This window comes from Tiliqua scincoides, chromosome 4 (genome assembly GCF_035046505.1).
Source record: "Tiliqua scincoides isolate rTilSci1 chromosome 4, rTilSci1.hap2, whole genome shotgun sequence".
Taxonomy (NCBI): Eukaryota; Metazoa; Chordata; class Lepidosauria; order Squamata; family Scincidae; genus Tiliqua; species Tiliqua scincoides.
In genome coordinates this window covers 139,407,936-139,480,024 of record NC_089824.1, presented here as the reverse complement: position 1 = coordinate 139,480,024, position 72,089 = coordinate 139,407,936, and the positions used below count along the sequence as shown (strand labels likewise).

Sequence of the window (72,089 nt, the reverse complement as noted above, 5' to 3'; positions counted from 1 at the left end):
TGCTATCTCCTCCTCAAACCGGCCAAAAAACTGATTAAGCTGCTCTGCCATGGAATCACTACTGCTGGGCAGACTATTTTTATCATTCTGCCCAGCAAGTTGGCGCAGGCCCTGCCATACCAGGCAGGGATCTGAATTTTCAAAATGCTGCTCAATCCTCTGCCTGTACATGGCCTTTGCATCCCTGATGCCTTTTTTTAAGTTCGCTCTGGCCTCACTCTACTGTAGTGTGTTTCCAGAACAGAAAGCAGCATTCTGGGCTCTTATCAAAAGGCGCACATCTCTGCTGACCCAGGGCGCATTATTAGGAAACACCCATATTTGTCTGGTGGTAGTGACAGTGTCCATGCAGCTTTTGATATAGAGCAGTACAATCAAGGTATAGATGTCGATATTGTCCTCCACAAATAATGTCCAATCAGTGCGCCTGAAGCAATCCTGAAGTTGCTCCAATGCATCTTCTGACCACTGTAGCAGCCCTTTTGGACTGTTTTCTTTGCACAAGGTGAAGTCAACCCAAGCAGAAATGTTCACTGTGTTTTGAACTAGCACTGCTCCAACAATGTAGTTCCTAAAAACGGATTTGATGACAGTGACTTTAACATGGATTTTTGCATCTAAAGAGTAACTGAACTTGAAAAGCAGTTTTTTAAAAAATTGCCTCAAGAGTATGTGCAGAGGACAGTTTCAGTACCATATTGGACAAGGATCTGCTTTCACCTGCTGTACAAAATTATGAATATGACTTCCAGATCAGCACAAGCCTAGCACCTTTCATTTCAGAGATTAAGCACTGATAAAGACAAGTTTTTGAAATGCTTGGAGTGCTTATCTTCCCAAACTAGCAAGAGATTAGGACTTTCACAAACAGCTGTGGTTTAAAACTAGATTTGCAAGGTTACTGAACTGGAATTGAAGGCACAGAATTCTGTTAGCACTTTGGGTGAAACTGTCCTATCCTCAGGGCAACCTCTTTGAAAGGATCAGAATCCTATGGTGCTTTTAACTTGGTGTATTTACTTACCAATATACAGGTTGGGCAGGAGGCACAGAACCAAGCACGCAGGGAGCCAGTGTTACGCTAAAACAAACTCAGTCCAATCCTAGCAAGCACTCTGCCAGCCAGCACCACTCTGAAGTAAACCCTGCTAGGAGAAAAGCAGCTGGGGAAGGTTTTCTCTAGGATGACAGGTTGCTGCTTCTCTACTTGAAAGTGGGACTATACCTTTTCAGCTTATCCTGCATTCTAACACCTGTATTATGCCACTGTCACAGCCTCTGAAATAAGCACTTCACACATACCACACAATTAGAGAGAGTTCTATTTAAATGTAAACTATTACAGACACTTGCATGAGAATTACACCAAATGTAATGGATGATGTTGATGAGTTCATTGGATGCATTTGTGGGCAGAGATCCATGTTCCTTAAAGTGTGTGGCCAGGCACCTACCTGCTGGGCTCAGATGATGACATCATCACCAAACAGCCAGAAACAGCAGCATCACAAGTCACAATACCACACAGCTGCCAGAAGAGTCTGTGCACCAGTTCAGACACCTTAGAGCAGGGGTGTCCAAAGCTTTTGGCAGGAGGCCCACATCCTCTCTCTAACACTGTGTTGGCGGCCAGGGAAAAAAGAATTCATTTACACTTAAAATTTGTATAAATTTACATACATGAATATATTAAAGATAAACATATATGAATGAATGGTCTTGCAATAGCTCAAGGCCTATAAAAGGCCTTGCACAAAGCAAGGCTGGCCTTTCCTTTGCTGCTGCTACTGCATCACAGACTTGAAACATCAAGCAGTGGAGGGAGCCCTCATCCCACAGCTCATGCAAGAAGTCAAACAGTCTCCCTCACACTGGGAGCAGTTGCATCAGGCCAGTGTGGTCTCCAACAAATCTCCGGAGGCTCATTGGAGACTGGGGGCTCCCTGAGGGCCGCATTGAGAGGCCTCAAGGGCCGGGGTTTGGGCACCCCTGCCTTAGAGTGAACTCTGGCAGAGATATAGGTGTTTAGAAGATGGGGGGCCTAGAAACAAGTATTAGAGGAATTCATGGAGGATAGGTCTGTCAGAAGCTCTTAGCTGTGATAGCTGAATGAAATGTCCAACGTCAGAAGCAGTATAACTCTAAGTACCAGACAATAGCCTTCCTCTATCACTTTCATGCTTTGCTTGCAATCCCTTCAGAGTCTCCTAAATGGTCACTTTTGGAAAGAGATTGCTGGAGTAGCAAGATGTTGGTCTTATACAGCATGCTGCACTTAAGGCCGCAATCCTAACCAACTTTCTAGCACTGACTTAAGGGCAATGCAACTCTGAGGTAAGGGAACAAACATTGCTTTACCTTGAGAAGGCCTCCATGACTGCCTCCCAACTGCAGGGTGTAGCACATGCCCCCTTGGCACATCTATGCCAGTGCTAGAAAGGAACTCAGGTGCAGGGCACATGATTTGCATTCAGATGATCTCCATTTCAATCCCAAGTTATCTCCCCATAGGGCTCAGAAAGGCTCTGGTCTCAAACTCTGAAGAGCTACCACCAGTCAGTACAGACAATGTTGAACAAGAGGGACCAGTGATCTGACTTACAATGTAGATTCATATCCTCCTTATTCATAGATAAGAGATACAAAAATTGGTTGTGAAAGCTAAATGGCTGGTGATGACCAGAAAAACAAGCTTGAACATTAAAGCACTTCTTTCATAACTGTCAGTGAGTCTTGGACATGTCAGGAATAGCACCTAACAGTTATGTTCTGCATTGCCTTTGGCTTCTCTTCATCCAAGCACCCTCTGCAGTCTTTCCCTTCTTTCTTTACCATTGTTCTACTTTTACCCCCCTTCAACAGTCATTTCCATTTTCTAACGTCTCTCTCTCTCTTATGGAAAAAATTGGGTCCCAAGGTAATTTGGTCCCATTATTGCAAGAGTGACTCAATAAATCACTCAAGGGAAATCAGTGGTCATTTTCTGCATGACTCTGAAGTGGTCACTTCGATGTCTCCTTCCATTATGGGTCAGCTCTCTGCAGCAGCTAATCAGATACCATACCATTTCTTGTCATGGAGAGAATTAAGGATTGATCAGCATACCAGGCATCATCTTGCCTTTCTGCCTTCAGCAGAAAGCGAGAAAGCTGACTGGCTTCTGGTAGCCGGGCACTCAATTTTCTTTTCATTTGAAGATGGATGCCAAAGTGCATCAAAGCGTTTTCAGTAAAGCCTCAATTCCCAGCTCTTGCACAATATGGTCTGAACATTAATCTCGCCAATAAGCAGCAAATAGAAACTTTGTCATCACATCTTTAAAAATTCCATTGCAAAGCACTGGAAGAAACGGTCAGAGAATCAGACATTTAGGCTGGTATATTCATGCTGACATTTGAAAACAGATATTTATGTAGAGCATCCATTGACAGGTGGCACTCTGTGTGCTCCAGCATGGAAAAGGGAGACTAGCAGGTATTTCACTCAGATGTAATCCCCATTGTGTGCATAGGTGTGGAGCCTCAGACATCTCTCAGACTGCAACATCATGGAAACGTACAAGCCACTGTGATAAGGCAGCAACTGCTGGAAAGACACAAGGCACAGGTTCTCAACCTGTAGAGCAGGTTCTCCTTGAGTGAAGCAGGACATGCCAGGCCAAAAAACAAAAACAAAAAAACCAAGAATGGTGGTCAGTGACTCCTGCTAGAAGTTCATCTTGGCTCTTCATTCCAGCATGGTATGCAGGATCTCTGCACTGTTCCCCACTGAACTGTTGGGCTGCCCTCCTCTCTCCAAAGTAGAACATAAGGTAGAAGGACCAAATTTGAAAATGCTGTGAGACTCACAGGCCTAAGTACTTACACATATTGCTGAAATCTGCTTAATTTCATTAAAGTGATGAATGAAAATCATCCTCTCTATGCACTGTGCCACAAAACATCATCTTTCCTGAACATGTATCTGTATCCTTGCTGCACTATCCTCTCTGATCTACAGCATGGAATACAATAATTAAAATTATTGCATCTGTTTTAGAAAGGACAATGTGTATTTCACGAGGGCAAGCTTTGTTACACATAATAGATTTCTGGGGGTGGAATTGTATATTTCACATCAATGCTCTTACCCTAAAGTTAAACAAAAAGCAAGCTCATGGATCTGCTCATTAAATTAAATTAAAGATTCAATACACTGAGCATGGGAAGAACATAATGACCCCAATTGTTCATCAGTCAAACTGTGAGGTTGGCCCACCTTCCTGTTATGGAAGAAGACAGATACAAAATAATTGAACAGCTCTGCCATCTGTTACCACTTTGCCACTTCCCCATCTTCCCCATGCAACAGAGCTACCACTTCCTTGACTACCTTCTTTCAGACAAAACCAAAAAACCCTCTGTTTTAGGCATTCCTCATTTCATTCTGTGCATTGGTCTCAACATCATCCCTGCACGCACATTCTACACTTGTGAATTGGTCCTTTGTTAATGGTCCCTCTTTCTACTTCTTATACATGTTCTTCTTGCTTCTCAACTTCTCAGCTCAGCTTCAGAAAATTAAATATTTATATCTAAATATTTCTAAATGCAAGAAAAAAGGCTCCACTCAGCACTGAAAAATCAAAACCTTTCTTTGAAAAGAGAGAACAGCAGCACGATTTATGAATTCATATAATTTGCCAGTGTTTATGTTCATGTAGAGTTTATATTCATATCTACAGGCTGAACAGGGGACAATGGACAAGCATGGGGTACTCAACATTTTGCCACTCCCCCAATCCACTGCTTGGAAGTGGCTACTTCAGCATTGTCCCCCTATATACCAAGGTCATTTCCACAACCCTTCAGCCCTACTCCCCTACAAGAGGCTGGAAGCAGAATTTGGATAGTGGCACATTCCCCAACACATAGTCTTTGATATATTGCTCAATTCAGGATAGAAATTTGCAAGATCCTACTATGGGCTTATTCAGTAGTTGCATCCAAAGCATCAATTTTTGGCTACAACTGGCTTGCGTAGTGAGTAGCTTTTTTCCTATAATACAGTTTCTCATGGCCACAGCCCCCTCCCTGCATCACCCTCATTTAGTTAGTCCCTGACCCTTTGCAGGGAAGAGCAGGTGTTCTAATTGCTAGCTTCCTCCTTGCAATGAGAACGGAACTCAGATCCAGAATAGGAATCAAGTAAGAGCTAACTGAGGTATACAGGGGATCTGTATTCATGGATGGGGTCCACGCATCCATCCCGTGCTTCCTCTAGAAGCGAGGGGAACTTCTGAGCCCAGCAGAGACTGCGTATGTCCATCTGTGTCCTGTGCCAGGCTCAAAATGACTCTTAGAGTCAAAAACACGTGACTTCTGGTTTAAAAAAAAAAACAAAAAACCAGAAGTGACTTTTTAATGCCATATAAGTAGGTGAAGTCTAAAATGGTAAAAACAAATAACACTGCTAAAATGCAAAATTTGGCTTATAAAATGATAAAACGTAATATCCTAGTCAATTAACAAAATAACACCGACATTTATCTATTAAAGTGGCTGCAGAGTGTCTGTAGATCATCTTGAGTACTTTTGTGTTTCTAAGCCCCTAACTCCCTCTGTGTGGCTTTAACTGACTGTAGAGTCTTCGAGCATGCTCAGAAGCTGCCAAGAAAAATGCAAGGAAGCTTATGGAAGTGAAACTGAGCCATAGTTTATTTACTCTGTTTACTGAGCTGCATTTCAGGCCACCTAATGGCTCATTAGGCCACCATGCCTTGATCCAGCAGTTTTCAAATTCTTGGAGAGTTTGAGCTGCTCTTAAGTTCTTGTGGGGGCTGGGGAAGGCAGCTGCCTGATCCCCAGGATTGCACTGCTCGGGGGGGGGCTGCAGGGGCTTGAGTCCACTTACCCGAGCCTCCTGCAGACTCCCCAGGAGTGCAGGGAGCCCTGCACGACCTTCTGCAGGGCTCCCCCAGCTTCAGAAGTGAAAGTGGAGCGATCATGCTCCACTTCTGCTTTAGCGGAGGCGGGGCGTGATCGCTCCACTTTCAAAGCTATGGGGAGCCCTGCAGAAGGTCATGCAGAGCTCCCTGCACTCCAGGGAGGCTGCAGGAGGCTCGAGTAAGTGGACTCAAGCCCCTGCAGCCCCCCTGAGCAGCACAATCCTGGGGATCGCGCCACTGCCTCCTCCCTGCCTCCAGGCTGCCCCCGCCCCTTAAGGGGAATCAGGCCAAGGCCCACAGGCTGGGGCGTCACAACACCCCAGTTTGAAAAGCCCTACCTTGAGCCATTGGAAAGGGTAGGCTGAGAGGAATGCAATGCCACCAGAATTGTCCCAATCTGATGAACGCAGCTCCAAGCTGATAAATGTATTGAATCCTATGGAAACATGTTCACTCACAAGTAAGCAAAATTTGGTGCGTTTTTTTCCTGCACTTTAAAAGCAGTTTGATTCCATACTGTTTTCAATTGTGTTGGATCAAATTGCTATCTTCTCAAAGTTTTAATTTGTTTGTGTCTGGAAGCATTAGGTTCACTATAGTTGTTCAAACAAGTAGCGTGCAAATCTTAAATGGCTCTTGTAAGTTTAATTCAACTAGTCGACTGTGTAGTTGTGCTGTGTATGTGTGTTTCCTGTGGCTATGTCCCCTGACAGCCACAGGCATAACACACAAATATAGTATCTATATGACAGTGATTACACTTGATAAAACTGCTTTAAAATTGAATATTTTAATTTGGAATAAAAACACATAACACCACATTCAGCCCCTCCCTTTTTTCAGACAACACTGCCATCATGAAAAAACAAAACGATTTGTAGAGTGCCTCTACTTATAAGGCATTGAGAAGCCCCAGAAAAACCCCAGAGGCTTTCCCAGGTCTCCTAATGCCTTATAAGGCATTACATAAGAACAGCCCTGCTGAATCAGGCCATAGGCCAATCTTATTCAACTTCCTGTATCTCACAGTGGCCCACCAAATGCCTCAGAGGGCACACAAGTGACCTGCATCTTGGTGCCCTTCTTTGCATCTGGCATTCTGATGTAGCCCATTTCTAAGATCAGGAGATTGTACATACACATCATGACTTGTGACCTGTGATGGACTTTTCCTCCAGAAGTTTGTCCAATCCCCTTTTAAAGGCATCTAAGCCTTTAACATATCACTTCCAGTTAAAAATACTGGAAGTCACGTGTTTTTGACTCTCACAGTCAGTCCGAGCCTGGCAGAGGCCATGGATGTGCACAACTTCTGCTGAGCTCTGAAGATCTTCCAGAGGCAAGGGATCATTCACCTGTATCTGCGGTTTCACTTAACAGCAGGGGTTGTGTGTGTGTGTGCAGAATGGAACCCCTGCACTTACAGGGGCATACCTGTACTAGGATGAGAAACAAGCAACTAAAGGGGCAGAAGCTGCTTTAAAATAAAGGGAAGAGGAAATGAAAAGGCTAGCCGAGGGATAAAGCCTCAGTTACACTTTACTGGTCCACACTGGACAAACAGGTACTGCAGTTGTATTTTTCAACTCAGAAGACTGGCATACACTTTTAAGACCTAAAAAAAAGATGGACAGACAACATGGAAGACATTAGTTTGGTAATGATGTCATCTATAAAAATCAGAGTGAACAAATGATGTATGTTCCAGAAAAGTCAGCTAGTGTGGAAACCCAAATCACTAGACCTAGTAGAACATTATTAGCTTCCATAGATTTTACAAATATAGAGGATAATTTATGATGAATAATGAATCATTTGAATTAAAAAAATTCCTCTAAAGGTTTAGGTACTGAACTTTTGTTCAATGGCTTATCTCTGCAGATAGCCTAATGGCAAAAGAAAAGCTATCCCAGATCATTTATCATTTCCATTCTGCAGTCAGTTCAGTAAAAGGCTTCCAGTGAAAATGGAAAAAACAGAAGTCAACAGCAAAAGAAATATGCGATATGAAAATATGAGACAAGCATAAAAGTTTACTTAAGAATCTATAGCTGCACCCCAAATTTTCTGGCAGTTATTAATGTACAATCTGAAGGCACAGCTGGCTTTAATTACAGAACAGTGATAACATCAGAACATCATTCTAGGCTACTCTATGAATTTATACAAATAACTAGACCAAATACATTCATTCTGATCCACAAAAGGGGGAGTTGCACAGAAGCAAGCTCCCTTGCTGGAAAGAAAACACATAACTGAATTGGATCCAGGTCCTTAAAACTTGCCAGATGCATCTGCTGATAGGAACAAGCCTCCTTACAGCTGGGGACACTAGTTGCACATAACGAGAGCTGGAACAGAGCCAAAGATGCATCTCAAGAGTATCTTCAAAAACCATGTGACTGTTATCAACATCCCCTGGAACTGAATGTCAGCATAAGTTAGCTTTCCGTACATAGAAAGTACAAGGGTTGAGGTTTATCACATGCATATTGGTGTACACGGCAGTGAATGCCATCAACTGTGCATTCTCAGACCTTCACAGGGACACATGCCAAGAAAGCACAATTACTTTTTTAGTCATAGTTTTACAAGGCAATTATCAAATTGCTCTTTGAGGAAGGCAGCCCTTATGGGCCTTACTGGAACTCTCCAGAGTAAGCTTTTAAATGAACTGCAGCCTCCTTCCAACAGAACAAGACCCCCATGTGCTGTGCCAGTTTTAATCATTCTCCCACACAGCAAGACACAGTTGTAGACTATGTAGACACAGTTCACACAGCTGTTCGCATGCATCCGAATGTGGATGAGACAAAGGATTATTCAGCTTGGCTATTTGCCAAGTTAGTCATACAACTGTCACTTGCCAGGCCTGTCACTTGCCCACCTTGCATAGTGAAGGAGAGCCAGAAATTTTCAATGACAATCTTTGCTCAAGTGGTATACCACAATCAACTATGTATCTTTACAGGCAGATGGCTGCATAAACCATCCTTTCAAAAATTGTTTATCAACATGAGATTAAAAACTCTATTCCAGGGGTGCCCAAACCCCGGCACTGGGGCCACATGCGGCCCTCAAGGCCTCTCAATGTGGCCCTCAGGGAGCCCCCAGTCTCCAATGAGCCTCTGGCCCTCCAGAGATTTGTTGGAGCCCGCACTGGCCCAACGCAACTGCTCTCAGCATGAGGGCCACTGTTTGACCTCTTGTGTGAGCTGTGGGATGAGGGCTTTCTCCACTGCTTGCTGTTTCACGTCTGTGATGCAGTAGTGGCAACAAAGGAAAGGCCAGCCTTGTTTTGTGCAAGACTTTTTATAGGCCTTGAGCTATTGCAAGACCTTCATTCATTCATATAACTTCATCTTTAATATATTCATTTATGTAAACTTATTCAAATTTTAAATGTAAATTCTTTTTTTCCCCGGCCCCCCAACACAGTGTCAGAGAGATGATGTGACCCTCCTACCAAAAACTTTGGACACCCCTGCTCTATTCAAAGATTTGCTTCGGGGTCTGAAAATTAAAGTGGTAGAACCTAATGCGGATCTTTTAGTCTTGAAATCTCATCTTTAGGTGTTTTTGGCTTTTTAAGGCAAGATTCTGACCTTCAGAAACATAGTGTTTTAAGTCCTAATCTGTCTAAAGGCCGCTTACTAATGCAACATTTACATTCTCCTTGTATCCAGCAGAGCTAGTGTGCAAAAAGCACTTCCTTATGAAATATCAGATCTTCCCCCAGAGATCCTCATTCTGATGGTAACCCCTTACTTTTCTGTTTACACAAACATTTTTAAAACAAGTCTATATTGACACACCATCTTTGGCTTTTTCTTTTAAATCTTGGCCTGTTCCCATACATATTTAGTACATTAGTTTCCATTATAAAAAATATGTCATGAATTACTTGGTACTTCCTAAAATGTTACTGGTCACTTAATCAAATTCAGTGATATTAGAGTAGTGCAACTTTAAAATCTTTCACCTATTCACCAGGAGATTAGGACATCCTCATTGTCTGTAATGGCCTCAGGCTATAGTCCTATGCACACTTACTCAAGTTACATTGAACTCAAACACTTATTGCCACATAAAAAAGCATAGGATTACGTGGCCAGATTATTGTGCCTGTTCTCAGGGCACAGCTATCAAATTTGCTTGGGTGCTCTATAACAGAATAAACTTCCACCCTAAAGAATAGAGACTACCCTATCAAGGTAGGTGTTTAAACCCTATCCCTTGCTTGGTTCAGATCAGGTCCCTCTGTATGTGCTGTTTGCCCTAGAAAAAAAGCTCCAGTTGGGGTCAAAGGAAGTATTTGGGTAAAATAACCACAAAAACCTATTCATTTCCCAGCTATAGCAACAGAAATGTTTTTGCTTCAGCTCTTCTGTTAGAAATGGTAACCAACACCAGGCATACCTATTCACAACTTTACACAGGTGTAAACACCATTTTAAAATGGTCATAAAACCCTGAATAGTGCAGTTCTGAAAGTGTATTATGGCCAAGTGTTTGTCAGCAGTCCCTAGTCCCTTTAACAGATTTATAGTTCCATAGTTGAAAATCACGGTAATCAAACAATTTTGAAACTGGTTTTAAGTTTGCAGGTGCCTTAAGAGTTAACATGCACAAGCCGTTCAGCACAAACCCAGGGACATCTCTTTATTTCTAGAGTTTTAAAACTTGCTGTCCTATCAAATCATGACTAGTAACATCAGGAATGACAGGCTTTCCAACACAAACCATAGTTTCAAAACCTCTCTCCCAACCAATGCCACTTCTTATGGAAGACAAGGTTCAAGAACCAACAAAATCTGGTGTTGGTGCATGAAAATTGTCACCAGCAGTGTTCCCGCTAAGCTCTGTGGCTGCCCAACTCTCAACCACGCTCCATGCAGCTCTGAGTTCAGCTCAACTGGAAGTTGGAAGTGACAAAATGATATCATCACTGAATGCCAGGAAGATGTCACTGCACTACTTTGTAGACATGGGAGGGCTCCGCAGTGGTGCCAATTTTTAAGGGGAACTCTAGTCATCAGCCTAAAAGTTCTCTCTCCTACACTGAAACAAAGTCTGTTTTCAGTTGATTATGCTGAAAAGGAACCCTGTAGTCCCCAAAATTCATGCTTAGTTTCTAAAACTACAACATTAAGACTATAGCCAATATCGCTGTATAGTAATATCCCTATGTGTGTAAATTCTAAATCCAAACAGGTGCGTAAAAATTGAGAAATAAAAATTGAGAAATAAAAATTTATTCTCAAATATAAAAAGGTAAGGTGCTAGCCTATGCATGTGAATTGCAACTATAAATTCTCATGGTGTACAAACAATTTACTCCTAGGCAAAGCTGCAGCCTTAGTGTAATATGTGCTCCTGTCTCTCAGGCACCCTTGGAAAGATGATAGTGTAAATGTTAACATATACCCCTAGGCAAATTTCATATTTTGCCCTCCTACTGAGCCTGATGCTTCTCAGTTCCTTTGAAAAAAGTTTCAAAGGCTGCACCTTTGATAGAGCTCCTATTGATGACATCACTGCTCTTGCTATAGGAGAAATTCCAGAGCTCCAGACTACCCACCCTAGAGTCCCCCTCTGATGGTTTCTAGCAAGGTACTGTGAGTGGACTGCTTTTTGGAATATTGCACTAACCTAGAATTTGAGCTGCTGATCCTCAAGCTTCCCTCTGTTTCAAAAGCAGTTTGTCACACAACATTAAAGGGATGCAGTTAGTCTTCTCAAAAGGCTCACAAATTCGTTTAATTGGTCTTATAATTGCCTTTATCATCTAAGCTTAAAACACAAAGTAGAATTCAAAAGTACTGAATTTACAAGAATGCACATTAAGAAACCTCTGTCAATGATCATTGGTTCAGGGATACTACGTAATGAGCGCTAATAGTACCTTGTGGTATGACAAGTGGTACAGGGCCCCCACTGCTTTGGTAACAATGTGGCACAAATCCACCTATCCCACTGGATATGGAGGGGGCTGGGGCTGTGCTGCAGCCCAACCTTTCAAAAGAAGCATGGCTTCAAGAAGAAGAGTAAGAGTTAAGCACCAACTGTGAGACAGGCCACCTGCTCCCATGTCCAGCTCTCATTTCTAGTGGCAGCACCCGCAGAAACTATAAACCAGTACTGTTGAAGAGCCCCATTTCCTTTCTATACCATTTATATAACTGTGGTGTCAACTTTCAAGAAAGGTTTCTTTAGTATTACACCTGCCACGTTCCCATCATCTGATGAGTAAGCCAGAAAGCTTATCTTTTCCAAGACCGTTTTACCAGATGATCTTATTTGTAAATAGCTATATTGATGCTTGCCGATCATTGTATTTGATGGAAGACATAAAAACCCCACAATGACATTACAAAAAAGTGCACACAGTCAAGTGGTCTTTAAATGACCAAATAACTTTAAATCAACTTAATTAACCAAAACACAGAATTGCTTATTTCGTTATGCACAGCACTGAACTCTGCACACATTTAGCAAAATAATGTTTAAATACAAATTTTAAATGAACAAAAAATCTATTAAACCAAGAGTTGCAATATTTTGTGTGCTTAAAGTAGTGACTATAAATATTTTAATATAAAAATACCTCTAACACAGGTTAAAGATTGAAGAGCAAGAGATACCTAACACCTGGGAGTTCTCCCAGACAATGCCTCTCAAGATCAGTTATTGAAACAAAGGTTGAAATGATCATTAGCTGGCCATCTTATGAGTCTAGCCAATATACAGTTCTTGAGCTTCTCACTGTGGTCTGCAAGAAGATATTGCCATTTCTTAGCTTCTCACTCTTTCTGATCAAAGTTAAGCTCTTTACTTTGCAGAGAAATATACCCGCGTGGGGTGCCATACTGCAACTGGAGGGTAAACTTTTTCACAGAAGTTTGTTCCTTGCACGCCACCATTATACTAGCACCATCTGTCTTCAGTTAATAAGTATCAGGTTATCATCACTTTTCTGTCTGTAAAACAGAGAAAAAGAAGCACATATCATATTAGTGATGCTATAACAAAATATCAATGCAATGCTCTGGACAGTATTATGAAAAGGTTTGCTGAAGGCTTACAATTGTCACCATAAGTTCTCATCTCCCCAGTGTTCATTCACATACAGTTTAGAGCAGAGCTCTTAACCATTGTTCCCAGGCTTATATCTCTGGCTCTTTTCCTAAACCTCAAAAAATAACTTCAGGAAGGGAAAAGCATGAAGTGTCTCCAGTCTTCTTTCAGCAAATACTATGGATAAAAGGCATGCTTAAGAAAGTTCCAGTATTAAACTGAGGTTGCAGATATGCAACCTATGAACCACTATCTCTCTTGTTCCATTCTCAAGTACTTATTCAGCAAGAAGGAGCTTCAGGATTCACCACTACTGGGTAAGATGTGTTCCGTGACTGAGACTGGGATTCACAAGCTGGGGATGAGTTCCAGACTATCTCTAGACAGCAAACATTAAGCTTGTTCACACCAGGGCTGTTAAGATGCCTGAAACGGATGAATATGGCTTTTAAAAGTGCATAGCAACATTAAATTTAAAAACCCAGCTCAAATTCTCATTAAAAATTGATATCCTGCATTTTCCATTCAGGAAAGTCACTTCCACTTTTTCAAATGCAGTTTTTCACAGCTGTTGCACCAACAGAGACAAGAAGCCTCTAGCTATTGACTGGTTAGTTCAATCAATTAAAAATGTGAAACATAGCACCTACTCTCAACCCCCAATTCTCCTACTTGTGGGGTGGGAGGAGAAGAAGACTACAAGGGCCATCAGTAGAAGTGTTTGTTTCCAGTGAGTAAGATAGGTTTATACCATAACTCTTATTGAACACAATGGCCTTACTTGTGAGTAAGACAGATATCACCATTTCAAACCACCTCTAGCCATCAGGCCACAATTCTGCAGTAACAATAGAAGCTAAACTGGCAAAATCTCTTGCTGTACTAGTCTTGAATGAATAGGAGTCATAGCTGGATGTAGACTGCAGAGCCCTATGCCCCCTTGGCTTCCTGACCTACAGTACCAACTCTCTCCTTTTCTCAGACCCCATGAGTTTCTCTTCATCTTATGCCTTAAGTGCCACCAGCCTATCCATAAGGGCAACAGAAGTGGTCACCTGCAACAGAAGTGGTCACCTCTGGCAGCAGATTGGAAGGAGGCACCCAACTCTGTCCACCAAGTTGCCTCTACTGCTCCTCCTCCTGTTCCCTGGAAAGCGAGAGGAGGAATGGAATAGAAGAAATGTAGAGAGGAGGAGAGAGAGGTTGACACATCCCTGGGTGGCAGCATTTGGTATTCCACCTCAAGTGCTGAGAGTTTAGTCCTGCTCTACTTCCAGGTCCTTTAGCCAACCTATCCTTTGGCCCAACTCACCAAAACTGCTGTCTGCCTCTCTTCCCAGCAAACCCCTCCTGGCCAAGTACAGTGAAATTTCTTCAGAACCTTTCTTGCCCTTGTCTCCCAAAGTCTCTGTTTATATTCAAACATCATTAGCACAAGCCAGTCACTTGTCTGACCAAGTAGAACAACTGCTGGCGGGACTGCATCCATCATTTTCATTTCCACTGGTCTGAGTGTGCCGAATGTATTGGGGGGGGGGGTAGGGCCAGCAAATACAGTGCAATCCCCTACCTTATGCATGTTCTAACCAATATCTGAGCAGCCCTAGAATTGTGCTGGATAATGTGGAATTCCTGCAAGTTAACACTGTTCGCACCAACTCAGCCAGCATCTTTCATTTCTACAAGCACGACACATAACCAGGCTTTTAACATTGGAGTCTTGCAATTTATTTCACATGGGGCAACAAGAATGGGGCTGAGGTTCTCAAACTGAGGCTTTGCAACACCCCAGTCTGGGAAGCCCTGCCTCTGGCCTCTTAAGGAGCAGAGGAAGGATGTAACACTATCTCTAGGATCACCCTGCAGCCTGGGCAGATCAAGGATTTCTTATCTTCCAAACTGCCATACCGGCCGGGGGGGGGGGGCATGCAGGGAGCCCTGCAGAACCCTCTGCAGAACTCCCCAAGCCTCTGTAACAGTAAAAAAAAAATGATCAGAAACAACCAAAATGGTTTCCAATTGCTTTGTTTACTATTACCGACTCTTGGGGAGCCCTGCAGAGGACTCCAGTGGGCTCTCCGCACACACACCCCAGAGGCCGGTGCAGCAATTTGGAAGGTAAGAAGCCCCCAATCAGCCCTGGCAGCAGCATGATCCTGGAGATGGAGTTGCTGCCTTTGCCCCTTCCCCTGCAACAAAGTATAATAATAATACCCCAGTTCCTGAGGAGTTTGGGAACAACTGATCTAAGGAGATATGTGGTCTCCTTTGACTACTTGACATAGGTACCATTCTCCCTCATGATGGTGTGATCACACCCTTTGGAGTTTAAATTTAAAGACAGAACACATCACATTATTTTTGGCTTATACTGTCTGCCAACAGGACATTTTATTTAAAGATTTGCTTTTTTATTTTAAAAAACCCAAAGCATCATCAGGAAAAGGAATTTGCATCATCACAGTTAAAGCACTTGGTCTCCCTAGCAGTTACACCATAAAAAAAATGTTTTTTAATTATTAATGATCCTGTCCTTCTCCATCATTAAAAGACAATTAGCATCGTTAATGCCAATTACAACTGTGGCTGGGGGAGAGGAAGTGGAAGTAAATATACTTAAGAGGCTGGAAATTTCAGAGTTGTGGAATCCATTTCTGTTCCCCCATCATAAACCTCATACAATCCAATAAAAAGTGCTGCTCTCAAGGGTATTCAGGAGAGCTACAAAGCTGATGGAATTAAACAGCGGAACAATGTACTGACCTCCTGCAGCAACAGAAACTCACTGATGTCTGTGCCCTTATGCTGTATTCTTCATTGCCACATTCTTTTAGAAATTCTTGAAGATCCGTCACAGGAAAGCCACTTTGTTGGTACTTCTGAAACGGGAGGTATGGGAGTTTGATCTGTTCAGGAAGCTGCTTTGCTTAAGAAGAGCTACTCTGTATTTAACACTGATTTCCCAACTGCTAGAGCACACAGTAGAAAATATACTTGAAAACGGATGGAGCCAGTAGGCTACAAAGCTACTGGATAGTGAAAGGCTGGAATTAAGGGTTACACAGCACACTGGTGGGGATATGCAATGCTTTCTCCTCTACTCTTTCTAGATGGAGTGTCTAAGGATTGAGATGCAAATATCCTTATGCGCACTATGGTTCTGTCTGTACTTTAAGGATTTGTGTTGCTAGGCTACTTTAGTTATACAGAGGACTTTTCAATAGCTCTAGCAAAATGGGGAGGGGTCAGGGAAGGGACCAGCATCTTCTGGCTTTGGACAAGTTTGTGATGCAAGTAATCGTGTTCAAAATAGAACTAATATTTTTCTACTTCTTTCCTTCCTTGGAGGGTTTCCATGAATTGCTGTAAATACAGAAATTCAGAAGCTGAAATGCAAAAATTTTATGGGGAACAGATGTTCACCTGTTGAATTTCTTGCCTGTCAAGTAGCTCATTAAAGGTGCATGAGCCCTGCCACAAAAAAAAATTAAAGGGTGGCACAAACATAGCTAGACACAAACATATACTCCAACACTTCTTAACTAGCTACACTGAGTCCAGAAGTGTTGTCACCACACATCGATATGGCTTAAACAAAGGCTAGTAGAAATTCAGCTAGTAAAATCAACACAGAAATAATCAGATCCTTTTCTAACAATGTTACCCTAGCCCTACACGGAGATCCCCTTTAAGCTAAAAATAAAATAAAATATTTTTTTAAAAGCATGAAATACTCCCTTAAGGGAGCTCTACTCCAACATCAAGAATCATCTTTCTATAAGAATGCTGAACAGTCGCAGAAAGAATAAAGCACCAAACACAGTAATTTACCTTTATGGTATCATAGGCATCTGTAATGAGTGCAATAAAAAGGCTCAGGATCATATATATGAAGAGGCTAATGAAGGAATATAGGTACAGTCGACTGAACAGCCAAACTAGAGTACTCTTCTGCTGAATTTGAGCAAATGTAGCAAACATGTCATCACCATTGACCAAAGAAAATAGACATTCTGCTACGGTGTTCATATCTTCAAACTAGAAAGCAGCAAACACAAGTGCCATCAGAAAACAATTATACTGCACATGGAAGAATCAGTCTTTCATTATCCCACTCCCTCATTTATAAGCATCTTTTAAGTTGCTTATAAGTGCACAAAATCAGACCCAAATATTACCAAGCCATCCCAATCACTCATTTGAATGCATGCCTTAACACACTGTACGGAAACTTGGAAGACATTTGTAGAAGTTATTTACCATGGGTTTCAGAAGATAACCATTTCAAAAAAGTTGAAATCACTTTCAACCATTTCAAAAGTTGAAATCCTGCTTTTCCAACAGAAAAAAATGTATATTATGTCTCTCTATTTGTCCATAGTTAATTAGCAGAGCCACTAGGTGTTTGTTTTTTAATAAGAGAGTCCCCGTCCCCCCAATACCAACTGAAGTATGATGACCTACTTTTCATGGCCAGAACACCAAGGTACTCAAAGATTTGATGCTACCATATAAGACAGGAAAGTTCAATAAAAACCAGTTTTACCAAGCAGTAATTCTGATCAAACCACATGCTCTACTGTGAGGCTTTAGAGATCCATATACTTGTTATTTTACAGCTGACAGAGAGAAAGCACATGGCCATGAGTGTATGCTTCCTGGGGGTGGGTCTAACAAAGTTTATGATACCTCACAAGTCCTTGCAGAAAGAGCAAAACCAGCCTGCCTTAACTGAATATATAATGGGTGCAGTAATTACCAAAATCATCTAGTCCACTCTAACATGGTGCTCCATGTTTAATCATTATATTACCTGGATGGGCTAAGCAACATGAGGGCTAAGCAACATGAGTATACAACAGTGCCATGAAAGTACTCCTTTCTAAATAAAAAATAGTTGTCCCTGAACCCAAACTTTATAGTTCTTTGTTATGGCTGAGCAGGTTGTGATGATGAACAAAGAATAAGGAAATCCTGGTGGTCATGTGAATGCACTCACAAAACACTTGCGAATTTAGCTCTCTGCCTAGTTGTACTTCATTGAAATATTAGACATGAAAACCCTTCTCCCCACAGTAACACCCTGTTGAGACAGACAATATTGCTAACACAGAGTCCGATGGCACATTAAAGACTTAACACATTTCAGAATCGGCTTTCTTAGACTACAGTCAGTGACAGTTTCAGATATTGAGGGGCCTGGGATAAAATCCTTGCAGGCCCCCCCCCCCCACAGTACATTCACTCCTGCTTTGGAAGGTGAATGCACATGCCATCATACCTCCCCACACACACAATGCTTAGACTTGGGCAGCAGACAGATACAGATCTTCCTTCAAGCTGCCACCCACTGTTTTAGTTGTGGTGGTAAAGGAAGTGCCACTACTGTTAGATAATGGTGTGATGGAGGAATCACTGCCACATGCTTTGCCCTGCCACTCTGCAAGTCACCTCATTGGACCCTGGATGGCTTAATTGGGTGATGGCAAGGGACAGTTGCAGCCAGAAATGGCAGGTATTCCAATGGGCTCTGGTTTACCAGTCAGCAGTAGACCCTTACTGCCTCAAGGATTGGCCAGGCATGGGGGTGAGCATGGACCCCTGGCCTATGTCCCACCAGTGAGGTCACCACCACCACCTCCAACTACAATCCATCAGATGGACCAATGTTTACAAAGCTTCTGGTGAAATAAAACAGGCAAGAACTTAAAGGTGCTATAAGACTCTTGAATGCAGCAGATGTAGCCACCCCTCTGGGAGATCAATATATCTAGGACATTATGTGCAGTCTTGAAGAGAAAGACCCGTCCGTTCTGTAGGTAGTTTCAAGAAGGTCAAATTTAGACCACATTTGAAGCATTTTAAAGAAAAGATCAGAAGCTTCAAACTTAAGAGATCAACTAGCAAGATCTTAGTATCCTATTTTTAGGGAAGCTATGTCTGCATTTTTTTTAAAAAACTGCACCAATGTGGTACAATGCTGCCCTCTTGTGTGAAAATGAAAGGCCTAAGGAATTTTTCCACCAATCCCATTTGTTATATTAAAATGTAGTTGTGACATTTCCTAGTAAGAGATTTGCTTCTCAAAAACAAGTTTTTTCCTCTGCAGGTATGCACATTCAATTTAAAATGAAATGAATCGTACAAACACAGCTTAATTGAATGCAAAGTATGAACATGCCCAATTTTGTGAGACAAAGAGGTGTGCTCCCCCAAAATTACTACATACTTTCCATCTTTATATCACAGACTAGGTAAAACACACACCTGCATACCTTTTCATGATAGGGTCCAAGAACAATCCAGCCACAGAAAGTATAGCCAAGGTATATCATCCCAGCACAACAACAGAACCTTAGTACCTTGGGCAATGAGGCCTGCATGGTTAAAATGAGTACCTGCGCCAAAAGCAGTTGAAAGTTTGTCAGACACTTAAAAAGCAAATGCTACAGTATTATGAAACGGAAATGCTACTGTGACTCCAGGGCTTACATTGTAGGTCTGGAAGTAGCCTAAATATCGAATGACTCCAACCCAAACAAATAAGGTAGATGTACCAAGCAAAATACTGCAAACATCATAGCTTGTAAGATTCTGAAAGAAAGAACAAAAGCAGATTATGTGCGCATAGATGATGCATCTAAGATCACACATGTAGATGTTACGTAAAATGTCTCTCCTAAAATGTCTCTTCTTTTCAATCTCAGAAAAGATTAGCAGCTATTATAGCTTAGTTCTTACCTTGGCTTTTATTTCCATTTTCATGATAGAGCCAATGATAGTCATCACATCACTGATAATCACCAGGACATACCATCCATTTATGAACTCCAGGCGGTCAGCATTGCACACATGGCGTTTATATTTTTCCAAGAAGAAATTCACAAATCTCTGTTTCAAACATTAAGAACAAGCAGTTAGAGAGCACCCGCTGTTTCAGAGCAGGAAACATACACTGGTTCTCTTATATTACTCCAGCCCACAGAATGACCTTCACAGGCATTGCACCAAAATGTAGATGGCTACAAGAGAGGATGTGGTCAGGCATCAACTTGCCTGCACAGTAAGGGTATTTGCCCCTGATCCTCAGATGAAGAAACCTCTCCCCTAAGAGCCTTTAGTTATGGAAAAATGAAGGTGCAGTAGGAATTTCTTCCTTTTTCAAACTGCATGGCAAGTTTAGAGGAAACTCCTTCTCTCAACCCATCTGGCAAGGACAAAAGGTTTGAGGAAGAGGCATAGTAGTCAGTCTTCTCACACTTGCATGGAAGTCTTGTAATAAAATTATATTTAAACGTGCTGCTTTTCAACAAAAGCAGCTTACGTAACAAAAGAAATTTCACTTCATGCATCCGATAAAGTGGAGTGCCATCCATACTAGCTTGTGCTACATATTCCTTGCCATTTATGAATGGAAAACACCACCCCAGCCTGAAGGCTTCCTTGCAAGTGCAACAAGACACCATCCCTCCTTCACATCCTCTGAAAGCACAGCAGGCTTGGGAAAGAGGCGGGAATTTCACATGGGAAGGTTAAATAAGGCAAGGAACCACAGGACAGACTCCTACTATTACTTATCTGTGCAGGAGAGACAAGGTGAAGTCTCTTTTCCAAGAGACTGCAAGCACTGGACGAAAGCAGCATTTCCTCTCACTTTGGTAGCTGATTAGAAAGAGTCAGAGAAGACAGAAGAGCCATTCTTTTCTATCTTCTCTGCACTTTGGCACAGACTAGAAAAATCCCTTCTCTAAGCCAGGGGTGCCCAAACCCCGGCCCGGGGGCCACTTGCGGCCTTAGGGGGCTCTCAATCCGGCCCTTGGGGAGCCCCAGTCTCGAATGAGCCTCTGATCCTCCAGAGACTTGCAGGAGCCCACGCTGGCCCGACGCAACTGCTCTCAGAATGAGGACAACTGTTCAACCTCTCACCTGAGCTGTGGGACGAGGACTCCCTCCACTACTTGCTGTTTCACGTCTGAGATATAGCAGTGGCAGTGAAGGAAAGGCTGGCCTTGCTTTGTGCAAGGCCTTTTATAGGTCTTGAGCTACTGCAAGACCTTCATTCATTCATATAAGTTCCATCTCTAATAAATTCATTTATGTAAATTAAAATTTTAAATGTAAATTAATTTTTTTTTCCCCAGCCCCCAACACAGTGTCGGAGAGATGATGTGGCCCTCCTGCCAAAATGTTTGGACACCCCTGCTCTAAGCCCTTCTACCTATGCCAGAAGTTTGGGAGTGGGTGGGACAGGTTGGTAGTTACTTTGGTACTTACTACAAACATCTATTTGTGAATCCCCAATTGGGGACATTCCCACTGTAACACTTTAAGTGGTGACCATCTAAACATCAGGAGAATTGCAACAGATGACTTATTTGCCACTGTACTGAGCAATTAACGTTAAATGCCACTTTTTGTTTTACACTGATGGCAGGGCACCCACTGAAGCCGGCTCTTTCCCATGTTATTTGGAAAGCTTTTACACTGGGGTGTCAAACACAAAATCTGTGAATTGAGTATGCCCCACAGAAGCACCTTATCATGAAGCACTCTTCTAGCAGTGTCACTTCTGACAAGGCTCTGGGAGGGAGAGGCAGAAGGAGGCCTCAGAAAGCAAGGAACACTACGGGGGAAGAGGCAGATCAAGAGGAGTGAGAGAGGAAGGTGCTGCCAAGGTGCTGGGAAAGGCCACCCTTTCAGCAGCACCTCTTCTGCCAAGGTATGACTTTGCAGACCATCTCTCAGTTCCCATATTATCAAGATTTGCACATTTTATCTTCTGTCATTTGCAGCTAATGAGCTCCTACATGAAGAACAAAGTACTTATTTCTGGACATCGTCTGCCACTTCAGGCTCTCAGCAGGTACCAGGAATGCTATTTGGCCTATTGTATGAAATGAGTTTCACACCCCTGCCCTAGATCAGGGGTCTCCACATTTTGGCCAAAGGGCCGCATCAAATACCTGGCACAGTGTTGAGGGCCGGAAAAAAATTTAAATATAAAATTTATGTAAATAAATTAGAGATGGAACTTAGATGAGTGAATAAATGAATGAATGGGCTCATTCATTCAAACTCTCTGGCCCTTAGAACACCCTCCAGATGCAACCAGAGCACAATTCCAGTCATGTTTGGCCATGTGGGCCAGAGGCTTTCTGGGGACAAGAGGCTGGCCGCGGGCCAGATTGAGGCTGGTTGTGGGCCGCATCTGACCTCCGGGTTGGGGTTTGGAGACCCATGCCCTAGATCAATTGGGCAATACTTCTGTTGTGACTCTTCCCCAGGCCAGTGACCTCTCCCAGAACTGGTATCCTAGGTTCCTATAACCATCAACTGTAATCACCATCAATGTTATATCTGAACCACTCTAACTTTCCAAATAGTTTAAGGACAGCCCCACAAAAAACACATTATAGTAGTTTATTAAAAGGAGGTTACCACCATATGCACCACCCCCAAAACCATTCACCACTGTAAGGAATAATTTGGCTCTCACAAACACAAACCGGAAGATATTTTATGTTCTGCTTCTTGCTGTACAAGTTATCCAAGTTAATAGTCAATGTTAGGGGAGGGAGAGAACTAGCTATAGGATAATTGTGAAATCCCTGCAGTGAAGTATTCACTAGATACACAAGATGAATCTTGCAGGTAGTGGGTTGGGGGAGAATGCGCAGGTATTTGATTTCCCTCAAATTGGGAAAGATGTTTTAAATCTCAGACAGGAACATTGAGTAATCCATCAGTTTCAAATATTCAATCCTTTGCTTGCCTTTATGGTCAATCAAAGTCACACTAAAATCACACAAACATAAGTTGGATTTGTTAACAGGATGCAATATGCCTAACCACTATTTGCAGCTCTAAAGGATTGATATCTTTTTAAGAGATGGGCCAACTCTTGACTACTGTTTGCAAAACACACACACACACACACACACACACACACACACACACACACACACACACACACACAAACAAACTCAGAGACAGCCTTAAGGCTGTTAGGGGTGCATCCACCATGAATTTGTTAAGTCTTACTCTGATTAAATGAACCCCTGACCAAGAGTATCCCATGGGCATACTCTCATGCCATGTGTGCCCTGAAAATGGAAACACAGAACAAAAAAAGATAAAAAAATACTTACTTTTTGCAATTTAAAAGCAAGAACAATGGATCGCGTGCAGAGAATAAGTGAAGCAAAGCAGCTCACAATGACGAACCCATCAAAAACCAAGATGTACTGTGTATTTTTCTGAACTATTATATAAAAGAGACACATAGGACAATTACATCTTTATATTCTGTCTTTAGCCTGGGCATTTTAGAGCAAGCTACAGCAGTATTGAAAAAATAGACTAGTATATAGTCCAGTGTTCAATACATTATATCACACAAGCCTTGTTCCTTTCTATAAATCTTGCACCAGAGGTCTGAAGACATAAATGGAAAGGAACACACACTTCATACTTCTGAGTAGTTAGTTCTTTATCCAAAGTTACTAAAATGCTGAAACTGGAAAAAATAGTGCAGAAAATATAAATTTCAATATTTATAAAAAAGCTAAAAGCTAAATACTAAAAGTATTGGACAAGAAAACAGCAAGCTCTACAAACATGTGCAATTCACATTGGTTTACAGGACTTTTCCCCCTCCACTTTAGCTACAACATCAGCAAAACTAGAGGGCAGGGATGAGATTAGATCCGACACTACAGAACTCAGCCTGTCATATTTTGTCAAATGAGATGCTTACACTGTAAAAAGTTTCAACTAACTAACTAGGAGACAGAACCAGTGCCTCTCGACTGGTTTAAAGAGTCAGAATTTAGTACATAGCATTGTTTGTGGTCTAGCCATTCAACAGGTGGCTCATTTTGTCTACATAAAAATTGTATCAGCTTCTTCAAAACTAAAATGCAACATGTTTAAAGAGTCTGTTCATTAAGCCATTGAGCTGACAAGCATTCAGTACCAACGCTGTGGAAGTGTAAAGACACAATAAACGCTGTGCGAGTGTAAAGGCCAGTAGGGGTTGTGCACTCTTGCATCCTGAACTAACTTAAGACTGATTACTAACACAGATGTGGCACAACGACACATTGTGACATGCAAGGCATCGCATTTGTGTGCTCAAAGATACCAGCAAGATTGCTAAATGAGAAATGTCATCCTTGCCAATTGCAGAAAGGCAACTACCATTTTGTCCCCACTTCTCAAACACACGAGAAGCCCTAGATTTTCATCTTGGAATGGTGTATTCATATACATAATACTTTCTGGTGCACACACATAAAATACTTACTAGAGCCAGATATATTCCAGTCTTTGCATTCTTGAATATCGGCATCGGTATCAAAAAATATTTTCATTTTACCACTGTGGGCCCTATTGTTAAAAGTAATCTATTGAAGAAGGGGAAAAAAAATCTTGCGTTTACCTTCTTGAAGCAATGACGTATCTCCATACTTAGATCACACAAAACACATACTTGAGAAAAACAAGAAGCTTTAAAACTTATGTTCTTAGATACACAAGCACTGGCTTGTAAGCTTCAAAAGCCTAACCACTTAATCCACATCAATATCCTCACACTGCATCAGGCAGACATTTATCAGGTGTATCTAGCACAGTGTTTCTCAAACTGTGGGTCGTTCTGGAATCCCTTGCAGATAGCTGAAACAGTGGATACATGCGGTGCTCAGAAAGGTCTCCGGAGCAAAACTTTGAGCAAAAACTGCAAGTGCCTTTCTAGGACTTTAGGAGGCCATTCTGATGCCTGGGGAGGCTGCGCGCAGCCTCCACAGGCCTCAGAACAGCTTTGGACATGACCAGAGCAAGGCTCCAGTCATGTTTGGAGCTCAGGGTACCCCGAAATCCACCTGATTTGATTTCATGCAGAATTTGGTATCCACAAGGGTTCCAGGAATGGAACCCTCATTGACAACGAGGGTCCACCTATAAATTATATAAATAAAATCTTCTGCCAGTAACCGCTAAAATTCAAGAGGCCTTCTAATGCCAAAAAGCAAAGGGAAAAATGTAACTACATAATACTTCATGAAGGCAAGTTGCTTAAAGTACAAATTCTGACTATGTCACAGATGTTATCACAGATATCATATTTGTTATCACAAATGGATAATTAGAAGACAAAAAACTACTAGGTAATATCCAGTCCCTTACTCAGACATCTAAATTTTTGATGTTGATTTAAATTTATAAGCAGAAGCCCTGATTTTTGTCGGTGGAGCAAAAGATTGGTATTATTTCTGTTTCCAGGTCATTCCAGTTACAGCATAATTTGCCTGGAGTTTAAGAAACATTTATAATATGAGAAAGAAAATATAGCCTATGTGAATATAGAAGAACACTTACAGTATTTTCAAATTCATAACAGTCAGGCAGTTCTCGGGAATGAATGGTTTGTAGATCAATGCCTTTTAGTTTAAAAGAGATTTGAACCTCTACAAGCCTGGTTGGTTTGAAAAAGAAAAGGCATTATAATACACTCCTTCCTCCCTCCAAACCGCAAGCCACCACACACCAGGTTAAGTTTCCAAAACTTCACTTTACCTATAAAACTCAAGGCTGAAAAATGATGAATTCTTTAAGTCAGCTATTTCTTTAGTAGCCAGGTCCTGTGGATTTAGGATAATGCATTCTGAGAAAAGAAACAGAAGTTTATTCCTAATTATGCTACATGGACAGGGCCACAAACTAGGTTTGTAGTTCTATGGACATTTGCTCCAAGTCCTACCAATATCACGCATAGATTATGCTGAAATATAGCCTAAAGCAGGGGTGTCAAATATAAGGCTGGCATAAGCCAGATACAGCCCACCAAAGCTCTTTATCCAGCTCATGTGGTAACTGGGCTCTCCTACACTGCCCTTTCAACAGCACTGCTTCTGCTGGGGCTCTGGGAGGGAGAGATTGAAGGAGGCCTCAAAGGCAAAGAACACTGGGGGAAGGGGCAGACACACTGCTGAGGTGACTGGAGAGCCCAATTATCATGCAGGCTGTCTTTTCAGCAGTGTCACTTCTGCCAAGGTGTCGCTTTGCAGAACATCTCTCAGCTGCTAAGCTGCGAAGTAATGTCATTCGCAGTTAAAGAGTTCTTACATAAGAACAAAGTTCTTATTTCTGGCCATTATCTGCTTAGTGACATCACTTGCTACTTAATTATGTCATTTCCTGCCCTCAGCAGGCACCATGAATGCCATTTGGGCCACTGTATGAAGTGAGTTTGACGTGCTGATCTAAAGACATTTCAAACATTGAATCCCCAGGATGGGCTGCTTTTCAGTTCCTCATGGTAACACACTACAGAAAATGAGAAGACATTCCTGCCAGATATCCTACTTTCAAATGCATTAGGAGTAATTGTTATTAATAAATAGCACTGGGATATGCAAGTCTTGTGGAACTTTGCACATTACACATGGTAAGTGCTTCTTCCACAACTATCTTCCAGCACACCATCTTTGGTTAAATAGTATCCCAGGTCTTTATAGATGGCGACACTGAACTAGAATCTAATTCAAAGACCCCCATGGATACTGAAATCCACAGATGTTCAAATCTGTGGATTTGGGCATCCCAAAGCTTCCAAATGTGACTGGAGCATAAGGTCCAGAGGGCCTTTGAAGGGTTGGAAGGCTGCAGGAGGGCCCACCCCATGGGTTCACCCATGGCCCACCCCACGAGTTCAGAACCTGTGGATATTCAAATTTGTGGGTACCGAACCTGTAGATACTGAGGGCTGCCTGTTCATGCAATATGTATTCCCTTATGATGGAAGCCTTAAGCATTCTACAACTCCAAAGATCTAGGTTGTTTTTTTCATTTGTTTAAGTCACAGCTTTTTGTACAGAACTAAACATAACAGGAAGATACAATTGCTCCATCCTTCACAGTGCATTTGGTTTTTTAGTGAAAAACTAGTAAAGTGGGCAAGAGGCACTTTTTTCAAGTGATGTTCCTCTTATATACAGCAGGGGAAGATCAGGATTGTCCCTTTTCACCCTGGTACAGTGTCTTTTCAAATGGCTGTTTGCTGGTGGTCTTCTGCGTCTTTTTAGATTGTGAACCCTGTTAGATCAGGGAGCCATTTATTTGACTTAGCCTGTAAACAGCTTTGCGATCTCTTTTGTTGAAAAGTGGTATATAAATACTATTAATACTCATACTAATAATAATTTGTATACCTGTTTCAATAGTACTGTCTATGTTCAATGAAGCATTGGATGAAAGCATCGTGCCCTTCCTGTATTGTTGTTTACAGATCTGCAAGCCAGCCAAGTCATCTTCATCTTGCTCATAGCCAAGCAAACCCAGTGATATATTTTTCAATTGTCGATACTAGATATAAACCATACACACAAACAAGAACATTTCAAAAACAAAAGACACCGTGTCAGGGTTCAGGGTTCACATTGGTTCCTCTAAAGCAGGGGTGTCCAAAGTTTTTGGGAGGAGGGCCACACTGTCTCTCAGACACTGTGTCGGGGGCCGGGGAAAAAAGTCACATTTAAAATTTGAATAAATCTACATAAGTTTACATAAATGAATATATTAAAGATGAACTTATATGAATGAATGAAGGTCTTGCAATAGCTCAAGGCCTATAAAATGCCTTGTACAAAGCAAGGCTGGCCTGTTCTTTGCTGCCACTACATCACAGTGATGCCACTACAGACGTGAAACAACAAGCAGTGGAGGGAGCTCTCATCCCACAGCTCACACAAGAGGTCAAACAGTCTCCCTCAAGCTGAGAGCAATTGCATCGGGCCAGTGCGGGCTCCAACAAATCTCAGGAGGGCCAGAGGCTCATTGGAATCTGGGGGCTCCCTGAGGGCCACATTGAGAGGCCTTGAGGGCCACAAGTGGCCCCAGGGCCGGGGTTTGGGCACCCCTGCTCTAAAGGAAAGGGAGTAATAATCTCAAGGTTCTCATTAAAATCCAAACAAAAGGGAACATGAAGCACAGGATTTATTAGGATCCAATTAACAGTTAAAAACTTTAATATAAATTCAATATACAGATAACGAAAGCACTACAAAATAAAGGAGGCTCCTAAACCTACAGGACTGCCCCTCAGGCAAAACCCTTTTATGAACTTGCCAAGAAAAGCTGCAAAGAAAAAGATTAAAAACCTAACGCAGTCAAAAATAGTTTCACTCACAGTCCCCAGCTACTCTTCCTCCAAATCCCATCCAACCAAGGAGGCAACAGAGTTCCCTTCTCCACAGGGTTTTACTCTCTATACTAATAAGCCCAGTCCTTCTCACTTCGGTCCTTTACTCCTGAGGAAACCCCACTACTATAATACCAGTGGAAGAAAAGTAAAGACCTACATGAAACAACAGTTTCATGACACACCCATGATGACGACGACATCAAAGTGTGTTTTCACTAGTTGATTCCAAGAGCATCCTTTTCATCTGAAACATGTCACTTGTGAATATGGGATGGTAAGTAGAAAGATGCCCTCCTTGGTAGCCATAATCCACAGACTGATAGCCCAATCCTATTTCCCCACTGGCATGCACGCTGCAGGGCTGGTGCAGCCTCCACTGCATTCTGATCAGGGACCAAGCCGTTAGAAGTATTATTATTATTAACAGTATTTACCTAGCTCTCCAGTTGCTACCTGGTCTCCTATCTGCTAAGATTTGGAAAACCAATTCCATAAACTACAAAAATAAAACTTAATTGCCATTAATGGCAATCCAGACAAAAACTACTGCATTAATTATGATCACGCTCTTATTAATATTTTTATTTCCCAACGTGGATTTACTTGGAGGTAAACTATATCAGCTTACTTTATGCAGGACTGTTAACTGCAGTTATAGCAGCTGCTCCCAAGCTCCTCAGGAGGTTCCAAACTGGGGGAGTTTGGGAACTGGGGTAAGTTTTGCATGGGAGGGGCAAAGGCAGTGACATGATTACAAGGATTGCACCACTGCCAGGGTTGAACAGGGGTTTTTCAACTTACCTTCTGCAGTGCTGGCCACTGCAGGTACAAGGAGCCCCAAAGAGCCCCCCCCCCCCCCCGGGATGGGAAAACCCAGTGGGACTTGACTCAAGTTGCCAAGTCATCGCCTCCTGCGACTGGCCTCAAGAAAGAGTCATAATGGGGACACTTTCCAAGTCACCCTTTAGTGACTCTAAAGGAGTCAAGTTGCCCCTCCTTTAAAAAGCGTGCTGTGGAGCAAAACAGGGCTGCTGCTGGGCTGTGCATGTGTGTCGGAGCTCTCTTTAACCATCCCCTATTGTCCCCACCCACCTGTAAACAAGGCAGGAGGGGAAGGAGGGACTTCGAGAGAGCAGGGACAGAAGCAGCAAGGGGGAGGAGGGTAAAGAGCAGCAGCCAGGAGGCTTTCAAATACAACCCAATCCTTTGCAGCCCTACTCAGAGGTAGTCCCACTGCAGCTGGTCATTCAATCAGGCTCCCTTCCCCCCACCAGTCATGCTGTGTGAAGTGTGATCACCATGAATTCCCTCCCCCCTTCCCTGCCCTTCCAGCCAGTCATAAGGCAAGAACCCCCTTGGGCTCCTCTATCTGCCCTCCCTCAGCCAATGAAAATATCAGAATCTCCATCATTTGTCCAATGATCACTGGTTCCTTCCTTCCTTCCTATCAAATACGGGAAAAGAGAGCCCAGTCCCACCTTCCCCCATTCACTGCAAGAGGAAACCATTAACCCTTCCCTGCCTCATGGCTGGAACCTCACTGCTGCCTGCCTGGTTGGAATATTGGCCCCATAAGGTTTTTCACATGGTGAAAACAGTAAGCAAGCACACCCAGACACAGGCAGACTTAGCATGCGTGAGGGTGAGTGCCGATTCAGGGGGGCTCTGACTCGAGTCTTTTTCAGAGTCTTCCACATGCTGGACTCAGGAGTTGCTGAGTCCCCAAACCCTCCCCCAAGCCTCTGCGTGAGTAAAAAAAAAAACCATCAGAAACCACTTGCATTTTTTAAATTGCAAAACCAGAAGTGGTTTCCAAACACTTTAACACATACTGCGGCTTGGAGAGCCCTGTGGAGGGCTCCTTAGGGCTCCTTGCACCCCCCCCCCATGGCCTGCACTGCAGAAAGCAAGTTTCAAAACCCCCATTCAACCTCAGCAGCAACACGATCCTGGGGATCACATCACTGTCTTTGCCCTCCCCTCAAGGGGGCAGAGACAGGGTTTCTCGTGCTGGGGCATCATGACATGAGCTATCTGAGCTATGATATTTCATGATAACAGAAAAGGCCAATGCTGTGCCTCTCTACACAGGATGATTGGAGTACTGCTCCAGCTTTGGCAAGACTAGTCAGACATGGCTCTTGAACACTCAGCCATCCAAATTACAAGAGTGATGCAAGTTGTGGCGGACCTGCCATTAAATGAGTGGGTCAAATACTATGGGCACAGAGCCTCCCTGAGGCTCCTAACACAGTTGGAAACTGTGCTGGTTTGCTGACATGTTCTGGAGTCTGCGTTCCAGGTAAGTTGGGGGGTGGGTTTGCACACAGGGGGTTAGTAGCATCCCATGGAGGTGCCATTACAGACCTTTGCCTTGGGGCTAGGGAGGGCCACTACTGGATGCACGTTTTAAGACATTAGACACCTATGAACTACAGTGCCACAGCAAAGTAGCAGAGAGAGACAATTGTGCTGGGGATAGAGATAACAGGCTTCTGAAGTGGTCACCTACAACTGGTGAACTAGCTAGATTATATTTACATTTCTAGCAAGATACTTGTAATCAGTCTCTCTCTCTCTCTCTCTCTCTCTCTCTCTCTCTCTCTCTCTGACTACATATGGTTACCATGAGCACATGCTTACCTGATTAATTGCAAAAAAAATCCTGTCATAAACATCGTGCTGAGTATACACACTGGAACTGTAGTCATCTTCATCAACACCAGAGTAGTTTTTCAGAAAGAGGTGCTTGAAAGCAACAGTGTTCTCCTCTTTGAAGGAAACCACCAACTGATTATTCAAACCAAAAAGGATGAGCTTAAGGGGGGAAAAAATCAAGAAAAGTGCATTATTTCACTCACTGAACATATATAGGGTGTGCGAGAAGTTTAGCTCCATTACTGAAATTAAAGTCCAGTTACAGTCAGAATGCAACTGTTACCACCCCTACTGAACATTAACCTCTAGTAGGTAAAGTATACAGTACTTGCTCTTGCTGTTTACTATGGGATCTAGTTCATTTCCTTCAGCACTGGGCATTCAGAAATCAGGATGGCTTTTTAACACTTCTGAGCCAGAACCACATCTAGCTCAAGCAGCAAGTGGACAGACACGCATTTAATGAAACTGGCATTGGACTGAACATTTCATACCAGCAATTTGATTGGATATGCTTCATTAATGACAGTTTAAAATCTGCTCAGAGCTTTGGGTGCCAATTTGTAAAGAATTACATTTACCCGACTGTAAAACCTTTACCATCAACTCCAATAACCACACACACCATTCCTCCTCAAGGCTCACTCCTTACTCAAGGCTCACTCACCTATTTATAGAAACATATATAAACAGTCCTAAGGAGTCACTGGCATCTCAAACTTACATAAGGAAAGAAGTGCTTTAGTTGACATCTGTTCCAACATTTACAAAGTTATATGACGAGATCAGCAGGAACAAAGTTGAAAAGTGCGCACACCACAAATAATAATCTTATCTACCGCTTACTATACAGAAACCTAGGTCAGCTTTTCACAGTTTAATCTTTAACTCAAATAGCTTCAAAATGCAACCGTGCTGGCTTAATGACCTCATGAATAGCTCTAGAATTGACAATATTTGTTGAGCACTTAGCTTCCTTAGTGAGATGCATAGTTTAGCTATCTCTACTATTGGGCAAGCAACTGGGCTGGGAGAAGTGTCTTTTTTGTTACTGCTCTCTACAAAAACAGACACTGTCTAGGATGGTTGAGAGTTACTGAAGTTTGTAAAACAATTCCCATTAATTTCTCCTTTCCTTTAATTCCCCACACACACACTGAACAATTAATGCTAGATTCTAAAACAGGTATTACTTCTGACCGGTAGCATCCGTCCAGGGTGCACACCGTAAAGGGTGCCAGCATGCCTGTTTCTTCAATGCCAGCTAGTTCTGGCTGTGGCTAATCTCAAGGAGAAGGCCAGGGCCACCCATGGTTTTGAGCAACCAAGGGTGGGGTGATGGGAACAGTCTATCCTGGGTACTAGTGGCCAATGCTTCTGACTTCCAGTTAGCTTGCTTTAAGGATCTCTATCTTGGAGTGATAATAGATAATGAATTTTACATCTTTCTGCATGCTGATGGGTAGGCTATGCTGGTGGGTAGACTAAGAACTGGTGGGTAGGCTATTCAGTTTTCAAGCTTAAGTTGTAAAATAATGTCCTGAATGTGAATAGTTCAATTGCTCTATGCAAGTAGCAGGGCTGGCTCTTCTATGAAGCAAGTTGGAAGTGTCACATTGAATGGTTTGCCATCCCTCCAACTTGCCAATGTACTCCTCCCCCCCCCCCGCATCTGCCACCCACTCCAGCCAGCCATTGACAAGAGCCAAGAGAGTGATTTAAAATAGGCTCACTCCTATCCTGTCTCCTTGCTCACCCAGTAACATCTGCAAGCAAACAACGGAGCCAGCAGGAACGTTTGAGGAAATGACTGAGTGGGCAGGAAAGAGATAGTGGAAGAATTCCATCTCCTTACCTTGCTCTGTCCAGGTGCCCTGTGGTCACCTGCTTCTTCAAATAAACAAGATGATGGTGCCTGGGAGAGCTGGGAAGAAGAGGCTGCCAGGGACATGCTGTGGTGCCCCTGTGAGTTCTATACAGTGCCCTCAGGCACCAAGTCACACAGTTTAGGAACAATTGGTCTAAGCAGATATCACCTTACCCAAGGTAACTCTTGAGTTCCACACAAACACAGAGTTGAAAAGGACCTATAAGAATATTGTGTCCAACTCCCTGCCAGAGCAGGCTGTCCATGAGTACAACATCCCAATAGATGATGGTCCAGCTTCTTCTCACAATCACAATCGACCTTTATTAGGCATAGAACTTAACAGTTGGAAATGGAAAAGGTGCAAAACAGAGCGACTAAGATGATTACGGGGCTGGGGCACCTTCCTTATGAGGAAAGGCTACGGCGTTTGGGCCTCTTCAGCCTAGAAAAGAGATGCCTGAAGGGGGACATGATTGAGACATACAAAATTATGCAGGGGATGGACAGAGTGGATAGGGAGATGCTCTTTACACTCTCACATAATACCAGAACCAGGGGACATCCACTAAAATTGAGTGTTGGGCGGGTTAGGACAGACAAAAGAAAATATTTCTTTACTCAGCGTGTGGTCGGTCTGTGGAACTCCTTGCCACAGGATGTGGTGCTGGCGTCTAGCCTAGACGCCTTTAAAAGGGGATTGGACAAGTTTCTGGAGGAAAAATCCATTATGGGGTACAAGCCATGATGTGTATGCGCAACTTCCTGGTTTTAGAAATGGGTTATGTCAGAATGCCAGATGCCAGGGAGGGCACCAGGATGAGGTCTCTTATTATCTGGTGTGCTCCCTGGGGCATTTGGTGGGCCGCTGTGAGATACAGGAAGCTGGACTAGATGGGCCTATGGCCTGATCCAGTGGGGCTGTTCTTATGTTCTTAGTTGCCTGAGCAGCTTACACAAGAAGTTGCATTCAAGCAGGTCATCAAAACAGAAATAAATGTAGATTAAATAGGATTTCCCTCCATTTTATGTTTGGTTAAAATCTCATATAAAAAATCTGCCATTGTTTTTACCATTTTTTCATTTGTAAGTAATATCTGTCGTTTCAATTCATCATCACAGTTGGAATGATTGGCAAAAAACAGGTCCAAATGCATAGATCTAGACTTCTTGTAAAGCGGGCAATGGAGCACTGTGTGGGTCAGAGACTCCCTGTATCCCAACTCACAGGGACATGTCAATCATCTAGCTTCTTCTTAAAGCCTCATATCCTGGCAGGGTATGGAAATCCAGGCCTTCCCATTCAAAGCCTGACATTCTTCTGAACTTTAACTCTTGCACCCTTTTCTAGATGTCCAGAAAGCATCTAGTCTCAAAGGGTAAAAGGCATATTGTTATCTTCTAATCTCACTCTCTCTACAGAGCTTCAGAAACTATCAGCAACTAATGGCAAACGTTATAATCCTTGCAAAAGCAGGTTAGGAAAAAAGCACAGATAACATGGGGGGGGAAGACACCACTGCAGTATAGTTAATTTTCCCCTGCAGATCCATTATTTTGCTAGCACAATAAAAACAAAGATTCTGACTGTTAAGTAGCCACCTGGAATCACCAGCACAATTCAGACATCCAACAAGCCCTAGTTTGTTGAATTACAAACAAACCAACACACATCCCCTCTCTTTCCCCAATGGATAAGGTGGGAAACTTCCTTGGTTATTAAAACGGTTTCCTATGATGTGTGAACCAGGAAGCTGGCAAACTAACAAGAAATTGGCTGGTTTGTTAGGATAGTTTCAGCCATAGCTTCCCAAAGCATGGGAAACAAGCTTAATAACAAGCCAAAAAGCCTTACATTTAGCCAAGCACAAGCAAAGGGGAAACAAAAGGGGGCACATTAGCTTGTCGATTCAGTTATGATCAGCATTCCTGGCAAGCTGCACAGCCACAGAGCTCAAAGCCCAGCTCTGCACAGCTCAGAGCGCAGCTGAACCAGAAGGAGGTGTTGACATATGATGTCACTACCTGAAGACGTTGCCATGCAGCAACCGAACTAGTTTGCATGGTGGTGCACACTCCTTAGGAGGAATAGAGATTATGACCTAACAAACTAGAATCAGATGCAGGTAACATATATGGCATCCCTGACAAGTGGCCATCCAGCCTTTGCCTGAAAACCTCCAAAGAGAGAGTGCCCAGCATTGTACAAGAAGAGACTATTACAGTTAGGAAATTCTCTCTCATGTCTAGCTTAAATTCACTTCCTCATAGTTTCAACCCATTGGTTCCAGTCCTGCCCTCAGAAACTACAGAGAACAAAGTTCACTCCTGCTATGTGACACCCTTCAGTTACCTGACAACAACTATCATATCTCTCTTTAGACTTCTCAAGGAGAAACATATGTAGCTTTATTGGTTCTTCATAGGACTTGATTTCCAAACCCCTTGTCACTTTTGTTGCCCTCTTCTGAACCCATTCCAGTTTATCAACGTCCTCCTCAAGATACAATGCCCAAACATGATTCAGTATCCCTACCAAGGTCTTACTAGAGCAGAACTATTAGGTTTTTTTGTCCTCCAGATTCCATGCCTCTGTTAATGTAACCCAATATTGCATTAGCTCTTTTTGAAGCTGGCTCTCCATTAAGAATTAATTGAATCATCTCATTCAGGTCACAATTGCTTGAATGAGATCCACAGAAGAATCAAGGAACCAATACGTAATTCTGACTTTGTACATTTAAACAATTACCTGTGTAGTGACCATAACTATCTTCAAAATCTGTAGCCCCAGTTTCCATGGTATTTGACGTCTGGCTCTGTATTTCTCACATGGATTCATGAAGTAGAACAGTAAATCCTCTTTTAGAGACTCCTCTTCCTTAAAGTCTGAATCCGGCTGAGCCATCATACTTCTGTTATAAATGGGTTGGAAAGCTAAATGTCATTAGACATATTTTGTATGTATACATACATTGTGCCTTCACTCAAAAACATATGAAAGACATTCCGATATTAAAGATGAAGGTACATTGCCATTTTACAAGAGAAATACCTTTAACACACAGGAATGCTTGTATATTTGATATACGACTCTTTCCCAAAAAGTTGGTAAACATTAACAGGCAATAAACATGTTTAACACAAAGCAAAGAAAAAAGTCTTTAGTACCTTCCATTTGGCTAAAGCGAACTGCTTCACAGCAACCTCAATCTGACAGATTAGAGCAGGGGTGGGCCATTTGAAGCCCTCAGGGTTCTCCAACCCAGCCCACAGGAGCCCCCAGTCTCCAATGAGACTCTGATCAGTCAGAGACTGTTGGAGCCCACCAGACACAAGCTACAGATCAAGTCAGAGTGGGGCCTTTTATAGTCTCCATGTGTTTTCTGCTTTTCCCTGGGCATTATTTTAACCCCCCTCCCCCAATTGCCTCTGAACAACTTATGTCTCCATGAGTTTCTTGCTTGTTCTGTATGTTTTCACTGTGCAAGAGGTGTGTGGCAAGCAGTTCATAGTTCTCATGTGGCTCTGCATGCCTGTATTATAGTTCTCATGGGTATTATAAAATAAGCCCAGTAAAATTCATTCATTCATATAAGTTCTGTACTGAATATATTCAATTATGTAAATTTGAAATGTAAATTAATTCTTTTTCCCCAGCCCCCCAACACAGTATCAGAGCAGTGATGTGGCCCTCCTGCCAAAATGTTTGCCCACCCCAGATTAGTCACAGTCAATAGATTCAACTTATACATTACATGCAATTTCACATACTAAAATCGCAGCAGACTGCTTCTTTGCTAAAAATCAACATTAGCAATTTCCAGTGGAGAAAAGGAATTGAGATGGGGTGGTTAGCTATTTCTTCACCCAAAAACCGCATAAATGGGTCTGACTAGAAGCTGCTTTCAGCAAAGAAGTGGGTCATCATGGGTTTCTTACACACACTGCTTAATATGTAGTTTGGTCCTAACCAGACTTATAGGAAGCATTCTCACAGCAATTCTCTAGTATGGTGATAAGTCTAAGCTTACCACCAGAAGCCAGCAGTGATAATCTCTCTGTTGCTTCCTTTAACCTTCTCTTTATATTTGGCCCTGTAACACTGCACAAACAGTACCGCTATAATCCTCCCACAGAGAGAATTACTGAAGCCAAAGGTCTCTGTGGTTGTGCATTAGCCAAACAAATCTACAAGTTGCCACCTATCTTATGACTAAAAATATTACACTGAAAGACTTTCTGTTCTCTTAGTGTTAGAGCAAACAGTACTTTCCGGTAAGTCCTAAAATAAGTACTTTACCCAATTCTGCCAGATGCCCTAAGCTGCAGAGTTTTGAGTTGTGTGCTACAGCAATAAAGTAACCTGAGTGATAGATTGACCTGAAGTTAACCATAATGGATAATTCATAGATTTTGCATTTCGGAAAGCAACTAGACAATTGTAAGAAAAGTTGAAATCTGTTTTGAAAAGTTTGAGATTGCCTCTAATTCTTATGCATTCATTTCACTCCAGAGAAACCTTTAGGTTGGTGAACTTACCAGAGATGGCCAACTTCTAGTCTGCATCCAGACCTATACCCTAAAACTTAGCCCCTAAAATTTTTCTGTTCCCCAAGTGCCTGTCCATAATTTTATGAAAAATATGGCAAAAAACTACTCACTGTTTCATTCCGGGGGGCACAGGGAAAGGTTTGCAAAGACATGTGATACATTCCATGTTCTTATGCTACATCTCTTTGGTTTCTGTATGTTAACTATACAAACTTCATATTACCCACAAGCGTTGGGCCTTGTGGAACAGATGGAGCTTCTCCCCCTTTCTGAAGAGCATAGAAGATCCAGAGAATACACAAAGTGATCACCTATGAATTTCAATGAACTATGTCAGGCCTACCAACTTTCAGAAGCTCTTTCCACTATATACTAGCTGAAAAGCTGTCTTATGGTTTTTAAACTGCTTTAACTGTGATGGTTCATTCCAAAGACACCTGGGAAGTGAAGCTGGGCAAGAGTGGAAGAACTCATTAGAGAGTTAGTCATCTGCAAACAACAAGTTTGCAGATGACTAGATGCAAATGCATCTAGATGCAAATGACTAGATGCAAAGTCTGCAGATGCAGATCCTAGTCATCTGCAAACAACAAGTTCCAGGGTTTTCTGAGAATGACTTAAACCAATTTACTTCTGTAATATAGATACGCACCAGGTATATGTCAGGAGTCTCCCTCTGGAGTGCAGTGCGAAATTATTCCAGAACAGTTCTTTTGAAAGGCTACTGAACTTCATGGGACGGTTGCAAAGCATATTATCCATGGCTTGCAACCTCAGGGGTTTACCCCCCTCCCATGCACACTTATGGTATGCTGAGCATACTATCTAAGTGCTAAGATGCAGATGCACCTGTGCAGCTTGGTGTGCTTTCATCATAATATCATGTGCTACTGAAACATTTAAGCTTTAATGCCTTACACAGTACCCACATGCTACAATTCTGACAATTCCTGGTCACATCCTCTTAAAGCTCTGCACTCACCGGTCTTTAGAACATGGTCTTTAGAACATTCATACACCAAGGATTGTGTATACACCACAATCTTTAGAACATGCTCTTTAGAACATGCATACACCAACAAGGATTTCAAAGGGACCATACTGTAGAAAATCTATTCATGATCCCAAGATGTTAGAAAAGGCAAGACAATCTCCCCAAATTCTCCTTCAAGGTTCACCTGGTCAAATTCAACAGATCTGAGGGAATAAGCTCTGATTCATTCACCAGTTTTGGGAAGACTGTCACTGAAGCAAGGAGACCCAGCTATGCTGTACCCACAGGTGCTGAACTGAACTTCCTCCTACTCGCAATAACCTTGGAAAACAGAGATCCTCAAGGCAAAACTCACCCACACTGCACCAACAACAGCCCCCCCCCATGACATCCAAGTTCAACACTAAGCTTCTCCCCAACTTCTGCAAGTCAAAACTTCCCCTACTGCAGTAGCCCAAATCCAAAGAAAAAACCTTTGATAGCTCCTCCAGGGGCTGGATCCCACAGCATCACCTCTCAGCCTAGGGAACAGGGACTGCACTGTGCGCATGATTGAGAGCCTACGTCTACTCAGAAGTAGTCCCATTGCCTTCAATGGGGCTTACTCTCAAGAAAGCGTGCACAGGATTGCAGCCTGGATCAAGCACCAGTGGACAACTCGGATCCCCAGTTGCTGAAGCAGAAGGCACTTTTCAGGCTACACTCCTGATGCCTCCACTGAGGAGTTAGTTTGTTTCCAGTCCAGCCAGACCAACACAGCTGCCTGGGCAAAGTCTGCCGGAAAGACTCAGCCCCTTCCAAGGCGGCCACCGACCGGCCGCCTGCAGGAGAGGCTCCCCCGCACCCACCCCTGGCCTCGCGCCCACGAGCCCGGCTCACCTGGTCACCAGCGTCCTCCCTCTGCCCAGCTGCCTCACGTCCATGGTGCGAGACGCCCGAGGCTCGCCTCCGCCTCCTCCTCGCCGTCGTTCTCGTCCTCGCCCCGTGGCGGCGCGCTCAGGCAGAGGCGCAAGACTGAGGGAAAGCCGGAGCCGCCGGCGAGGCAGCGCGGACACCCCGTCGGCGGCGTCACGTTTCGCTTGGGCGAGAGAACTCGCAAGAGCAGCCGCAGCTCGCCCACCGCCAGGATGCAGCTGCTCTTGCGCGCGGAGTCCGCAGCGCGCGCTCATCCCTCTCCAGGGGACTTCCCGGGCGCGCAGGCGCCGCGGGGGCTTTAAAGGCGCAAGTTCCCGCCTGGCAGGCGCAGCCAAAGTGGGGGGCTTGGCTGGAGAAGGGCGCCCATGCGCGCAGGAGAGAGTCACTACGGGCCCATGGATGGGGCAGGGCCTGCTCTTTGGACCCCTTCCCAAAGGTAGGGGAGTGGGGGGTAGTGGAGGAGGTAGAGAGGGGACAAATCGGGGCAGGGGGCACAGAAAAGGCTTTTCAGCCCACCCAAGTCTACTGGGCTTCCCAGTGCAGAGCCCAGGGCTACCTGTGCACGCAGCATTGGCAGTTAGATGTGGCAAAATAGAAAACCAAACACACTCCTAAGGGCCCAATCCTATCTCGCTTTCCACCCATGCAGCTATGCACCTCATTCTGCAGTAGGGGGGCAAGTCGCAGGGGTCTCCTCAGGTTAAGGGAACATTGATTCCCTTACCACAGGGCTACACTGCAGCTCCATCTGCACTGGAAAGTTGGACCCTCAGGGCCCAATCCTGACAAAACTTTCCATCCCCGGTGCAACCACAATGCAGCCCCAAGATAAGGGAACAAATGTTCCCATACCTTGAGGAGACGTCCGAGACTGCCTCCCCACCACAGGATGCAGTGCATGCCCCATTGGCTCGCGTGCACCAGCGCTTGAAAATTGGATAGGATTGGGCCCTCAGCCTTCTCTAAAATCTTTTAAAGACAGAAAATCAATGCAGAGAATTAGCACCATGCTACTGAGGCTCACACTAGAATGGAAAGTGTCCTGTGTGGACCAAAATTTACTCCTGCAGAAGCTCTGGGGTCCAGCAGCAGTGCCCCTAAGCTCCTATACTGTTTCCCTGAGCTTCGTGGTTAGCAGATCCACAAGCCAAAAAGCTACTGTAGCAGGCCAGTTTCCTCCTAGATTTGACACTGTGTTAAGGAGAGTCATATATGCATTCTTTAGTCCAGCCAAGGCAGCCTAGCTATAAGCAGCCACTGGCACCAAGCATCCCATGTAAGCAGAGAGTCCAGATGAGATCAAAAAATATAAGTCCCCAGAAAATTTCTGGGCCCCCTCCTTTGGCTTCTGGGCCTCCTTTTTGACACTGGGCACCATACAGATTACCCCCTTTATCTCCCTCTCATGGGCCCTGCAAAGGGACAGCCCAAGTCTGCACACATGGACCTGAGTCCCAGTGAGTTTGATGTGGCTTGCTCCCAATGAGTATGTTTAGGACAGTGGCCTCCCAGCATGAGCCAATGCTTTCTTCCATGGCTTTGCTGTGAGCAATGAGGATTACTCCAAAGGAGAAAACAGCTGTTAAATATGTTTGTTTGCCCCATCTCTTGCATTTCTTTTTTCTTCTTTCATCAGATGTGAGGCATTTTAGATGCATTGCATTCCATACCCAGTGTCCTTCGGACTGTCCAGTCACAGACAGGCAATCAGCTAAATTAACATTTAACCACAGAGGTGTGTGTTGTTGTTTTTTTGGAATTTAATGATCTTGGCAGAGGTAAGGAAGCAAAGGTATGATTTTTCAGCCAAGGAGCAGGGCAAATAGAAGGGAACAGATTGCCCACTGAAAAATACAGAAAAGTAGAGAGGAACAACATAGAGATGTAATTGTCACATGTGCAGAGGACTACGGGCTGATGCCTAGACCAAATGTGCAAAAACCCACTTGGCAATACGCATTTCCCACAAAATAACTGCATGTTTTGATGCAAAACCCTCATGGGTTTCCTTATCCATGAGACATTAGTGAGTTTTTGTCATAGAATATCTAAGCACCTTTTGCTCTTTTTACCTCTTAATCTGAGTTTGGAGGCTTGTGCATGGGTTTTTGAGTAGTTGCAAAACCCACATGGTTCTCAATAACCATGAGTATGGCAGGGGAAACTTGCCTATCCTAGAATGCCCTCATGGGGAGCCCCTAACCACAGTTCCTCCTCTCTTTGTTTGCAACTTTAAAGGGCAGCCCCCTCTCCCCCCTTCTTTGCTTGATCTGCTTGGGATGGCAGGGAGAGGAGAAGACAGAAGAAGCCAACAGGGCTTGAATCCTCTTCCCACTGGAGGGAGGAGAGGAAGTACCACCTGATTTTATTTCCCCATTCATGTCTACTCAGAAGTAAGCCTAATTGTGTTCAATAGAGCTTATTTCCAAGCAGTAGTGTACCAAGGGAGGGGCAAGGGAACCCACATTGGGTGTCAAATGTGCCACTGAGTGGCTGGTACACCTAGCCTCTCCATGGGATTCAAGAGGTAGAACATAAGAACATAAGAACAGCCCCACTGGATCAGGCCATAGGCCCATCTAGTCCAGCTTCCTGTATCTCACAGCGGCCCACCAAATGCCCCAGGGAGCACACCAGATAACAAGAGACCTCATCCTGGTGCTCTCCCCTACATCTGGCATTCTGACTTAACCCATTCCTAAAATCAGGAGGTTGCGCATACACATCATGGCTTGTACCCCATAATGGATTTTTCCTCCAGAAACTCGTCCAATCCCCTTTTAAAGGCGTCTAGGCTAGATGCCAGCACCACATCCTGTGGCAAGGAGTTCCACAGACCGACCACGCGCTGAGTAAAGAAATATTTTCTTTTGTCTGTCCTAACCCGCCCAACACTCAATTTTAGTGGATGTCCCCTGGTTCTGGTATTATGTGAGAGTGTAAAGAGCATCTCCCTATCCACTCTGTCCATTCCCTGCATAATTTTGTATGTCTCAATCATGTCCCCCCTCAAGCGTCTCTTTTCTAGGCTGAAGAAGCCCAAATGCCGTAGCCTTTCCTCATAAGGAAGGTGCCCCAGCCCAGTAATCATCTTAGTTGCTCTCTTTTGCACCTTTTCCATTTCCACTATGTCTTTTTTGAGATGCGGCGACCAGAACTGGACACAATACTCCAGGTGTGGCCTTACCATCGATTTGTACAACGGCGTTATAATACTAACCGTTTTGTTCTCAATACCCTTCCTAATGATCCCAAGCATAGAATTGGCCTTCTTCACTGCTGCCGCACATTGGGTCGACACTTTCATCGACCTGTCCACCACCACCCCAAGATCTCTCTCCTGATCTGTCACAGACAGCTCAGAACCCATCAGCCTATATCGAATTTTTTGATTTTTTGCCCCAATGTGCATGACTTTACACTTACTGACATTGAAGCGCATCTGCCATTTTGCTGCCCATTCTGCCAGTCTGGAGAGATCCTTCTGGAGCCCCTCACAATCACTTCTGGTCTTTACCACTCGGAAAAGTTTGGTGTCGTCTGCAAACTTAGCCACTTCACTGCTCAACCCTGTCTCCAGGTCATTTATGAAGAGGTTGAAAAGCACCGGTCCCAGGACAGATCCTTGGGGCACACCGCTTTTCACCTCTCTCCATTGTGAAAATTGCCCATTGACACCCACTCTCTGCTTCCTGGCCTGCAACCAGTTCTCAATCCACGAGAGGACCTGTCCTCTAATTCCCTGACTGTGGAGTTTTTTCAGTAGCCTAGCCTTAGAAGCTAGGTTTATCCTTCACTTCAAGTGGCCAGTAGACCTTGCCTCCACCTGGGGATCTTGAGGCAAAGGCCAGGTCTACCCATGGCTTTGAGCATCCTCCACTGAGTGTCAGTTACCCTAGGTACACCACTACACCCATTGCACCCATTGAAAGTGTGTATAGGACTGCAGCTCAAGTCATGGGGAAGGAGGCTCACAATTTTTCTCACAAATGGCTATGTCTCCACTTGCATTGGTTTCCTTGTTGAAAGTGTCTGCATTAAATGCAGGGCTTATTTCCATTGAGTTCTTTTTTCTTTACTTCACTAGTTCTTTCATAGAGACCACCTTCCAAATCATGGCTGAAGATATAGAAGGGTGTGTGTGTGTTGCTCCCACTCTCACTTTGGTTTATTCTCTCTCCAGTTCCATCCAGAGTTCTTTGAAACGCCATGAACTTAAAGGTACGTGTGAACATGTATACATGAATTAATGCATAGGGTTTCCTTCCATTGAGGAATTTTTCTTTCTTTACCCAACTTGGTTCACAGAGGTTCAGATGGCTTTCTGAACATCAGGGATGCATGTCTTATGCGTTTTCCACCTGCTTTTGGAGGTTAAATCAGGAATAGCAGCCTCTAGGTGGAGAGGGAACTGTCAGAGTTGCTGGGCTCCTCTATTGTACAAAAAGTTGACGTCGGCTCCTTTTCCCAACATAAAATAAGGTGACTAAAAGGGGGGAATGGATGCAGAGCCAGGGAAATGCACACCTGAAACAGTGTGATCCATACCTACACAGAAGCAAGTTCCAATATATTCAATGGGGCTTACTCCTGGGAAAGAGTGTATAAGATGGCAGCCTAGGCAGCAAGAGTAAGGTGGAGGCCTTTCTGCCCCCCCCCCCTGTAGCTGTGCTTGCTTACTAATAAAAAGTAATGCTTCCTGCACAAGCTCTTGAACATTATCCTCTTTACTATTATTTTTTTCTATGTTCCTTCCTTCAAAATAAATTTCAGGGCGAAGCCCCAGCTTTGAATGTACTTGCTGTTTGTATAATTAGTAAAAGACAAAACAAGAGACTTTTTTGCTATCTTGGGGCCTTCATGAGTACACATAGTATGCCCTGAAATTAGAAAACACATTTCAAGCTAAAATCAAAGACATCTCCTGACATACATTTTAAGGTTCCATTTCAAGTGGAACCTTGCTGTGATCGACAGTGCAGATTTGACTGACATCTGCCAGAAAAAGGCCTTCTCTGCCATGGGACCTTAGAGTGGTCTAATGGATATTAAGATGGCACAGGAAAAAATGGGATTCAACAGTCACCGTACATGTGCACTTACAAATATAAAGATTGTTTAGTAGGATCAGGGTTAGCTTTAATCCCTGACGTGCTGCAATTGTAAACAGTCTCTTACAACAGAATGTGATGAAACCAGGGAAGATTGAGGAGACCCTCAACAACACTGTCCATTTGGGGCAACTGATTTGCCTATCCTAACCCCTTACTGATATGTTTTGAGAAATAGATCTTCTACTAGACTCTTAAAACACTATATAGACATGGACTGTTCTTTACTTCCAAGAGCCCAGGAGTTCAAATTTAAAGGCTGTTTAAAAAAATAAAAAAGCTGGTGGGAGCATGAAAACCCCTTATAGACCCAACACATTTCAGGCTGGAGTCACTCTTCATCAGCGGAATATTTTTGCAAATTAAAATTTTCTTGTATGTGCAGTTGGAGGAGTTTTATGCATAACATCCTTGTTCTGCATGGAAAGTATGCAAAATAAAGCAGAAGAAACATTCAATTTATTTGCTTAAAACCATAGGTCGCCGCAATACATCAAAAGAAAAACAACAACAAAATATATAACAATAACCAATAAAAGCACTCATCCTTAAGATTTATGGAGTTTTGCACAGATCTTTTTTGTGGCTTTAGCAAACTTTGCTACTTGATAGGTGATAGTAACATCTGTACCCGCAAGCAAACTGCATAACTGAACAGGCAAGGGTCTATCATGCAGTAGTCCAAGTATACCGGCAAGGAATTAATTCCTAGGATGTTCATACAAGGGACAACTAAATAAATAGTGAAAGATATCATCAGTAACCCCTAGTCCACATAGACAAACTCTTTGATAAAAGGGGGTATTATTATATTTCCCCTCCAACCAGGCCGATGGCATACATTGAAAGCGAAGGGCCGTAAATGCTTTTTGTAACAGAGCAGCAGTTAAATTTATAAAATAATTTTTCAAACCAAAAGATGTTTTATAAACATGAAACCAAAATGCAGATGACATTTGGGAAATGATACATAAATCCATCCTCTTAGAATAAAGGCTAATTTTTTCTTTGAGCAACTTCTTGATTTCATTAGTAATAAGAGTAGGAAGGGACTCTACATTGAGTCCATATTCATCCATTATAGGTCTAACCAAATTTGCCCAAGACTCTTGTGAAGGATTTTGAAGTTGTTCTAAAAAATATTTCTTTGGAAGGCGGGAATCATTCATGGAGTTCAATTTTAACCAATACCTAATGAGTGCAATATGACAGCTAGCTTCAATTGAAATCAATCCCACCTCAGCTCTTAAATATACAATTGGCATTGCACAGGGAACAGATAAAAGAGATTTGTATAAAAGAATTCTGGGCCAATTCCAAAATAGGGGACTTTGTATATCCCCAGACCTCAGCCCCATAGGTTATTTGAGGAATTATTTTTTTAGCAAACACCTCAAGAGCTGGAGCAACTAAACTTCCCCCATGAACTCTAGTAAATCGAAGGAAGAAACATTAGATATGCTTCTTGATTACTATAGTACTTTTGCTGTAACACACAAGAGCAATGTCCCTTTGTCTTGTGAACTATCTTCTGTATGGAAAATATGAAGTGAAGAGGATTCTTACAACGCAGGCCTCCCCCACTCCCCACACCGTTTACCATTACCAAGCTTGTGAAAGCTTCTGTCATTTCTTTTTTTTTAAGCAGTGGGTTATACAGACAACTTACAGCCTGGGCCCAGGGAGCTTGCCTCATATGCTGTCATTAAAATAGCAGCAGCAGGTCTCTTAGACCATCTCTCCCACATTCAAGGCCTGTTGGATCCCCTGGCTGTATTTGCCTGAGGTGTTTTGTGCATACTCTTAAAGTGAAAAGCACAAATCCTAATTCCTTGTGACTGTATGATTCACCAGGATTGTGTTGCTTCTTTCTTGTACTGTGTCATGTGGTTTATCTTGTTCACTAGTCCTCATTACCTGAGATAAACTTGAGTCTGGATAATGAATATAAACAGTTTGAGTGCCAGATGGAATTCAGTGTCCTTTGCAGTCACCCAACCTGCAATTTTATGATTCTGCTTCCTTTAATTGGAAAGCTTGCTGACACAAAACAAGCCCTGGTACACCCATTTAAGACACATGACCACATCAAACCTTTCCAGAAGTACTATGGTAATAATGAGAAAATTCTGGTTAAATAGATCTTTATTTTTAATGTCAGTGTTAACTTGAAAGACTGATACAATATCCACAATAGCATCTTCCTACAAAATGCAAACAAATAACATACTTAATGTTTTCTGAAGTTTGTACACAGTACGTAAAAATGCTGCTCATTCAGTACTCTTTCATGATCATTGCTTTTCCATCTGAAATTTTTAAAAATCTAAAAAATAGATTTCCTTTATTTTTCACATCTGCTTTCTAAGTAAATGCAGTATAGCAAATAAGGCATCTATAAAAGTTAGGTTCCACATCAAAGTTTTGGACCACTGTTTAGCAGTTCTAAGATCTAACACAAGTCACTGAAAAGTTAAGGACTGTTTCTCATAGAACTTCTGTGTACTATACATTTTTACATTACTGCGAACTGTCAGCATCTGTTTAATACAGAGGCTTGAAAAATGCATTGATTTGCATACTACACTAAATTTGTACTACAAATTTAAGGCCTTCCCAAAATTAGTGTATGCACTCACATCTTTCCCACCTAATTTTCCTTTACATTGTTGGTCAGTGCTGTGAAACTGTATGAGGAAAACCAGGGCATTTAACTGCCTTTCATTGTGTTATAGTGCTGGCTTCTCTGTCCTCTCTGATTAGAAGACTATCAAATTACTGTCAGCCAGTAGGGCCTGAAGCTTTGAAGTTCGTTTGAATCACAGTGAAAACCTGGGCATCAAACTGTGTTCTGTGTTTACAACAGCAGAGAGAACTGTAAAGCTTTGAGCTTTCCAACTTTTGGAAAAGCAAAGTGCTGAAGTTATTGTGGATAGTTATCCATACAATTTGCCTGTACAGCTAAGATTGTAATAAACTAGCATGCAGTAACGCTACTACCACAGGCAGCTTTCCTTTGCTTTCCATTGCAGTTCTAATGTGTGCGTTATAAGGGAATTGAAACTCAAGTATTGGAACAAAGGCTCCAGCCAAGATTCAAGTTCTATGTTAAAATGCTGCAAAGACATTAAAGTATTGTGCCTCCTGTGCAAAAATTCTCCTAGTTGACTATTTGGTTTAGTGTCCACGGTGAGTGTGCAGTCCAAAAATTCTTGGTCAGTATTTGTTAGGACCTTAAAGGAAAAAGGACAAAGATATTAGTTGTAAAACTATATGCCTAATAAAGGTTTGTTGTATAGAAAAAGGACAAATATGTTATGTAAGTCTACAGAAAACGCAGAGCTAAACAAAAATCAAGATTCTGTGCTTTATAAACAAAACTTAGAGCCCAATCCTATCCTTCCCCCCACTTGCTGGTGCAGCTGCATAAAAAAATGGGTGTACTGTATCTGGGGGGGGGGATTAGGAAGCTTAAATCCCCTTACACCTCTATAAGCTTCTAGACCCACAATGGGTCTCCTTGGACTTGTGCTAGCTATTTCACTAGACTAGTGCAAGTCCAAAAGGAGAAAGCAGTAAAGGAGGCTGCAGGAAAGGGGGAAGTGATCTGGTGTCTTTTATGTGTTCTTAAGCCTACCATGAGACTAGATATTTTGCATTTCCTCTGACTCAGCTGTTTTTTTTTTAAATTATACTCTGCTGAAAAACTCTTGAGTTAAAAAACACACAACTCTGCTGGTTTTTTCACGATACCTACTGTGCATGTGTGTGTTTTCTGCTTATACATTTGTTGATCTTAAATAATGTGCCACAAAACTTAGTTGTTAATTGCTGCTACAGACTAAGGGCTCAATCCTATGCAGTGCACGCGAGCTCACCTCTGGCATGCACTATCGCAAACATGCTGTAAGGCACATCTGTGGAGGTTAGAGTCAGCCCAGCGCTGGAGCTGACCCACGCTGGAACAGCACCAGTTGGAGGTGGCGATCAACTGCCACGAGCTCCATATGAAGCTTCACTGGATCCAGAGCCCCATGTTGGGCTATGTAGCCCAACAAAAGGCTTCTTGTTTCTGCGCAAGCTAAGCAGCCGCCTCAGAGTCGAGTAGCCCCATTGCAGGGCTACTTCCCTTATGCAGGGGAAGAGGACAAATGTCTCTATCTCCCAAGAAGCTGCTGGCAGCTGCCTGGTTGGCCTCAGGATGCCGCAGCAGCCATTTTTGGCACCATGGCAGCCCTGCATGCCAGGCAGCTCAAGATTGGGCTGTAACACAGCTAGCTTTGAAGTTGATACTAAGGATCAAGCTAGGGAACCCTTTGAGAATCTGATGAAATCTATGGACCCCCCCCCCCAAATGCACATAAACACATATACATAATTTTTGGCACCTGGTTCACAGACCCCCAAGTTAAGAACCCCTGCCTTAATTTTATAATTATTAAAGTGTAAACTTAATCTTCTATTTCATCCAGTGCAGTGGCTCCCAACCTTTAGCAGCCTGCAGAACACTGAGGCAAACATTGGAATTGTTGTGGACCACATGCAACCCCCTCATCCAGATACCCGCCTATAAGTCGATCTCAGATAAGTCAAGCGCAGGTTTTGAGCAAAAAAAAAAAATCATGGAATTTTCTATGACCCTCGGATAAGTGACTTTACCTGAGCCAGATCCTGAAAAATAACTTACCACTAATTGTTACCTAAGAACTGTACAGTCCCTAAATTATTAAAATCATAGTAAAAGATCATAAAATACATTTTTATTCTTTTTAAATTCTGGTCTTCACCACCTTTTTGTAAACACTATCCGTGCACTGTAAACAACATACCAGTAGAAAAGTGGTTCCTAACCTGGGATTCATGTACTACCAGGAGCACTCAACAGGACCTTTAGGGGTATTTGAAAAAGAATGGCATAATGGCAGAAAAAGGCAGGTCATGCTCCAAAATGCCAGCAAGCATTGTGCTGGCAGGGCCAGCAAGGCAGGAAGGAAGGTAGCTAGTTGGCTGTGAAAGCCCCACCAATAGCTAGTTTTTGGTCATCAATTCATCTATGAACCAGTGATTGAAAACCAGCACAGTAAAAAAGCTGAAACATAATATGGAAAGTCATCAATCACCCAGAATTTCTCAGCTCACTTCTGGTGCAAAACAGTGCAAAGGCAGAGTCTTCTGTTCTTCAAACAGATAAAAAGAGAAAACACTGTGATACATATATGAAGTCTGGGCTTTCATATAGAGGAGATGAGGGCTTGTATTATTAATTACAAACATTTTGCTAATATGACGGGTACAATTTATGGAAATGGGCTGCCAAGGGATGTGCAAGTGAAAAAGGTTGGGAACCACTGCAGAACCATGAATCAAATCCACCTTTAAGGTGTATGGTGTGTTAAGCCAGAAGCTCTATGTACAACATACAACCCATAACTGGGAGTGTGCAATTCAATTCACAGAAGAGAGATGCAGCTGCATATATTTGCAACCCTTTTTACTCAGAAGTAGTAAAAGGGTTGCTTTTTACTGCTTTCCATGGGTGTTATTCTTAAGTAAGGGTGTGTCGCGGGTTGATCCTCAGTCCTGACAATTTGCTGGCTGCATAGTAACAGGCCTGAAGCCTTGGCCATACCAGAGCAGCACAGCATCCTGGGAGCCTCATGCTGATGCAATATCTGGTGACATGCATCAGGTGACTTCATGTGAGTGTGTGTAAGCGTGTGGCAGCACCTGCACAGTCAGCATGACTGTGCAGTATTTCCTGCACCCTGATTGGATGTAAGAAGTATAAGTTCCAGCAGGGGCAAGCAAAGAGTGTGGGAGAAGCAGAGCATTGTGAGCCGGAGGCTACGTTGGTTGGAACAGTGGATCGTGTACCGTTTGTACTATTTGGACTCTGTAAATATCTGTACATAGTAAAGGAGGAGTGTGGTGGAGAACTTCTGCCTTTGAGTCTTTTTTCTCGCCAAGGGTGATAGTGCTTGGCCTTGAGGCACAGAAACGAAAACTGCTGTGCAGCTTCCTGCGTGCCAAGCCGTTGGCGGAGCTCCAGCAGCGGAGCGGAGCTGTTCCGGAGCGGCCTGGGCACAACGCAGCTCGCAACAGGTGCACTGAATTGTAGCCTGCTTCAGGTGGAAAGGAGGATTCCCATCCTGATGTTTCAAAAAACAGATCTCTGCTAAAGGCTTGCATTTAGCAAAACAGAACAGCATTTGTGAAATGGAGCAGTGGAGAGGTTAACTTTGGCTGGAATTTCCCAGGGAAGTTACTATACAAACTAATCTCTGCATTGCTTCTAATGACTCCCAAGAAACAAAGCTCTGCCCTCTGATTGACCTGGAGATAAGGCAAAGTGATAATTGGAGCTTGATTACTTGGCAAAAATTTTTGGTTACTATAGGCTACATATAGCACCTACATATATCTACATATAGGCAAGTATCTACATATAGGCGAGTAGGTAGATACATGCACAATGAGATTACCAAAAATTAAAAGACCTGATAAATGCATAGGAGATATGGCCTCAGGCCTGGAAAGAAAGGTATTGTAAAAGTTCACCACCTGGAACCAAACATGTATCTAAAGCCAGAATGGAATACTGTATCAAGTGCAGAGTGCACAAGCTATGAGTGATATGTATTGGAACAGATTGTGCAAATGTTACCAGGTACAAACTCAGTAACTAACCTTTTACAACAGCAGAAGATTGTTATAGGACCCTCCTCTTCTAATCTATATCTTCCAGAACTTGGTAAATCTTTGCATTGTGCTATAAATGCATGAAGTTCTGTCTCTGGAAAACCTTCTTGCTGGAAATGCTAAAAAACATTTTCATATCAAAAAAACTTTACGTAAATGCAATTCCAAATATGAGTCTCCCACATCCAAGCTTAACACAGCCCATCACACCACACTAGACCTTGAAGATGGAAAGAAGTAAAAGCCACCCATGGGCATTCACCCTAGCAACTATTTGCACTACATCAACCCTGTTTTACACAGTGGATTTTACTGTACCAGGTATGGAATTGGCCTAGGACATTTTGCCATCCCAGCAGCTGCAGTGCATAAATCTCAGAGTGCCAATTCTGTGGAAAGAACCCATACAATCAGCCTTGCTGGTTGGGATAATTTACATGCAGTGGCACTGAGATTATGGAACTTTCTGCCCTTGGACATAAGACTCCATCACTACCCCTGCTCTGGCTGAGACTGAAAATGTTCCTGTTTAGGTTTTGGAACCTAAGTAAACATTATTCTGCTATTAAATATTCAACAATGTTCTACTATACTATATATTATCCTATACTCTACTACAAAAACACTTAAGATTCTACTTGAGTTTTTTGTTCGTTATGCAGTTCTGTTCTTGCTTGGTTTGGCTGATGCTGTGTCTTGCTTTTGTTTTTTATTTGCTGAATTCCTTTTTTATTTTATCTTTTTTTTATCATTTTAGTATGTTGTTAGCCACTTTGAGCACCTCCCTAGTGGATGCGAAAAGGTGGAATATAAATATTTTAAATAAATACATAAGTAGGCAGCTCCCATCTAGCTAGGAAAACATGTAAATGGCACCCCTCTTAATCCTTAAAACTATGGACCAAGAATATCTGTCAGTTTAAGTCTCTTCCTGAAATAAATTAGGATCTGTTTAACAACTGGAACTAAGATAAATGTCACATCACATTATAAACAAAAAACTGAGTTCTCCAAAAATTGTTGGAGCTTTAATATGATCCCACTGTCAGGTTCCATGGCTACCTTTAATCTTTATAAAATAGATTGGGGGAAATAATCTGAAGATGCTTAAAGCTAGATTTCTGAAGTTCCCACCCGGATATAAAAGTATTTTAAACATATGTTCTTTCCAAAAAAGAAAACCCAAAATTATAAGGCCCATGCATACCTTAACTGTTTCATATGTATCTGTAATAAGGGCAATGAAGAGACTCAGCACCATGTAGATGAACAGGCTGATGAAAGAGTAGAGGTAGATCCGACTAAATAACCAAACCAAGTAGCTTTTCTGCTGCATTTTTGCAAATGTGGCAAACATGTCATCTCCATTTATCAAAGAGAACAGACATTCAGAAACCATGTTCAAGGAACGGAACTTCAAGAGAATGGGCCAAAAACAAAAACAAAACCAGTTATTTATAAGATCTTCTTATTGCTTTCAACAGACCTGTTTACTTCAAAGACACAATTTACTTTAGGGACCATTTTCACTCTTGAGTACTAGAATCAATGTCAGTGCCAGGTTACTGGGGACTTATGGTAAAGTCCAGCACTAGCCCCTGGTGGAGCACTACACCTACCCCTGTGACTGTTGCACTGGACACTATCACTGCTCCCACTGCTGTGGATTCCGGGGTCAGCCTGGTCAGAAGAGCCTCTGAGGGACATGGGCCTTTGATGAGTGTCTGACCAGATTGACCTCTGGTACCAGCCATGCCTAGAGCATTAGCATTGGAACAGCTGATTCACAACACAGATGAGGGCACTCTGCTGTAAAAATAATTAACATTCTGCAACCTGTACTAATTATTCAAATTGACCTATTTCTTACTTTGCATAATTTATTTTATGTCTGCTAGTCCTGGGGGAAGGACAAAGAGCTATAGGGACTATGGCTCATTGGCAGAATGCTTTTCATGCAACAGGTACAAGATTCAATTCCTAGTATCTCTAATTAAAGGATATCAGCAAGGTTGGCAAAGCCTGAGGCAGTGGAGAGACCCTATCAGAGCTCCCTGATGGTCTCTCAAAGTAACATGTCTAGATAGATAGACATGGTAGTAATTCTCTGACTTAAAACAAGGCAGTTTCATATGTTTGAGGAGGCAGGAGGTCTGGTCTAGAGGGTAGAGCCTCCATTTGCCTGAAGATAACATCTGCAGGTCGCCTGTTCAAGGCCACCGGCACCTTTAATGGTGAGATCTTGAAGCAGCTGATGAGCCGAGTTATTCCACCTGCCCTCTGGCGTGAGCAAAGAAGTGTCTTGGCTGCCCTCCATGTGAGAGATGAAGGAGCTGCTTGTCAGCTTGCGTGGGAGGAAACTGGAGGCCAGAATGTGATACCAGATCAGAAAGATCCATCTGAAATGTTGTGGTTCTTGAAAGATAGAACCTTTCTTCAATTGTAAAAATTCCTACGGGAATTTAGAACAGCCTGTCTTTGTAAACCGCCTTGAATAAAGTCTGAGGAGAAATCTGACGACCAAGAAAGGCAGTATATAAATATAAATACCTGTATTATTATTATTATTATTATTTGAGGAAGCTCACCACCCCTAACCATACAAACCCTAGTCTCTTCTCTCACTTCTTAAACTTCTTTCAGTATTATCTGAATTACGTATTTTAAAATATTTTGTTACAGTGATAAGGACCAGAAATTTGTTTTTTTCCCCCTCGTAAATGAAAGTTGAGAATCTCAAGAAGCAGAAGTCTGTTCACAATACCACATTTTGCACCTTTTCTGTACTCTCACAGAATTGCAAAGTATCCGTAGCCTCAACCCAGATCAGTACAGGCATTCTCAAAACCAGAAGGTAAGTAGCGGGGGGGGTGTGTGCATGCATGTGTGAAGCTGTTTTTGACAAATGGACCTGAGACCAAATAGGGCCTGTTCAGTTTGGGTTCCATTCATTTCAAATGAATCTGATAGTGCACAAGTGGGTATGAATGAGTACAAATGGAGCTTATGGTTTGGAACCCTGTTCCTTACCCACTCGTTTATATTTCTTTTTAAGCAAAAAGAAACTCTCTTACTTTAACTTGTCTTTCTCTGCTGCCTGTATCCAGGAAAAGCTGTTGGGTATTCAAGATGTTGCATGCCAGGAGGCAGCTGCACACTAAAGCTCTACCTACAGCTGACACAGATGGTGGCAAAAGACAAGAGAGTGGAGAAAAAAATCCTGTTAGAAAAAAACAGGGTTCCAAAAATGAATCTGGACATTCCAAACAGATTTCAAAATGAATAGGGCAAGGAGTAAACTGAACGTGGAAGCTCCCAAACTGAACAAGGCTCTGAAATGAAATATTTCTCAGCACACACCCCTATTTAGTAATAGTTGTTACTTCTACAGGGTTGTTCAAATGTGGTACTGCCCACACGTACAGAGGCATATTCATGCTTGTGGGTAGACAAGGAGTCATCAGCCCCTACAGATACACTATCAGCATACATATCTCCTGCCATTGTAAATATCTTTAGGGAAAAACATAAAATTTACAAGAATTCGAAACATGTAGATGCAGGACTTTAACTCATACAGTACCTTAACATGATATGGGCCCAGCACAATCCACCCACAGAAACAATAGCCCAGATAAATCATAGCAGCACAACAGCAAAAACGAATGACATTGGGCAATGCTGCACGTAGTGTTAAAATAAGCAGCTGTAAAAAAAAAAATGCAAAGTTGTTCATTAGATTTCAGCTAGGCATCAGTGCAGTCAGGTTCTAGCATAAAACAAAATAAATACCAATAGCACAGAGATCCCAGGAGATCCTTACATTGTACTTCTGAAAGAAACCTAGGTAGCGAATCACTCCAAGCCACACAAGCATGGTGGAGGTTCCTAAGAGGATACTGCAGACATCATAGCTCGTTAGACTCTGTAAGAAAAACAAGAAAGAAAATCTGAAAGGGGATCAGCCACTTTCTAGATGTACAGACCCAGCAGCTGTTATGAGTCAACTCAAACATGTGCTAGCGATATTGGTGGCGCAAGTCCAAGTTGATCCATGTCAGTGGATCAGACCCAGGAAAGAGGATGGAATGTAGTATGCAGCAGCGGATGCATTGGCTGCCCATTTGTTTCCGGGCCCAATTCAAGGTGCTGGTTTTGACCTTTAAAGTCCGATACTTCTCTGGACCAGGGTATCTTAAAGATCGCCTACACCCGTACAATCCGGCTCGTCCTCTTAGGTCATCAGAGAAGGACTTTTTACAAGTGCTGCTGCCTAGGGAGGTACGTGGGGCGGTGGCAAGAAATAGGGCCTTCTCAGTAGTGGCACCAACACTATGGAATTCCCTTCCCCTTGACTTAAGAACTGCTCCATCTCTTGAATCTTTTTGGCGAGGCCTGAAGCCCCTTCTGTTTAGACAAGCCTTCTGAGTTCCTGGCCTTTAAAACATCTTTTTAACATCTGTTAATATCTTTTTAAAAACCTGGTTACAGGCCTGATCCTTCTATGATATGCTGCTCTATGCTCTTTTACCTGACTACTTTTTATCTGACTACTGTTTTTATGATACATTGCTAATATGCTTTTATCTGTTTTTTATCTGTTTTATCTGTTGTTAATATGTTTAACAGATGTTGTTTAATATGTTTAATATGTTGTTTAAAATCTGATTTATCTGTTTTTAAATTATGTTTTTTAATTTGTTTTAACCTTTGTTGTAAGCCGCCTTGAGTCCCTCCAGGGAGAAAGGCGGGGTAATAATAATAATAATAAGCATCGTCACCAATCCCATCCCAGGACTGATCTGCCCTCCCTGTCACTGCCCCATTCCACTAACCCTCACCCTGCAACTCCTCTCTCTGCCCTCCCCTGCCCCATCCCACCCCCCTGCACAAGCCTACTTCCACTAGTGGGTCTCTGTTGATCCGCCAGCACATGTGGGATGGCTCTGGCCTTCTCACAGGTGTGCTGGTGGCCTTCACTGCCACAGAGTGCTTTACGGCTGCTTTGCAGCAATGTGTGCCAATGGAACTTGCATCCTACCTGCACTCATTGCAGAAGGGGATTGGGCTGTGTGTGTGGTGCAGCACATGCACCATTAAAAAAAAATTCATCTAGAACGCCCCTATATTGAAGGCCAACTCAGACAGAAGAAGTTTCAGAGAAGAATAAAAAGCTGGATTGGAAAAGCTATCTTGTTTCTCTTCCAGCATGCAAACAACTCACCTTAGCCTGTATTTCCATCTTTAGTGTTGAGCCAATGATGGTTAGCACATCACTAACAATAATCATGATATACCATCCATTAACGAATTCCATCTGATCACTGAAGGATACTTCTTTCTTATGATGGTGTAAAAAAAAGGACACAAATTCCTAAGGTGAAGGGAAAAGAAAAATTGCAATTGAGAAATTATTATTATTATTATTATTATCAACAGTATTTATATACCGCTTTTCAACTAAAAGTTCACAAAGCGGTTTACAGAGAAAAATCAAATAACTAAATGGCTCTCTGTCCCAAAAGGGCTCACAATCTAAAAAGGTGCAAAGGAATACCAGCAGACAGCCACTAGAACAGACAGTGCTGGGGTGAGGTGGGCCAGTTACTCTCCCCCTGCTAAAAAAAGGAGCACCCACTTGAAAAAGTGCCTCTTACCCAATTAGCAGGGGTAGTTACCCAATTAGCAGGGGTAGAAGTTGCAATAATACTTTCTTAGGTAGTATCTGTTGCATTCTAGAAAGGACAAAGCCAGTTATGAACAACAGAGCCTCTTTATTAACTCTTAGAATATTGAAACATGAGCTCATAGTCTTGATTAGTCTCTAGGCCAGCCATTTTCAACCACTGTGCCATGGTACACTAGTGTGCCATGAATGGTATGCAGGTGTGCCGCCGGAGTTTGGAGGAGGGTAATATATTAGTAGACCCACTAGGGGATGTGAGCCCCCACCAACAGCACAGCATGCCCTGTCAATTGTCAAAAAACTGATGGTGTGCACCGGGTGACACGAACCCTAGTGGTTTGTAACGCATATGCACAGTGGTTTGTATCTTTGTTTCATCTGGAAAGTTTCTATCAGACATTAATCTTTCACGTAGGTATGTCACATTGTTTCAAACTGACATCTTGCTTTGCTTCACTTCCAATTCTTTGGAAATGGCCCTTGCACCCAGTACTCTCTTAAGTCTTTCATGGACTTTCTTTTGTGATACTTCCCCAAATTATGATGTCATCAGTGTATGTTACTACACCTTCTAGCATCTGGTCTATAGTGCGGTTGAGGAATGCAGGTGCTGAACAAAGGTCAAAGGACAATCTTTAAAAATGGAATTTTCCAAAAGGTTTGTTAAAGATACAGATTTTGGGGTGTATGCAAAACTATCTTTGTGCAGTGTCTCTGCCAAAATCCAGATGATGCATCCAGTTTGCTAAAGAATTTGGCCCCTACTGCTTTTGATAATATTTTATTTCTTATAGATAGATAGAAATGGTCCCTCATGTTTTTCTTTGGGATTTATGTGCAGTTTCTTTCTTCTTAACAATTACTAGAGAGTGAACCCAGACAGTCAGTTCCTCTGTTTGATAATGCCTGCTGCTGTTAACTTTTATAGCTCTTCCTATAGTCCTTAAGGCTTGTGGAACATTTCTCATGGCATGTATCACAGGTACTACATAGTCCTGCAGTTGCATTTTGTATGCTACTGGGAGAAATCCTTGCCATTTGAATACATCCTCATAGACTTCTATCGGTGTGCTAATAACTGGGGTTTTTTTTTAATCTCCCTCTGCCTGTCTATAGTGAACATTCTCCTCACAAGAGCAAGCGTATGGACCCGAAAAGGATTGTTTACCTCTGGATATTACCACAGTCTTGCCAGACTCTTTTTCCCTCTGGCTATCAAAGCCAGTGCATATTCTACTGGTTCAGCCGTTGGTCTGTGCAGCACAGCATTTATGCACATGGGCCAGCAGCCAGGTCATTGTAAGCCAGTAAAAGTTAAGGTGAGGGCGGGCAGGCAGGCAGAGGAAGGAACAGGGGAGCAGAATAGCTGATGTAGGACAAAGGACCCCCATAAGGACTATGTAAACTCTTCCCAGGGCAAGTTAAAAGTTTGGCCCGGGTGGCACATCCGGCCCGCCACAAGATTTTAGCTGACCCCCAGCAACTTTTGTCAGAGCATTTGCTAATTTTTACTCCTTATATATCATATCTCAGTTATATTATTTCTGCAATAACAATAACAACAACAGTATTTATATACCTCTTTTCAACCAAAAAGTTCACAAAGCGGTTTACAGAGAAAAATCAAATAATGAATGGCTCCCTGTCCCAAAAGGGCTCACAATCTAAAAAGATGAAAAAGAACACCAGCAGACAGCCACCAGAAAAGACACTGCTGGGGTGAGGTGGGCCAGTGACTCTCTCCCTGCTAAAAAGAGGAGCACCCACTTGAAAAAGTGCCTCTTACCCAGTTAGCAGGGGTTAAGCACTGCATTGTTGCTTTGTAATTGTCACAGTTCTCTTTTGTTCTGAATCATATCATGTTGGTTACAAAAAAACAATCCAAGTAAAACATTCATTCATTTAAATTTCATTCATTAATTTATAAAACTTTTTTTTCAGCCTGCAAAAATGTGTGAAACATACTATGTGACCCTCATACTGACAAATTTGGGGGTTCGTGCCCTTAAACCACCTCTTCAACTGCCCCCCACCACCATAGGATGCAACAAGTACCTCCTTGGCATGTCTGCATTGGCGGCAGTTTAGAATGGATTGGGCTGTCAGTGCTGGAGAGAGGTGCACTTTCAGCTGTATACGCTCTGAAGCAACCACTCTGAGTCTATGCCTTTCCCTGGGTTTTCAAGCAACATGTGCCTTCCACTCCTATCACCATGTGCTGCTCCTGGTCTGAACCAGCCTCTCATCCAGCTGTACTCTTCCAATCCCCACCTGCTGGGAGTGTATCACAGGTGGCATTGTAAGAATTAACCCTATAGTGTAACATAATTCTATGTAACAACACTGAGACACTTAAAACTCACCCTCTGTAGACGAATTCCCTTAATCACAGATCGTGTGCATAGAATCAATGATGCTAGACATGTCAATATGACAAAGGCATCAAAGATCATCATATAATGGGTATTCTTCTGTACTGGAAAAGAAAAAGTATCCACAGTTAGTATTTTTATATACACGCTGGTTGCTTCCTTCCCTTGATTCATGCATGTTCATTCGTGCATGTATAGACAAAATGTTACTTGTGAAATTACAACAGTATTACCTGGACAAAAGTCTCCTTCCCATAAGGAAAGCTGGCTGCCGTGGAGAGGAGATTTATAATGTTCACTGATACTCAGTTTGGAATGGCCAAAGTTTCCAGTGAACCTGAGAGACTATGTCTTAATGTTCATGAAACATAAGCCTCCACTGAGATATCTATCACAACTGATGTTAGTAGTTGGTGGAGTAAGACAAAAACCTCCGTTAGAGGATCTCTATGGCCAAAACCAGACATTCTGCATATATGGCTGTGCCTTGAAAAAAAAATGCATTACCACCTCCACTCTCCTGCATAGCATTTATAGTATAAAACATATGACAAGTCACAATTGCACAGAGAATCTCCCTGTCCTACTTGATTGGTTGCTTCTAGTTAAGGTGGGTGATGTTGCAGTGAGATGACATGGCATCATACATTTTGCGTTGTTAAATGCTGCCAGGATAGACTCAGAGGAAACATTGGCTAGCTGATTTTGGCAGTGGCCACACACCATATCATCTATCTCCAGCCTGAGAGTGATAATTTTTGTGGTATATATAGACTGGGATGCAGTCTTACTTCAGGTGAGGTGTTGGCAGACAATCAGTAGCACATTGCTGTTTTTAACCTTACTGTGAACAAGTGAAGCTACCTTACTGTGAATCAGACCATTAGTCCATCTAGCTCAGTAATGTCAACACACTGACTGGTACTGGCTTTCCGTGGAGTCAGACAGGCCTTTCCCAACCCTAATAGCAGTCGGCAGTACTGGGCAAAAGGATAAAGCCTTTTCTAAAGCCTCTGGAGGTCCTTAAAACATCACCTCAGAAGACCTCCATCACATGACAGAGGCGGCAGCACTGTGGCCCGGACCACCACTGCAAGAAGGTGCCACAAATTATCAAAATTAAAATGACCTTTGACAAGAGATTTCACATTTCTTTAAAAGTCTCAGTAAAAAGACTAGGGATCCAATCCTGTCCCCTGCCATGCTATAGAACATAGCACACGCGAAAAAGGCAAGTTTTCTATGCTATGACGGGGGCAAAATGACCCGAATACTTACTTGACCCAGAAACATGCCAATCTTTACATTCCTTGATGGCAATATCATTGTCTAGACTTATTTTAATTCTTCCACTATGTGCTTTGTTATCAAAGATTATCTGTGAGGGAAAGAAATAGTAGTTATATTTATACTGTAAGCTAGGAGGTCACACATTATATTGGCATGCCATTAAGAGAGACTTGGTCTGAATAGTATTCTTCCAGCAAGGAAATTGTGTTAAAAAGACTTTTTCTCAAGCTTTTGCTCTCAAACAGTTAAATTAAAACCAAAGAAAATAGCTGCAATTCAAAAATTGAGGGGATATATATGATGCCGTATGTGCAGGGCTTAAGCAAGCAGTGAGAGGAATGAGCATTAGAGGATGGTCAGAAAAGCTGACGGTCTATACCAGGGGTGTCCAAACTTTTTGGCAGGAGGGCCACATCATCTCTATGACACTGTGTCAGGGGCCAGGGAAAAAAAAGAATTTACATTTCAAAATTGAATAAGTTTACATAAATATATTAGAGATGGAACTTATATGAATGAATGAAGGTCTTGCAATAGCTCAAGGCCTACAAAAGGCCTTGCAAGAAGCAAGGTCGGCCTTTCATTCGCTGCCATTGCTGCATCACAGACGTGAAACAGTAAGCAGAGGAGGGAGCCCTCATTCCACAGCTCACATGAAGGGTCAAACAGTTGGCTGTCAGGCTGAGAGCAGTTGTGTCATGCCAGCGCGGGCTCCAGCAAGTCTCTGGAAGGCCAGAGGCTCATTGGAGACTGGGGGCTCCCCATGGGCTGGACTGGGAGTCCTTGAGAGCTGTAAGCAGTCCCAGGACTGGGGTTTGGACACCACTGGTCTACACCCATTAGGGGACCCACCAAGTCAAGCCAATCCTTGGTACTGGTAACAGTGATCACACTCATACCCTATCATAGGGCTGGTGGGAGGTGCCTTTGGAGGTCGAGTGCAGGGTTTGCCTAAAGGTCCTCAGCCTGGTACCAGCAGTGAGAATGTGTGCACTTTACCAGGGTCCAGTGGGGCCCAGCCAGACTGAACTCTCATATTCATCTGAGGTTGCTTATGCAAACCTATTTCCATATATCTAGATGAGGTTTCAAAACAGTGAGATTTTTCTGGAGCCAATCAGAACCTGTGTTAAATAGAGCAAACATTATGCACAGTGAGAAGCTGATCTAGAGCAGTGGTTCTCAAACTGGTGGGTCACGACCCACTAGTTCGTGTAACACTTCCCCCATCCCTTTAAGGGGCGGGGGAAGGGGAGGGAGGCAGCAACACAAACCCCAGGATCACGTTGCTAAGGGGGGGTGAGGGGGGTGCTTTTCACTTACTTTGAATGATGTAGGGCTGCAGCAAGCTGCAGGAGGTGCAGGGAGCCCTATGCAACTCTCAGCAGCGCTCCCCGACTCTTGGAATCTGCAATAAAAGCAGAAGTGCTTTTAAACCTGCAAAACATAAGTGCTTTGCGCCCACTTTTATTGCAGATTCCAAGAGTCTGGGAGCGCTGTGGAGGGCTGCGCAGGGCTCCCCGCACCTCCTGCAGCCTGCTGCCGTCCTACATCGTTCAAAGTGGAAAGCACCTCCCCTTGATCCCCTTAACAACGCGATCCTGGGACTCACACTGCTGCCTTAGCCCCTTCCCTGCAAAAAATTACTGAGGGAGTAAAGCTCCCTCAAAGTTTGAGAAACGCTTTTCTAGAGGCCTTCCTCTAGCGTACAGCAAACTTATATTGGAAATTTTATGACTTGTAGTTTGACAACCAGAGAACTGTCCCTTCCCATGCTCTGTCAAGAACTACAAATCCCTAGTTCCTGCTCCACAGACAGGAGGAACCAACAGGATGTGGCATCTGATTGACAGCAGACAGGAGGGAAAAGCACCAAATCAGAGACTGAATCTCAGTGGGTAAATGCTATTAGCAAATGCTAATAGACCCCAGAACATATGTGAATAAATAAAATAGGCTTGTGGTCTCCAGAGTATATATATGAATTGACACTATACCCCAGGGCCAAGGAACAGTGTATAAAGGAACATGTCTAGCCCTTAACAGGCCCCATCTACCACCTTCTTGCTGCTAACATAAGATGCAGCAACTGTGATGATGGGATACACCAGCAATTCGCTTTGAAATTATGTTGCTGGAGTCCTAACCCATCCAATAGTGTAGCTTGGGGGAGGGGCAAAACGGTAAGCACCACAGGCACCACAATTTGCAGTGTAAGCAGCCCCTCCCACTAACACTGGAGCCATTCCAGGCAGTGACAACAACATAGAGGTGCTCACTGAACATCTGTGCATTGCGATCACTGCCAGGAACAGCTCTGACAGTGAGTGGGAGGGGCCGCTTACACAGTGCTTTGGAGCGCCTGCAGAACTTACTGTTTTGCCCCCACTCTAGCTATGCTACTAGACCCATCTCCTCCTTAAGATGGCCCTTCAGAAAAATTACCTATTGGTGTGCTACAGTAAGATTCTTTAACTGCTACTTACTCTCAGAGTGAAATCATAGCAATCTGGGAGCTCATGGTGACGAACCGTCTGGAGATTAATGGCCTTCAGTTTGAATGTGAGTTGCACAGTCACAAGTCTGGAAGACAGTGTGGAATTTTACTTCACCATTACCCACAACATGCAAGCACACAAGCAGCTGATAGTCCACCTCACCTATGAAAGTCAAGAGTAAAGTTGAAAGGATTCTTCCTCAGGGTTCCATTTTTCAAGGGCAGCATTGGCTCTACGTAAAAACATTCTGCAAGAAGAAGATAGACCTAGTCTATGTGGCAGTATTCAGCATCTCACAAGGTAAAGAAGGATCTAGAATTGACAACTGGTGACCTCTTGGGCCAGAATTGGCTCCCAGTGGCTCTACCACAGGTTATAAAAACTTTGCTCACAGTTTCACTTGCAAGAAAAAGCAACCAGGTTCTTTGAATTTCAAATATGTGTTGCTGTATAGCAAATGTGTGTTCTGGACAAGTCAAAGAATCTTTGCCAGTCCAGAGGAGTTCCCCCAAGAAAAGTATTAGCTCCTCAAAACCTGAATATGTTTTTGAGCCAATGTTTACAAATCAGAAATACTTTGATAAAGGTATATTAACTAGTTAAGGACTAGGAACCATAGAAGTGCCTTCAAATCATGCTCCCATAAAAGATCATAGATACTCATCCCCTAATGCTTTACCCAATACGTATATTCAAGCCTTTAGAAATGTGTCTCTGATGCCAACTTCAGTACTAATTAGTGGAAGTTAAGATAGGTAGTTCTGAAACCCTCTCCTGACCTCCAATTTAGGATTGTTCAAAAAGTGTATGATAGGATCAAAGACTGAAGCTGCTGCTGCAGTGTAGATCACCAAATTCAGTTCAGATTATATGACTGATGTCTGCTTTGTGAAGTTGGTGAGATACTCCACATTATGTATTATCACCATTATTATTGAGAATATTTACTGCTTTTCAATGCACAATTTCTCTTTCAAAAAAAAAAAAAAAGACACTTCACTTCCTGTAGGGACGAAGAAGCAAATTTCACCTCTTGTACAATCATACTTGACATATAATATGCTACATGGCCACAGTTCAAAAAATTCCTTACTTCAAGTATCCAGGTTTTTCTTTTCATAAAACAATTTCCTTGTGCATAGGCATACATATGACTGGTGCTCTATGCATCTCAGAAGTCTACACTGATGTGATACTAAAGGAAAATACTTGGTGCTATATATTATTGACAGTTTTTCAAACTCGTATCAACTTTCTTCTAGCACACACACAAAGATTTGAGTAGTTAAGAATGTCACCAGTTTCAATTTCTGGATCAATATCAAAAGTATCATTTCCAGGCGAGATGGTTCCTCGCTTGTAGAAGTACTGGCATATTGCCATAGCTGTCTCTTCTGCTCCTTTCTTTTCATAGGCATGGTTTCCCACAGATATGGTTCGCAGCTGTAAATACTAAACCAAAAACAACAGCTAGTTAGTGCTACTAGGGCATCTGAGAACATTAACATTCAGATCAACATTAGCAGACCACATTTAAAGGTTACCTGGGCAGACCGCTTTAGGGCTGTCTCTTTAGTCAGATTTGGAATGTTTACGGGATTCAGGGTACAAACCTAGGCATGTCTACTCAGAAGTAAGCCCTATTGTGTTCAATGGGACTTTCTCCCAGGAAAATGTGGACAGGATTGCAGCCACAGTTATAATTGTATGGACAACACATAATAGCATGTTAAATCTGCCTTTCCCCAAAAAAATACTTAGGACAAACATGGACAATTTCTTCAGCCCACTGAACCAAATTCCATAGAAACCACATTCCACAACAGAAAAGCAACAATTCAAACCCTATTTTTATTCCTGATTAATGACAGGAAACAGTTTTCTTTATATTTATTTGTCCATCTACTATTCAGTTCTGTTCAATTAATATCTACAGCTGAATTTTTACAGTAGCAGTTTGAGTTTTAAAATGTGATTTCAGTTTAATGGATGACTTCATCCTTGTGTATGATGTGTGCACTTCTAATATAGAGACTACTAAAAACTTACCTGGTTTATTGCAAAGTAGATCTGATCATAGACATCCATTTGTGTGTACACTGCATAGGTATCATCCATTCTGTCTGTATAGCCTTTCAGGAAGAGATGCTTAAAAGTCACTGTATTTTCTTCTTTAAATGCAACCACCATTTGGTTGCTTAACCCAAAAACCACCAGCTGAAATTAATAGCCACAAAAAAAGACTGTTAGTTTTTAGGTCCTAGGCTAAATGTAGGCTTTAGCAGCTTAAAAAAATGCACAATTCTCCCCAATTTATCTACTCTCCCATGTGTGACCAACTATAGCTAAAGATAAAGCTATCCAATATGGGAGGTTTTATGAATGGAACTCATTATCAGCAGCCACAGCAAGTGTGTTGTTATGGTTATGGCCCAGTCCTAACTAAGGGTCCAGTTCTATCCAACTTTCCAGCACTGATGCAGCTGCAATGCAGCCATGAGGAAAAGAAACAAATATTCCCTTACCTTGAGGAGGCCTCCGTGACTGTCCCCCCACCACAGGTTGCAGCACATACCCCACTGGCATGCCTGCAACACTGCTGGAAAGTTGGATAGGACTGGGCCCTAAATCCCCCACTATCCATGTAGCCACACCAAAGGAGCACAGCACATGTTGTGTCCTTCGGGGGGAGCAGCAGTCACAGAGGTCTCCTTGAGGTTGGGGAACTTTTGTTCCCTTACCCTAGGGCAGTGGTATTCAAACTGGGGCGTCGCAACACCCCAGCCTGTGGGTCCTGGCCTCTGCCCCCTTAAGGGGTGGGGGCAGCCAGGAGACAGGGGGAAAGCAGCGGCGCGATCCGCAGGATTGCGCCACTCAGGCGGGCTGCGGGGGCTTGGGTGCACTTGCCCAAGCCTCCTGCAGCCTCCCAAGGGTGCGGGGAGCCCTGTGCAACCTTCGGCAGAGCTCCCCAGGTCAGGAAAAGGGAAAGCGGAGCAATCGCGCCCTGCTCCGCAAAACCGGAAGCGGAGCACGATCGCTCTGCTTTCCCTTCTGACGGGGCTGCGGGGACTGGGGTGCACCCTCCAGTCCCTACAGCAGCCGTCCCTGCAGGGTGCCCCAGGTCAGGGAAAGGGAGAGTGGGGCGATCGCGCTCCGCTTCCACTTTTGCGGAGGCAGAGCAGATCGCTGCACTCTCCCTTTCCCTCACGCAGGGCTCCCCGCACACAGGGACAGCTGCTGCAGGGACTGGAGGGTGCACCCCAGTCCCTGCAGCCCCCTGAGCAACGCGATCCTGGGGATTGCATCGCTGCCTCCCCCCCCGCCAAGACTTACTACGAGTTTCAAACTCCCGGAGAGTTTGAAAACCGCAGCCCTAGGGCAAGACTCTTGGTTTCCTTGACCTCCAAGACTCCAAGTTTCCTTGGATCTGTGCCAGCTTTTTTGCTGGTGCAAATCCAAGGAGATTAAGGGAAAGGAAAAAAGGAACAGCATTAGGATCTGGTGCTGTTATGCTCTGCACTCTCCCATTTCAACCCCTCCCCATCCAGAAACTCCCCTGTTCTTTTTCTACAATTGTAATTTAGCATGGAAGGGCAGACATTCATGTCACAGGTACACAGTAGTCCTCTGACACTGCTCAGTGAAGAAACATAGTGCGATATTAGTTTATTCTTTATTTATTGGACATCATTTATTGGATTTTCCTTTCCAGTTGCCGGACAATGTGCATTTATAAGAGGTACATGCACTGCCCAAATGCAGGCAATAAATATACCATAACTTCACATTTAACAACTTTTACTCTCTACTGCCTATAGAAATTATTTTGCCCATTACCTTGATGAGGATCCACAAAACTGAAGATGGAATAGGAACTATAACATTGGTTTCAGATATCAGCATCTGAGTATCTGGAGTCAGTAATTTATCTCCAAACATTCATGATAGGACAACATTTAGATCATTTCCCATTTATTGTTTAAGTGTCAATGTTTAAATATTTCCAATCAACCCTTTTTAAAAAGGTTTCAACATTTCAGTTACTATTTATAATAGTTGTGGAAATGTACAGTATTTCTCAAATAAGAGAAAACATTAAATCAGAGATGACCAGCTGCACTAACTTCTTCAACATATGTGTTCTAAGAACAAAAGACTGTTGAATAAAACAAACAGAAGAAGAAAACTACAGTATATGCAAAGTTTTCCCCAGTCTCACCTGGATGGTAACCATTGCAATTTTCAAAAGTTGTATCCCAAGTTTCCAAGGCTTTCTTCCCCGAGCCCAGAATTTTTCACAGGGGTTCATGAAGAAAAACTTAAGCTTCCTTCTCAGTTGGTCTTCCAGAAGCAATTCCTGACACATGGAAGGGCGTCGCTTGTAGCTGTAAAGATTATCATCATCATGAGAACTGCAGCTGCTCACAACCACTTCAGGGTTTTCCATTGCTGGAATATAAAAAACACTTGTTGAGCAAAAGAGACATGAGCAGCCCTTGAATGACTAACAGAAACTTTTGCATTTGTGGTTATGAGTACATCTAAAACATGAGCATGGGCAAGACTGAAAGAAAGGACTGGTGGCACCTTTACACCAGAGAGTAACTGGCCCACCTCACCCCAGCACTGTCTGTTTTAGTGGCTGTCTGCTGGTATTCTTTTTGCATCTTTTTAGATTGTGAGCCCTTTTGGGACAGGGAGCCATTTAGTTATTTGATTTTTCTCTGTAAACCGCTTTGTGAACATTTAGTTGAAAAGCAGTATATAAATACTGTTGTTGTTGTTGTTGTTGGCAGATTACAGACTATAAATATGAAGTGGGCCAGAGATTCAATATATAATGTACTTACCCACTGCACATGTCAGGTAACTCAAAAGATTAAAGGGCCCAATTCTATCCAATTTTCCAGCACTGGTGTAACCGCAATGCAGCTCCGATATCAGGGAACAAATGTTCCCATACCTTGAGGAGGCCTCTGTGACTGCCTTCCCATCACAGGAAGCAGTGCATACCCCATTGGCACAGCAACACCAGCACTGGAAAATTGGATAGGATTGGGCCCCAAGCTGTAAGTCATTAAATAAACACAGCACAGAAGAATAAATCTGTTAAGAGTAGGAGGAAAAGTCATTCACCCACAGTTCCCATGTCATTCACAGGAGGCATATTTTTAGAGACAAACAAAGGAAATATTTTCCACAAGAGCAATAGTTTATGCAGTTCACAGCATTTTTCCTTATTAGAGTTTTGGATATATGGGAAGATTAAAACAATAAAAGATTTGCAAACACTTTCTTAAATCTTATCAGAAGGGCAGAAAACAGGCTCTATTCCTCACACCTCCATATAATCCAAGAGATGCAGTTTTTATATGACATTAAATACTAATTGTTATCAAGATGACCATCTGTATGATACTAATGAAAAAGTCCTCCCCCACACAATCTGGTATATTTTAGTCACTGCAATTTATTTCTGTGACCATTAATGTGAGCCACAGAAAGGTTATACCTTTGTTAGGACCAAATAAAATGTCACAAAATAGCAAACAAGATTTTGAGTTCTCCAGATGCTCCTTGTCAGGGGCACCGGTCAGGGGCCCTTTGTGTGGCTACTGAGTCCAGAAAACATACTACATGGTTAAAAATAAAAAAATTTGGAAACACCGCCTCAATTCAGCACTTAGTTTGCTCTGCTTTTAATGCAAAAGTCATAGAAGGCTTGATGCACCTAGCCTCCAGCTCCCTCTCCCCTTTCTCTTGGACAGAGCATGTGAATTATTCAGTGTTTGAACTGCAGACGTGACCACAATACACCAAGAGCTGTATTGGTAGCAGGCTGCCTTGTGCAAATTTCAGGTGCAACCCAATCCTAGGCATTATTGCTCAGAAGTAAGTTCCATTAAGTTCAATGGTACTTTCTCCCAGGTAAGCAGGAAGAAGAGGAATTGTAGCTTTCAGCAGATAAAAATACACAGAGTTAGGTTATCTTCCTCATAACACACTGCCCTAATAAACCTGGGGTCATTTGCTGTCATCAGAGAACATGAAAAACACTCCATTTGGAAAACAAAATCCTACTCCTTTAAAGTAGTAGCAGCTGAATTGCCATTCCCTAATTGCCATTCCAAGGTCCATAACAAGAGATACAGATAAGGCATGCGAGGTATGTCTATTAAATAATGAGACTGATTAAATAACTCACCCTTATTTATTGGTATTACAAATTTAATATTTGTCCCCTTCAATATACTCCCCATTTGCACTAATACACTGCTATAGTCTTGTTTTCCACTGGTCGAAGGCATGCAGCAAATCCATTTCTGTCAGTTGTTTCAACATATCTGCCGTTTTCTTCTTTATAGTATCAACTGACTCAAAATGTGTCCCTTTAAGCACTTATTTAACTTTTGGGAAAAGATAAAAGTCGCAAGGTGCTAAATCAGGCGAATATGGAGGATGTTCAAGTGTAATAATGTGATCATCGGTCAAAAACTGCTTCACAGAAAGTGCTGTGTGAGCAGGCGCATTGTCCTGGTGAAGAATGAAACCATTTTTCCACAGTTGCGGCCGTTTCTTCCTGACTCTTCCAGCTTTTTCAAAACTTTCTTATAATAATGCTGGTTAACTGTTGTGCCTCCTGGAACCCATTCTTCCAAAATTACACCCTTGATATAAAAAAAAAAAAAACAATGAGCATTGCTTTGACTTGCTTGGACGAGCTTTTTTCATTCTTGGTGATGATGGTGTTTTCCAGTGCATTGACTGTCTTTTGGTTTCAAGATCGTACTGGAAGATCCAGGTCTCATCACAAGTGATTACTTTATGAAATAGGTTTGGATCTGCATCAAGTCACTGCAGAATGTCAACACAACATTCCTTGCGACTTTTTGCTCTTTTTGCTTTTTTTGCTCTTTTGCTCTTTTGTTCTTTTTGCTCTTTTGTTCTTTTTGCTCTTTTAAACTTAGCATTTTTTCTTTTGCTCTTTTGCTCTTTTGCTCTTTCTTTTGCTCTTTTGCTCTTTCTTTTGCTCTTTTGCTCTTTTTCTTTTGCTCTTTTGTTCTTTTTGCTCTTTTAAACTTAGCATTTTTTCAGCACTCTACAGAAAACACAACCAAACTAAATGGCAACTCACAATCAACTGAACGTCTTAGAGTGTTGCTGCTTGTCATGCAGGTTCAGACATGTTCAAGGTTACTATGTATGCAGTTATAACCGGTTCTGACTGCTTTGTTTACTAGGTGGAATAACAGTCTCGTTATTTTATAGACATACGTCGTATTTTTGCACTTTCATATTGCCAAAAGTGAACTGCTGAAGTCAGAAGTTGTCTATCGCTCATGCCTTAAAAAACCTTTTTGACATAAAAAGTCACATCTGTACTTGCACAAAATCATATATTTGTACTGGCAAACATCCAGCTTGTGTCATCTGTCATTTGCCACACATGCTAAAGCTATTGGAACCAAAATCACTGTAAGAGTGTCACATGATACCTCTCTCTCCTGTGCACATAGCAGGAACATGTATGACACAACACTCCATGCAAGACAGCCTTTAAAAGATGTCTTACTGCCCTAGCAATAATGCAACTTTGATTGTATTTCCTAGAGGAACTTCTCAAATCTATAACTATTGGGGAGCATCAGCACTCCCAACATGGAGTCACGAGTGCATAAATGACTTTATAGAAAGGCCAATTAGAATTGGCATCACCTAAAATGATTTGAGGTCAAGGTAGCCCATTGACTGGACTATTTCATTCTGAATCCATTATAGCTGCGACCTTTAATCCATCGGTTGCGTAAACTCTTTTAAACAGATTCAAAAGCCCCCTGCCCCCAATTTAATGTTCTTTGAGAAATAATCATATTAGCAGATACAAACATTCTTAATAAAAATAAGACTTGGTGCCATCTTTCTAGAGGCATTGCCCTTTCACTCTTACAGAGGAGGCAATGCCTCTCTTAAGGTGGTGCCTGACACAACATATACCCACACCCTCCAAAACAGTGAAAGGGGGCTTTTCCCCTTCAAAACTAACAGATTGATACATCAAGAGATTATAAGTCATTTTATTAATTGAGTTTGATCAATCAATCAATTCATTTGATTAAGTCTTTAATCAGATAGTGGGAATATGGCATGGTCTTCTTTCAAGTCAGTGTTCCTGAACGTTTAACTCCAAAGCTTACTTCCCATGTCTGCTATCAGCCCTGACATATGTGATGTGATACCAGCAGTGTCTCTGAGCATGCACAGAGTGTTTCTCATCGCGTTGCCCTAGCCCTCTCAAGCGCGCTGGAAACGGTGGGGCCAGCAGGGTCCCGCGGGCAGCTCATCGTCCCATTCGGGACCAATCGATAGGATAATGGGACTGAGGTGGGTTCGTGTTTGCAAGCGCTCGCCCACCTGGGTCCCCTGCCCGGGTTCCACGGGCTGCAGCAGCGAGAAGTCTCCCCCGGGTCTCTCTCGCTGCCCTCCTCGGGGGTCTCCCCACCCCCGGCACCCAGACTGACCTTCCCAGGGACGCCGAGAGGAGCAGCGCCCTGGGGGGGCTGTGCGCCCCCCGGCCACTGCGCCCTCCCCGCTGCGCTTCAGCCCCGCCAGGGGACCCGGGCTTCGCAGCACCGCCGCAGGGAGACACCTGACGCCCGGGCGGGGGAGACTCACCTGCGGCGCCCCCGGGGACCAGCCGGCCTCAGCTCATGACCGGGCGCGCGGGGCTCTCGCCGCGCAGGGGCTCGAAGGCGCGTCCCCACCAGCCCCGCGGGCAGGACTGGAGCGACGCGGGCTGCCTCGACACGGCGACTGCAACAGCGGCGGGGGAAGAAGCGCCACGTGACTCCAGCCGGCGTCTATTGCAGCAACCTCCGCCTCCCGGCACAGACCACGCGGTCCGCCTTCAGCTCCCGGAGTGCAGTAGGGCAGCAGACCTGCTCGGCTTTGAGGGGGGCGCAGCCTCCAGGCCAAAGTCCGCCCTAGGTCCCCATCTGACCCAGGCGCCCTCTATTTCCAGGACGTGTCCTCTTTTTCAACCTCCTGCCCTGGAAAAGAACCGCAGTGTCCTCCTTTTCCCTGTGAGTGGGCCCTGCAGCAGGCCCATAGCTGGAGGGGGGCCACCCTGAGCCAGCAGTTTGCCCACCCTCGCATTCATGGGGCTTTGATGCTTCTCCTCTCATTTTGCACACATTTATTTGTTACCCTTGCTTTTGCTGTCCTTATTGTAGTTATTGTGCG

The 72,089-nt window shown here is 43.0% G+C and overlaps 2 protein-coding genes across 4 annotated transcripts; both read right to left on the bottom strand.

The window, feature by feature from the left end:
* Positions 1–12,821: 12,821 nt before the first annotated feature.
* On the bottom strand, positions 12,822–35,638 carry MCOLN2 (mucolipin TRP cation channel 2). The gene is made up of 13 exons (XM_066624170.1): positions 35,483–35,638; positions 30,849–31,022; positions 27,214–27,367; positions 25,580–25,667; positions 25,382–25,478; positions 24,309–24,408; positions 23,152–23,264; positions 19,745–19,894; positions 19,496–19,597; positions 19,279–19,401; positions 16,835–17,041; positions 15,767–15,882; positions 12,822–12,906 (listed from the first exon to the last, which is right to left on the bottom strand). The coding sequence occupies exons 1-13, from the start codon at positions 35,636–35,638 to the stop codon at positions 12,870–12,872; spliced, it is 1,617 nt and encodes a 538-aa protein (XP_066480267.1). The 3' UTR covers positions 12,822–12,869.
* A 10,793-nt stretch (positions 35,639–46,431) lies between these two features.
* On the bottom strand, positions 46,432–71,652 carry MCOLN3 (mucolipin TRP cation channel 3). Of its 3 annotated transcripts, none has more exons than XM_066623486.1 (14): positions 71,523–71,652; positions 67,069–67,298; positions 64,899–65,066; positions 64,148–64,301; positions 63,012–63,096; positions 62,838–62,934; positions 60,340–60,439; positions 59,053–59,165; positions 56,228–56,377; positions 54,827–54,928; positions 54,587–54,709; positions 52,211–52,417; positions 50,992–51,122; positions 46,432–47,537 (listed from the first exon to the last, which is right to left on the bottom strand). In XM_066623486.1, the coding sequence occupies exons 2-14, from the start codon at positions 67,294–67,296 to the stop codon at positions 47,531–47,533; spliced, it is 1,665 nt and encodes a 554-aa protein (XP_066479583.1). In that variant the 5' UTR covers positions 67,297–67,298; positions 71,523–71,652; the 3' UTR covers positions 46,432–47,530. The 3 variants fall into 3 exon arrangements, with proteins under 3 accessions (XP_066479583.1, XP_066479582.1, XP_066479584.1); XM_066623485.1 differs by lacking the exon at positions 71,523–71,652 and adding an exon at positions 69,055–69,381; XM_066623487.1 differs by lacking the exons at positions 52,211–52,417; positions 71,523–71,652 and adding an exon at positions 69,055–69,381.
* Positions 71,653–72,089: the final 437 nt, after the last annotated feature.

Bases quoted from the DNA above. Each gene is read 5' to 3' on its own strand.
- MCOLN2 (XM_066624170.1), bottom strand. From the start codon at position 35,638: ATGGCTCAGCCGGATTCAGACTTTAAGGAAGAGGAGTCTCTAAAAGAG. The intron at 24,409-25,381 runs GTAAGTGTTCTT...CTTCTTCAATAG, and splicing joins GTTATGAATTTGAAAATACT to ATTACTTTTAACAATAGGGC. The intron at 19,402-19,495 runs GTAAGCCCTGGA...CTTTTGGCGCAG, and splicing joins GCTACTTCCAGACCTACAAT to GTACTCATTTTAACCATGCA.
- MCOLN3 (XM_066623485.1), bottom strand. From the start codon at position 69,157: ATGCCTTCGACCAGTGGAAAACAAGACTATAGCAGTGTATTAGTGCAA. The intron at 67,299-69,054 runs GTGAGTTATTTA...TTTATATTCCAG, and splicing joins TGTAATACCAATAAATAAGG to CAATGGAAAACCCTGAAGTG. The intron at 63,097-64,147 runs GTGACATTCTTA...TTCTTCTTGCAG, and splicing joins TGATCCAGAAATTGAAACTG to AATGTTTTTACGTAGAGCCA.